This window comes from Eupeodes corollae, chromosome 3 (assembly GCF_945859685.1).
Source record: "Eupeodes corollae chromosome 3, idEupCoro1.1, whole genome shotgun sequence".
Classification (NCBI taxonomy): Eukaryota; Metazoa; Arthropoda; class Insecta; order Diptera; family Syrphidae; genus Eupeodes; species Eupeodes corollae.
In genome coordinates this window covers 16844518-16902552 of record NC_079149.1, presented here as the reverse complement: position 1 = coordinate 16902552, position 58035 = coordinate 16844518, and the positions used below count along the sequence as shown (strand labels likewise).

Sequence of the window (58035 nt, the reverse complement as noted above, 5' to 3'; positions counted from 1 at the left end):
CTGGCTTAATGATAGCCATCATACGACAGAACTTTTTAATTGTAATCAATATGCTGTATATAGGAAAGATCGTTGTTCAACGAAAACTGGTCTTAATAGAGGCGGTGGAATTATTATCGCCATTCAAACTAATTTTATTTCGAACCAAATTGAATTATACTCAAGCAATAACAACACTTGTTTCGATATTGATCAATTAATTGTTAAAGTACATCTTAGAAAAAATTTATATTTATATATAACCGCTAGTTACATTCCACCTGGAAGCCCATTAGATTTATATAATATTCACATTGAAAATTGTCGTAATTCGTTTAATTCCTTAAATCCATCTGATCACATAATTTGTTTGGGCGATTATAATATCGGTGATGTAAATTGGAAATTTGATGCTGAAGATAAATGTTTAATTCCTTTTAACGTTAAAACTGAAATTGAGTGTTCTGTAATAGATTTTTACAGCCAGTTTAATTTATTGCAAAAAATAATGTTCCTAATTTATTGAATCGCATATTAGATTTAGTATTTGTTAATAATGAGCTAGAAGTGAGCGTTGACAAAGCTCTTTCACCGGTGGTGGTCATAGATTGTAAGCTCCTAGCCTATTTTCAAACCACTAATGATATTGACTATTTTTTTGATTATAAGCATGGTAATTTCGATGCAATGAATTTATTTTTAAATGCATTACCGTGGGAGTCCATAATAGAAAGCCAAGATCTAACCCAAGCGTTCGTATCTTTTAAAACTTATTTAAAACAAGCATCTGAAAGTTTTATTCCGAAAAAAATAAGTAGAAAGAATTCCAACCCACCATGGCTAAGCTCAAAAATAAAAAAAATAAAGCATATAAACAATACAAAAAAGACAAAAATAATTTGGTTTTCAGACAGAACTATCTTGTAATCGAAAAGTCTTTTGAGGTGTTAAATAAATTTTTGTATGGTAAATATGTTTCAACAGCTGAATCCAAAGTTAGGAAGGAAAGCAAAAGCTTTTGGAATTTTATTAACTCCAAAAGAAAATTTAGTGGTTTACCAAGTTTTCGGGTTCTATATCTAGTGATTTGCAAACTATCTGCAATCTTTTTGCCGATTTTTTTGATTCTGTTTACGCAGTTACGTCTTCTAACGAGCTTCCTGAATTTACTCCATCTAATGTAGTTGATATAGGAATTATTCAGTTAGAAATATCAGATGTTAAATGGGATTGATGAAAACAAAGGACTTGGTCCAGATTGTATATCTTCCAAGATAATGAAAAAATGTGCAACGTCTCTCGCGTTACCCTTGCTGCTTATTTTTAATAAGTCTCTGAAGACAGGCGAATTTTTAAATGAGTGGAAAATATCGTACATATCTCCGATTTTTAAGTCTGGAGCAAAGCAAAAAATATGTAATTACCGACCAATATGTAAGTTATCTATTATTCCTAAAATTTTTGAGAAAATTGTATGTGATAAGCTCACTTTTCTTACTAAACAAATAGTATCTGATTCTCAGCATGGATTTGTTTCCGGCAGATCTACTGCTACAAATCTCTCTATTTTGTGTGATTTAGTTGTTAGTGGATTTGAAAGTGGTCTCCAGACCGACATCATCTTTACTGACTTTGCCAAAGCATTTGATAGAGTTAACCATGAAATATTATTATACAAATTGTCCAAACTTGGTATCCACTCCATACTTTTAGAATGGATACGTTCGTATCTTACAGATCGAACCCAATTCGTTAAGATACACAGATATGTTTCTAAGTGCATAAAAGTAACCTCGGGCGTCCCTCAAGGAAGTCACATTGGTCCTTTGTTCTTTAATTTGTTTATCAATGATATTCCTGACATTTTCCAGTTTTCCAGGTATTTATTTGGCCTATTCAGGCCTAACGAATCGAAACGGAACAAAAAATTAACGAATATAGAAAAATGATTTTAAGGCTCAAAAATAAATAAATTTCCATAAATTTGATTTTTCTCGATAATTGCTCATTGCATAACCAACTGATCCGAAATTCCTTAGGAACATATTCTATTTAAAACATACACTAAAAGTATGGTGTAGCTCAGAGACCTTACTACGTAATCCGTTTTAAAAGTAAAATTTTTCGAATTTTTAAAATACTTTTACGAATCAGGGGTATCAGATTTTTTTGGAGTGTACAACCATTCATTTTAAAATTATAACTTTCGCAGCAACAACTATTCCGCGAGCTTGCTTAAGAAGGATAACAAGTTGCAATCTACTTCTTGATGCGTTAAAAAAGATAAAATACCTATTCTTATTCTCTTTTTTTTTATTTATTTTACTTTGTTCTTATCATACAATAATTTCTTTACATCTTATATCCTAAGAAAAAAAAAAGTACAACTTAAAAATTACAAATGTACATAAGTCTAGATAATAATTACTATTGTATAATTATATTAAACTGAGTAACAAAACAGATATGTAAAAAATAAGAAATTCAAACAAAATATGTGTTGTGATACAAAGTACCTAGTTATTTGGTCGTCTTAAAATATTAAAACAAAAAAAAAACATTATCTAATACAACTAATGAGAAGAAATAATTTGATAAATTCAAAACGGCAATCATATTTGAATATTTTAAGATTTGAAACATAGCTCTTGAATAATACAAATTGAACTAGGTAAAGCGAAAACAAAACTCAACTAAATATTTGTTTGTTCAAAAAAAAAAACGGTGTTGTATCGTGAATTCTATACAAAAATTTGCATTGCACTTGATTGTTGGTATATATTTTTTTCTAATAAATCTCTTTTTTAGTTTAATCGTTCTCCCTGAGAAAATTCATGTCTTGTAATTTTGTCTATATTTTTGTTTTTGAAAAAATAAAAAAGCTCTTACTTAAATGCACTCTCACTCACTGCACCAAAAAAGTGTATTTGGGGAAGGATTATAATTTATAAGTAAAAATTTTATCAATTCGATCAAATTTTGATCAACTACCAAAAGTGTATACTAGTCTCAAAAAGTTATGTTTGTTTTTTCCTAAAGCCTTTTTTCATTGTTTTTAAAAGTTTTTAAAAAATTTCCTCGAATGATTTTGATTTCTCTGATATTAACTATAGTTCCTAAATATAAATGGTAAGTCTTAACTTAAAACAATGTGTTTTTTCTTTTAATTATGTGATCGGCCAGTAGAAGTTATTCCTACTGTTTGATAGCTCCATTTACTTTTTTTGGATTGTCCTTAAGGTGTTGCTCGAACATAACGCGCATATCAGCAAGAGCTTTACGAATATTTTCACCAAATCTATGTGCACTCTGCAAAAAACAATTTTATAAAAATATTAATAATAATTTAAATGGTTTTTAGTCTATCGAATATTTACCGTTGTTCCACAGCTTTTCTTAGCGGAAATATGGAAGAAAATTAAATCTTCACCAGCAATGATGTATGAGACACCATAGCCATCATCTGCAACAGGTCCAAATCCACCACCGGCACTAATACAATTTGGATGTTTCTTCAGATCCATCTTAGGTGTCTGTCCGTGAGGGGTTTGACTAGTGGACAGACGCCAAGGTTCGCTGAGAACTTCGTTTAAGAATGGAGAATCTACTTCAAGGTACTTTGAGACAACATATAAACAAAACAGATGCCTATCGATTCCACGACCTGACATAGCATCTTGATAACCCAATTGATGGCGATTACACGCCTTAAGTAGCAACTCAACGCATTCCTTATTCTAGAATAAAATTAATTCATATTTTAAATACATTCTGTTTGCGTTTTTCAATTTTTGTTTGATAGTATTTACCGTTTTTTGGCCACTTTCCATTGCCTTAACCCACGCACTTGATTCAATCGTGCATGGACGAACGGTTTCTGTTCGACCCTCACGGAAGAGTCTTGTCATTGAAGCTTCGTATGTGAGAGAGAAACGTTTAGCGTCGCGGTAGTAGGCTAATTGGAGAGCCATTTGAATGTAAGCATCTGGGGAAATGCGACATTTCTTCATAAATCCTTTGCCGTATTCATTGTGGACAAGAATTCTCAAGTCGACATCCTGAAAATAATATAATAATATGCATGTTAAAAAAAATTAAGTTGATAGTCAGGTAAATGCTTGAAACTTGATGAGTTAATTCGAGTGGTCTTTCTTAAAATTGGACGGAAGACTTTGTTTGGCCTTTGTGTACCTTTCAGATGCCAAAGAGACTTTGTTTTTCACAAGTTTTTAATTCTCAAACATTACAATGACGGGGAAATTCTTTGCGTAGTTAGTCATTCCACATTCGTGTAGTTCGGCTAATTAATGAATCGCTGTACCTTAGTACGACCAAAGCTGTGCTCAAGGGTAAACTAATGAGTATTTTTAGAAGGGTGAGTATTAGGGTTAAACTGTTTAGCAGGAGGCATGCAAATCGCTATTTTACTAGAGCATAGTCCGTTAAAATACCGATTTAAAAACTTGACTTTTGTCGTTAGAGTTTCACGTCCGAAGAGAAGTCTGGAAAGGAATATGAATAGCTGATGGATTAAATAAGATTCTAATAAGACAAGAAAGAGTTTCGGAGACAGGACAGAGCCCCTTTTGGAAACAAAGGGTGTAATATTGCAAGCGCAAATAATTTGATATTTAAGAAAATTCTCCTTTTCTGGGGATTGGCTGAAAATATGAATTCTTCATATAGATGGAACGAGCCCAGAGCAATAGAATAGATAGAAAGATGTAGGCATGAGTTTTGCCAGGGTGGAAGTACAAGTCTTCAGAATAATACCATTGAAACCATCCGGACTGCCCTTTTAAACAAAGCAAAATGCCCAGCAGAGTTTTGGAAAGCTGTTAAGCATGTTGATGGTAGAAAAAACGCTTGCAGGCGGAACAACTTAAAGATCACTTTAAAAACTTGCTCAACACAACACAAATATCCCAGCCATTTCAATATGCAGCACCCTGGATTGTTGATGAATTCCTAGATTCACCGATAACTCTAGATGAGATTCAAAATGTAATCTTTAACTCTAAAAATAACAAAGCCCCAGGAGACGACCGCATTTCATTTGAATTTTATAAGAACTGCGCAAGTGAATTCCTTTCAGCGCTTGTATCGGAATTTAATCGCATTTTTGAAAATGCTGATATACCAGGGAGTTTTTTGAAATCAATAATATTTCCACTGCACAAGCAAGGTGATTGTAATGCCCCGACAAACTATAGAGGAATATCTTTTTTAAATACTTCAACCAAGCTTTTTGGTGCAGTGCTTTTTAACAGACTTATTCAATGGGTATATAAGGAGAAAATCATTCATGAATTCAAGCGGGCTTCAGGAAGAACTATTCCACAATCGACCAAATATTCTAAATGAGGAACCACAAAAAGCTTTACGAATTTTGTATAGATATTCGAGCAACATTCGAGTCTGTTTCTAGAGAGGCGCTTTTCTATAAACTACATATATGGATATGGAATATCAAAAAAAGTAATAAACGTTTTGCGAGCAATGTATACAAATAATATAGCATCCGTTTGGATGGAAACTTCTTGTCCGAAGCTTTTGAGACTACAATTGGTGTGACGCAAGGCTGTGTATGTTTTGACATTTCATCATGAATAGACTTACTAACGAGCAACGCTTGCAAATCATTGAATTTTATTACCAAAATCAGTGTTCGGTTCGAAATGTGTTTCGCGCTTTACGTCCGATTTATGGTCTACATAATCGACCAAGTGAGCAAACAATTAATGCGATTGTGACCAAGTTTCGCACTCAGTTTACTTTATTGGACATTAAACCAACCACACGAATGCGTACAGTGCGTACAGAAGAGAATATTGCGTCTGTTTCTGAGAGTGTTGCTGAAGACCGTGAAATGTCGATTCGTCGCCGTTAGCAGCAATTGGGTTTGTGTTATTCGACCACATGGAAGATTTTACGCAAAGATCTTGGTGTAAAACCGTATAAAATACAGCTCGTGCAAGAACTGAAGCCAAACGATCTGCCACAATGTCAAATTTTCAATGAATGGGCCCTAGAAAAGTTGGCAGAAAATCCGCTTTTTTATCAACAAATTTTGTTCAGCGATGAGGCTCATTTCTGGTTGAATGGCTACGTAAATAAGCAAAATTGCCGCATTTGGAGTGAAGAGCAACCAAAAGCCATTCAAGAACTGCCCATGCATCCCGAAAAATGCACTGTTTGGTGCGGTTTGTACGCTGGTGGAATCATTGGACCGTATTTTTTCAAAGATGCTGTTGGACGCAACGTTAAGGTGAATGGCGATCGCTATCGTTCAATGCTAACAAACTTTTTGTTGCCAAAAATGGAAGAACTGAACTTGGTTGACATGTGGTTTCAACAAGATGGCGCTACATGCCACACAGCTCGCGATTCTATGGCCATTTTGAGGGAAAACTTCGAAGAACAATTCATCTCAAGGAATGGACCGGTAAGTTGGCCACCAAGATCATGCGATTTGACGCCTTTAGACTATTTTTTGTGGTGCTACGTCAAGTCTAAAGTCTACACAAATAAGCCAGCAACTATTCCAGCTTTGGAAGACAACATTTCCGAAGAAATTCGGGCTATTCCGGCCGAAATGCTCGAAAAAGTTACCCAAAATTGGACTTTCCGACTGGACCACCTAAGACGCAGCCGCGGTCAACATTTAAATGAAATTATCTTAAAAAGTAAATGTCATGAACCAATCTAACGTTTCAAATAAAGAATCGATGAGATTTTGCAAATTTTATGCGTTTTTTTATATTATAAATGACATATCGAAGATCGTAAGAGGTGCGATTGAGATAGACCGAACAAGTATTCCAACGCTTATGTTTGCAGATGACATCGTTTTTCTCGCAGATACTGTAGAATGTATACAGCTTATGATAAACCGGCCGTAACACTTGCAATCTCTCTGTAAACCTAACAAAATTCAAAATGATGATATTTAAAAATGGTGGCGGAAGATACAGTCAAAATGAAAAGTGGACTTTGCAAGATAAACCCACTGAAATTGTTCGAGAATACAAGTATCTTGGAGTGCTTATCACCCCTAATGTTAGCTTAAACATACATCTAAAAGCAAGTTATTTGAAGCTAAACGCGCGATCTGTTCGGTTTGGGGCAGTTTTATAAGTAGTAGACATGTACATAAGTCACAGTGATAAGCAACAGCTATTTAAGGTTAATCTAATATCTTATCTCATTCCGCCTCCCTAATCTTTGTAGACTTCCAAGCGGAAATTTTAGCGATCAAAGAGGTTCTCTCCTGGCTAAGAGAAAACGTGATATCAACTTTTGGTACCCGCATCTTCTCTGACAGTCAGGCTGCTATTAAATCCCTTGATGGTGTCTCAACCAAATCTCAAACGGCCCTCGATTGTCGATCTTCTCTTATCCTATGTTGGGTGCCGGGCCATAGAGACATCACGGGAAATTGTAGAGCCGACGAACTCGCTAAAAATGGAACCGTCATGCCTATTTCACCTGAAAGGGAGGAGATAGGTATACCGATAGCTACATGTAAACTTATGCTAAAAGAAACAGCTTTTGAGGTAGCAAATTCTAGGTGGCACAACTTATCAACATACGCAGCCACAAAACTCATATGGCCTTCGCTGGACGTAAAGCGCTCTAATGACTTGTTATCTCAAAGCAGACTTCATATTAGATCCCTAATAGGTGTCCTCACTGTCTTATAGGCAGACACGAAATACGAGTTGGTGTAGCCTCAAATGACTTCTGTAGGAGCTGTATGGACAAAGAAGAAGAGGAAACAATCTCTCACCTCCTCTGCACTTGCCCTGCTCTTTCACTCAGGCGCAAACTTCATCTGGGGGACTACTCTTTTGAAAATCCCAGTGAACAAGCTAAAAAGGATATCAAATATCTTCTTTGCTTTATAAAAAGCTCAAAATGGCTCGACTAGTAAGAAGTAATTCTCTAGATTCAAGTGGTATCACAATAGGCCTTTCTTTTGTCCTAAGTGTGTGGATTCTAATTCGCAGCCACGTTAACCTTACCTAACCTAGAACTACCTATATTATGCAACATATGTAATATGAAAGTAAGGGAAGACGTTTTACACTTTCTAGCAATATGTCCAATTTTAAAGGTAATTCGATAACAATTTTTCGGTTCATATGCTCTGAATGACGTTGCTGCCATCGATATATTAAACGGAGAACAAGGCTGGGACCTATTGTACAACTACACTGTAAGCGCACTTCACTACAGAAAACGAATAATCGAGGGTGACTTCTAATCCATCCGTATAAATTAGAATAATATAAATATAAATCATAGACTTAACATTTCATTTAAATCAATGCCAATCTGGTAGTCGGCCTTGGGCCAAACAAAAATAGACTTAGAAAACTCAATTATTACTACTACTACCATCCCCACTGAAAATGCACCCAATAGATTGGGTCCATAGAACCATCAGCGCAATAAAGCACTGAGGGGATCATGACACTATCAGGCAAGGTTAAATTTGAGCACGAACTGCATGAATAACCAAATATTCTTATCGCCTTTGGACATTGCAGTATTTTTTAGCCTTTATAGCTTATTTCAACCTTTTCCGGTTTTCCTCAGTTAGATTGCTCCTAAAACACCGAAAGTGTACCTCTTTTTCTTTGATAATTTCATTGCCGTTCAAATCGAACCATGACATAAATTTGGTTCTGATACTTTTAACCCCCTTGAGGACAAAACTTTACATTCATAAAAAAATCATACAAGGTATCATATTTGCAATGGAGTCTACGTCACTACCGAGGAAGCATAGTTACCAGTTATAGATCCTGAACAAACAATTGAGATCGCCCCAGTGCAGTTTCTCGTATTGTGACGGTTTCAATGATTTTGTTTTGGATTTTTAACTAGTCACTAAGACTTTTGTAATCAGTTTTGTTTTGAAGCATTATGCCACAAAATAAGATCGACGATATGAATCAAAATCCTTGAAAAGTCTTAAATTTGTATCTTATCTGAAGGCGCCATAGGTACAGTAATTTAAAGGAAATCATTTCGAGAGGAATATTAATTTTTAAATTTAAACAAACTTACATTCAAAAGCTTTGTAGCATCAGCTGTAGCTTCTTCGATCTTCTCCTTGCATGGTTCCAATTCCCAGTTCAATCTGATTGGTGATGGTGGAGTAAATTCAGGTGTTCCCTTAGTATTACCATCTTCATCATATCTATTTGTTTTGGAATTGAATATTAAAATAAATAAAATATAGCAACACAATTGATGTTTTGCCATTAGTATTTATTATTATTTTTCTTTTAGAATTCAAATAAGTTATTTGTTAAAATTTTAGCATCCAATTTTTCAATGGCAAACAAAAAATATGCATAAATATTTTAAATAAAATAATACAAAAATAATAATTAAAAGCAGCAGCTTTGGTGTTAGAAATAAAGCGCGCGTAATTTGTGTTAGGATAAATTAGTAAAATAAACAAAAAACAAATAAAGCTATTTACCCATAATTATCATCACCAATTATGTATTCCCACAAATGTCCCATAACCGGTGCGTCGGCCCTGGATATAGAAATATATTTACATTTGGGTATGAAATAATAAAATAATGAACGAAAGCAAGTATTTGTACACTTGGAAGAAAAACAAAAACCAGAAGAATCGTTTCATTTCCAATTATCGTGGAAATGTAAACGGAGAAAATAAAGTTGGGGGAAAAGCTGCCAATTGGATGCCGTTGCCATATAACGTGTTTAAAATATAGAATTTTGTTGTTTTTTTTACCCATTCGAAATATTTTCATCCATGATAAGATTCTCCCACACATGAGAGCCGACAGCAGCGTCCCCCCTTATTTAGTTCAAAACAAAAATAGTTTTTTTTTTAAAAATTTTAAATTTTGTTGAAAAGAGTCACTTTGAATTTTCTTCCGCTATTTATGTTTAGTTCACTTACCACGTATGTTCAGCATTAAAGCCCACTTTACCATTGGTGCCCACACAAACGGTGAAGCACTTGTCAAACCACCTATCGTATCCCTTGCCATGTAATAGCCTTCTTCCGAAGTTGTCCAACTTTGAATGGTCGTCCTTATCATACTCGAGTGGTTCATCGTCCAGAGACAATACGAAAGCGGATGATTCAATTGCATTTAGAGATACACGATTTACACCACGTGCAAAGTATGTGTTACGAGCTTCCGCCCATTTGGAACGCTGCCATGCAGTTAAGGCGGCAAGATGGTCTTCATGTGGCAGTGGGGTTGCATTTGAGTTGAGAATTTCTTCCATTTGCCTGTAAAAATCACAACCCATTAGTATGGTAAAGGTTTAGTTTGTTTCACATCACTTACACTTGAAGTTCTGAAGGTCTCAATAGACGTCCCTTGTAGTAAATTATGACTTTGTAGAAGCAGCCCTTGTGCATGACAACAATGTGATTCGAGTCCTTATAATGGATAATTCTATCTGTCTCTAATCCAGGTACACGAACAGTATTGAAAGTACGCTCATACTGCCACGAGCATAATGGAATCATTCCTTGGATCATAATCTAATGGAAACATTTTTCATTAATCGATATTGATGTAAGTTAAATAGGTTAGTGTATTTACTGGTTGAAGTTCTTGTCTTTCGATCAAGCGCCTAAACGACAAAAGCAGATGCACAACATTTGCAGCACGTGCAGCTTGTTTACTTGTTAAGTGCATAAAAATAGCGTCGGTTCCATAGAAGTTGCTGTTAACCATCAATGGACTGCGACCACGAAGGTATACATACTCCTCCCACCAATCCGAAACATAGTTCGACGACCACCAACTCTTTAAAACAAGGTACCGCTGCAATTTCTTGCCAATTGTGCTCTCAAATTCATTAGCCAATTTCTCCATTCGATTATAGTTATCGTCGTCTAACAGAGGACGAACTGAACGCAGATATCTTTGCATTGTATCATGTACACTGGGCAATGGCAAACGTGGTAGAGAACCTTGAAAACTGTATAGACCAGGTGTATTCCAACTGGAAAGTACTTTTACAACACCTGTCCATAGCATTGTCTTGAGTGAAATTTTACTTCCCGGTGCTCTCGACTCATACATCCAACCTTTGTAGATTAGGAGCAATTTGAGGGTGTAACGCATCGTAAAGCATATTGTCAGCCAAACAACAAGGGAAGCTAGGAAGCACGCTAATAATTGATAGTTTATAGTATTTGTAGGAAGACGGACTAGAATTCTATTTGTTAAGTTAAAAGGCGCATTATAGCCGGTAAAGTGTAATCCAATTGCTATGGCTGTTATAAGCCATAGACTTTGAATGTGTGCCGGATAGACGCCATTTCGTATGCCATTCTGTAAGAAAAGATAAAAATATAAGACTTATTTGTTGATGGAAGTTTAGTGTAACTTACTCTTGCTCTAGCTATACGTTTCTTCCAGGATCTAACACCTGAATCCCAAACAAGATTAAGAACTTCTTGATCGTAATTTATATCCCATCCTTCGTGAGTAATGGAAAATGAGAAGGCTACAGCTGAATGGGCTTCTGCCATGGCGGCTCTATGTAAGCAGCCTTAGAAGAAATCCAAAATCAATGCCTCAAAAGAAAACTGCAAAGAAAAATAAGTTTAGTCTTATGTTGTAATGAGTTTCAAAAATAATAAATGAAAAAAATTAGTTTTTAAGTTCGGTCCCACTGTATTTTATATATAGACTAATTTGGATTTGATTTGAATTTCAAAATGATCATTTATAGAAATATTAAAATTTTCAACTTTTTATTAATCATAATTCATAATGAGGGTCACAATACGACCCAAAAAGACAATAAACAATCACACCCATCCGTTCACTGGTTGAGAAAGATAAATATTCATAAACAAAACTTTAAATGAAAAAGGTTAACTAACAAAACAAGTTTTGCATAGATTTATTCAAAAAAGTTAGATAATTCAAATTGAAAACATTAATTTCGAAATGGACATGCTTTCGGACTTGCAAAACAAGCTTACTATTAGAAGCAATTCGTAGAGTATGGAAAACATGACAAAAGTAATGAAGCGTAGGCGTATGACTAAGATATTTGACTTTAGGTAGAATTCTTGTGATGGGCTTTCCAGTAAGAGGTTTCATGATAGTTTTATAAAGAAGAAATAGCGGTCAATTACAATCTTATACCCAATTGCTTTAGTGTTGGCTTCTTTTAAACACCAATCCTATTTGATTTCTTTGTATAAAATGTCTTCATAATTTACAAATGAAATGAGAGCTAGATATAAAAACTAAAAACCGGCAAAAGCTTCACCAAGTACACATATAGATATATATTTATAAAACCTATAGCTATATTTATAGTACTTGTTTACCTTCTTTTTATAAAATGTATCATTAGTGATATTTTAATACATAGTTGGGTTGGGAAGGTAAAATACGGCCGGCATTTAATTATAAACCAATAGCAAAAAAAGCTCAAAGTGGAAACTTTTTATAACAAATAACTTTAAATAGATAAACACATATATGTATGTATGTGTGATTTTTAAATAATGTTTGTATGTATTGAAAAAAAAGAAGATACAAAAAGAAAACTATAAACAACTTTTAAGTTTTTTTTTTATTTGAAAAAGTTAGTGCGGTAAATGTACAAATTGTTTTTCAATTATTTGGTTTTGTATCTTATTTTATTTGTTTGTCTCGAAAAGTTTAAAGTCCATGATTGTTTTTAGGTATTATTGTTTTTTTTTTGGTTTTTTAAGGAAGTCAACAAATTGTTTTAAAATATTGTTATAGGTGTTTCTTATTCGGAAATATAGGTAGATATAAGGTACCTACAGTTATGGCCAAAATAATAGAAACAGTACTTAGTTTTTTTGGTAATTGTGTCTATGCACTTGTGAAAGGCAAAAATATTCATTTGTTTTGTTAATATTTATTTTTATTATTTTTTCAAGAAATATACAGACATGTACATTAAAAAAGACACAGAAAAAAGTTGCTGAAAGTAAAACCAAATTAAAACAACAACGGGCATTAGAATTAGTTTTAACCGTTATCAAATAAAGAAGTTAGACTTTCATGGGTTCCTTAACTGTTCCCTAAATAAGACTGTGTTTTTGGTGGACATTAAAATAGAAACACATTAAAACACAGACCTTTATATTTAACTAGTATCAAAAATATTAGTTTTTAATACTTTTTCTTTTATTTTTATAAAACAATAAGTTCACTTTAGGAAGTTAATTCAAATTATTTAAATAATATTACAATTAATTCTAAGGAAAATATGGGTCGCGGTAGAAAACTATCATTTTAGTTCTACACAGTGAGGGAAAATCTTTGAGGCAAATAGCCAGAATAATGAGCAGATCTCTCAAGTTGATTGCAAAAGCAATTTGACCGCTGAGAACCAAAAAACAAAGAAGAAAACCAAGCAAAACAACCCCAAGAGAAGACTGAAAGATTATTTGCGCTTCAAAAAAATATCTTTACAAGTCTTCAAGAGAAATAAAAAACAAACTTTAGCTTCCATTAACTTCCAAAACTGTTTGTAGAAGACTTGTTGAAGCTAACTTGCTCAAAAGGATTGCAAGAATGGTTTCTAAGAAAAACAAAATATAACAACGCACTTTAAATTCGCCCACAATCATTTTGGACGGAGTGGGCAAAGGCGGCGAAAAGTGGAGGAATGTTTTGTAGATGGACGAAACGGGGCGAAACGCATATAAGAACTCCTATGCTGGTTTATTTTTATTTTTATTTTCATTTTCATGATTTTAAATAAAAATTTCATTTTCATGATTTTAAATCATATTTATTAAAAATAATCGGTGATCAAGAAGAAACACTTCGACTATTAACAGTCAAACATTTCATATTCAAAGATAAATTTGTTCGGAAGTGATGGCAAACAAACCTTTAAAAGGCTTTAATTTGAAAGAACTGAATTCCAAATACATCTAGAAAACGGTCAAGAATGGTGACGGCAAAATCATACATTGAGGTTATTTTTTTGGTCTGGCTTTGGACTAAAACATTTGATTAAGGGTAAAATGGATCTACATATTAAGGTGAATTTCATGGGGGATCCGATGCTGCCTTATGCGGACGAAAATCTGCCTCTCAAAAGTGTTATACAGCAGGACAACGACCCTTAGAACAAATCCAATCAAACAAAGCTATGCTGTAGCACTTTAACATCAAGTACCTTAAAATTAAGCTGTGATATAAATGTCTTTATCGTATAGTTTAATAATTTATTTTTTTGCTTGTTTTATTTTATATTGTAATTGTTATTTATTTTAAATTTGTGTCAGTGCTGTCGGGAGGATGCAATATGGAGTTTTAACAATTATAATGTGATTGAATACAAGTGAAAGAAAATTGAATAAAGAACAAAAAAATCCCCTGATTTCTTACGAAACGTTGGGTAAAAGAATGGAATAGTTTTTTATTTATTTATTCGCATTCCAAAAAACAAAAAGACCAAAAGAGCGTAATAAAACACATTAAATAAAAATCCAAATCTGCTCAAAAGTATTTAAACAAAAAAAATCACCGTATAGGAGTGGCCATCATAATTGCCCGATTTAAATCCCATAGAACATTTTGGGAAGATTTAAAATGTGCGACTGGGAAACATTTAACAAAAAATAAACCGCACTGTGGAGGATGGTTCAACAGGACTGGTAGAATATTTCAATTGACAGATGCCGCCGATTATTTGACTCAATGTCCAACAGATGTCACACTGTTAATTGAAGCTAAGGGCCAATTTTAGTTTGAAAGAAAAAAATAAGTAAATAAAGACCATACTTGAAAAAAAAAACTTTTTAAGTCAGTAAAAAATTGAATTTTTAAAACTCTGTTTGGTGGTTCTATACTAATGTCCATGTCTGCATATTGGTCTTTAAGATTTTGAAGTGTATTTGCCGCATTCTTCATAAAGGATAAAAAATAGGAACATTGTATATTTTATTAAATTATATTTTATTATTTATTATTAAATTAATTCCGTATTTTTCAGAGAGGCCAACAAGGTATTTACATTTATTACCACATTTCAGTGGCAATTTTCCAAATATTTGTTTTGGTATAAGGCTTTTGTCTAATCTCCTTATTTTTGCTCCCAATGGAATGGTTTTCAATGATATCTTAATGGTTTTCATTGTTCAATGACCACTATAAACGATCTTTCAAAAAATTATAAATGATTGGTTTCAATGATAGCAATAACTGGCTCCTCAAAGGCATCATGGTTTATGTAGTTTATTTAAAAAAAAATGAATCCGATTCTTCGTACGTTCGATTTTTTTGAAATTGCATCTTTTATGGAAATAGTTTGCCTATCGCAGGATACAAAAAACCGTTTCAGAGCTTACTTGCGTGTCAAAATTTCACTTAAGATCTTTTGATGGAATAAATAAATCGGGTTAAGATTTTTTGTTGTTAAAGTTAATCTGTCTCAAAACGATATTTTAAATGGATGTTGTCTGGCTTCCTTTAATGGATATGTCTTTATTTTGCAGTGTAGATATCTCAATGCAATATTTATTATTATTATTATAATTTATTAACATATAATTAAAATTATAATGCTAATATACAAAAAACGAGTTCTGAGGTAAACTTAAATGTTAGTTATAATAAAGTTAAATGTTCATTTTTAATTTAATGAAAAAATTATGTATATTTCGAATGTTTTCTTGACTAGGGTGTTGTAGGGCTTCGTAGACGAAAATTCAGGTTCATTGTTTTTGATGTGGTGACAGTAAAGATAGGTGTAAGTCTCTGCGTGTTGATTGTTGAATAATGGTGGGTGTAGTCTCTCTAGTCGGATAAGCGTTTAAGTTCAAGTTTTTTTTGTGTAGCGTAATAGATCGAGTTTGGTGGTAGGTTCAAAATAGTAGACAGGATCATTACCTTTTATACCCATATGGCTATGTACCCACATAAGTTTCAATTTGTTCGGTTTGCTGATAAGATAGTCTCGGATCTTGTTAATTATGACAGTTTTGGGATTAGAATTTTTACAGCGTTTATGTCTGATAGACGGTATGATGATATAATTAACTTTTTGTTGTGAAAGGCGCATGTTGTTATTGTTTTCAGAATGGCAAAAGCCTCGGCAGTAAAGATGGAAACTGTTTGATTGAGTATACCAACACAAATCAAAGAGCCATCTTCCTTCACAGAAGCAAAAGATGTGTTTGTTGCATTTTTTGAACCATCTGAGAAAAGGAATTTCCATCCATTTTTTTTTTTAATTCTGATGACGCGCTCAAAAAGGTCTGGAAAAATACTTATTTAGTCAGGTTCGGCACCTCATAGAATTTGGGAAGTATTCGTAAACTTGAATATTGAACCAGCCTACATCGACTGTTGGTGGGGGACGGAAGAGATTGAATGTAAATAGAACTAGGCCAGTGGGACATTTTACATCGTCCACGGTTTTGGTAAATTTATATACTGCTATAATTATTTAAAGGATTGATTGGATTAGGTCTTTTCCGTCTTTTGTTTTTGGGCTCAAACATCACCAATGAAATTGAGACGATAACTTAGCGCGAAAAGCTGTTGCCGGCTCGAGTGATAGTCGGTGACTGTGCAATATTTAAAAACCAATCTTAGTCTTAAAATCCTACAAAAATTTAATTTTGTTTGACCAGCTTTATGTAAGTCAGAAGTCTTTATAAACTAAGTGCAAACAGTTAAAGTGAAAACAGTTAAACGCAAAAATAAGAAATGCCCTTATTTTGTTGGTTTTATTTTTTTCGAAACAGTCTTTAACCTTGTCTTTGCGTTTAATATAAATATCGGCTAATAAATTATACTTTTTTCCTAAGTAACAGGAAAGGAGGACTATTTATTGTTAATTTGATCATATGAAATCTTTCTTGACTCAAAATCTAGGACAGTTCCAATGTTAAATGGTAGAACTTGACTAATAATTCCTAAGTTATGGTTAGCGTGAATAAATACTACCCCAGATGAATGGAAATGTAATTCTTGCAATTACAAGCAATTATGAAGTCCAATCTGTTCATATTCTAACCAGTAAATTATGGTGTTATAACTTCCGTTTTAAGTAATTATTTTAAAGATGTGTAATCACAAAATTACAGTGATTAATTGTGACCACATCTTCAAGAAATAATATCGGTGAGGAACCTTTTTTTTCTAAACGCGTTTTTAGTAATGCTGTAGTTTTTGTTTATCAAACGTCAAACGATGACAGTTTCAAAAGTGACAGCTGCCCGAATTTTAGGCTACTTAAAATGAAACTTCTTATTGTTTATATAATTTTTTACAGAATTATATTACTCATCAGTTCCTTTTAACCCGCCCAGCAGTAATTTTAGAAACAATCTGAGAGATTAATTATATTCATGTTCAAAGTAAATAACCTTGGAAATTAGGAACTTGGAGTTTAAGATTTACCTAATTATTAAAAAACTCTTCAAATTGTAAACTAATTTACAAACTCACAATAAAGAACAATCAATGACAAAGCAAGCATTTTCTTAAGGCTTTTGAGTTTAACTACCTTTAGTAATTTATTATTTTTTGCCCAATCGCATAAAACGATTAATCTTTTTTTTCAAGATTTTTGCACGACAGACAAACCAGAATATTTAACGTCATCGTACAGGTTAAGATCGATAACCTTTTATTTTTTGGTTGCATATAATTATCACTTAGAACTTAGGAGCTTCTCATGACTCTATAACTAGTTGATTAACATTTGTTTTGTTTTTTTTTTTATATAAAACTATAAAGCAATATGTTTCACACGTTTTATTATCAAAGTGGCTAGGTCAAGTCCAAAGTATATGCAAGTGATCTTTATTTAAATTTTTAAGCTTCTTATAGTTACTATATGTAACTACCTCATAAACTAAATAAATTAAAAACTAAAGTGTCTTATTTGTATCCAAATTTATTCTTTGTCTTTTAAAGAAAGGGGTTTAGTTTTAATTTGCCTCTAATTGAAGGTCAAGTCAATTATTCTATGTAGATAATGTAAAAATTAAATATTCATTGAAATGTTAACAAATTAAACGAAGAATTAAATTATTTTCTTCCGTAAAATAGGTTCGCTGTATAGCAGAGCGGTATCATATCCACAATGTGCAAGGTTGTAACGACCAAACCGGAAAACAAATTTTTGAAACTTTCTTTTGCGGGTCTAAGTAAGAAGTCAAAAGTGACTTTAATGTGGTCAGCGTAGCACTTCTTATTTGTTTTAGAAGTTTCGGTTTTCCGGTTTCCTTTGAAATTTTTCTATCACTTCGTTCATCTGCACCCCAGACCTGAGAAGAGTAGCAGAGAGTTGATTTCACAATATTTGGCTGAAAGGATTATTACGTCGTTTCAAAAGACATTTTTCCATCATAAATTCAACAAGCTTTGAGAGGTGCTGGTTTTCTCCATTTGTCGAATTTAGCTTTACACCTAAATATTTAATTTCTTTGGGTATTTCTAAGAGATTCCCATTAAAGTGCCATCTATTTCCGCTAAGGTTTCGTGAGAATCGTTAGAAGATCATTATTTTTGACTTGTTTTTATTAATAGACTAGCTGGTTTACCCGACTTCACCCGGGAGGTATTCAACTATTTTATATAAAAAAATTAGGATGAAAAACTACTATTTTCTTATATTGTACCTCTTTTATTTAATAATTTTTATAAAGTATCTCTATAAATATTTCTATTATGGTTATAATACTTTTTTGTAAGCATACAGATTTTTTGCCGAGCTGACACGGGTGCAAGCAACATAAAATTGTCCGTGGGTAAAACAGGGATTTGTGATATAAATGCCTGCAACCCTCAGTGTCCGTGCCTTATTGATAGACATAGCAAAACAAAGCTTTATAGGGCATTCGTTAGTAATCATCAGTATCCTGGGAATACAAACGCTTTGGCCTTGGGCTGAACCTGAAAGAATTTTAGCTTCAATTGCTTTCCCCTGCATAGTTACTATCCGTAATCTAGTACCATTGCATAATTTCGGTGCATTTAATTCCTCATAAGTATTATTGGAGCCGCAATTTTCAAGTCTAGTTTATGCCAAGGAAGTTCTAATGTATTCAAAGAATTCAAAAATTCGATTGGAATATCAATAGTATCATCTTGATCAGTCAGATTATCAATAGAAAGATAAGTTTGTTGATGGGCTTCAAACATTGAAAGAATTTTATGATTTATGCTTGGAACAGAATCGTTTTTAGGTTCTAAAATCACTCGTTCGCGTTACCAGTCATCCGTTTTTTCTGAAATTTGAGCGACGGGTAAACATTAGCTTTTAATTCATCTTGTCTAGTTAAGCTAGTAGCAAATGTTGGTTCTATTAGTACTTCACCATCATTATTTAAAATATTTCCATTTCCTATATCCAAAAGAGTTCTTGAAAATTGTGCTGCATTACTATCACCACCCAAATGTACGCGCATATTTGTGGTCAATCTTAAAAGTTTGACAGAAGTCCACAGAAACGACGATTTTATACCTCTTGGCACACCTGCAAACAGTATCACAACACCTCTCATCGGACGTTACTCAGTTCTAAAATTCCTAAGTGTACGATCCAGAGCTTCAGGCTAGTCGCGGCATTATTAATTAAACTTCACTTCACTTTTAATTAAACTTCACTTCACTTCAATCCACTTCTTAATTATTTTTTTAATAGAATTAGTTTTAATATTGATTTCTTACAAATATCAAATTGTCATCCATACGTCATTACATAGCTGTCATTTTACGTCAATTACATAGCTGTCATTTGCGTTTTGTTATTCCATGTCTGATTCTTTTTTGTTATACTACGTTTTAGTGACTGACGTTTCAGGTCAAGTCACACGGGAACGCTGTCGAACGGGATAAAAAGTATCCTATGTCCGTCTCCTGGCTCTAAGCTACCTTCCTACCAATTTTCAGCCAAATCTGTTTTGCCGTTCTTGAGTTATAAGTGGTGTAACTAACACGACTTTCTTTTATATATATAGAAGTCCCCACCTATCACAGTAATTTGCTAAGCGATTTATCATCAACTGTAGGTTATCTGGTGATTCCGACAACAGGATACGGTCTTCAGCGTACAGTAGCACATTTCTAACAGAATCAGATATTCGTATTCCTCCAGGTAAGGTTTCCTCTATGTCATTTATGAACAGCGAAAACAACAAGGCACTGACTGAGTGGACAACCTTATTTTACATATACATGTTTCAACCATTCCGAAAATATCTTCCCATCCCAGACTGCTGCATTAGTTCCAGTATACACCGCTTTAATTACTTTCAAAAACCTCGAAGATACCCCCAATTGTGATACAAGGTCAAAAGCCACTTTGAAGTCCACAAAGAAAGAATATACTTTCTTGTTTCTTGCTTGAAAAGCTTTTATGATTGATGAAAGAGTGAAGATTTGGTCTATTGTTGAAAAGTTTCTTCTAAATCCGGCTTGAAGATCTGATAGAATGTTTTTGCTTCCGATACATTTTTCAAGTCTCTTTACTAGTATACAGCAGAATATTTTTGTTAACACATTCAAAAACGATATACCTCAGTAATTTTCAGCGATATCTAAGGAACCCTTTTTGTGTATTGGACAAATTACCGTCTTCTTGAGAGAGGAGGGTATGTCAGCGTTTGAAAAGATTTTGTTGAAGAGTTTCCTTATTTTATTAATGCATGTTTGAGGAGAATTTATATAGAACTCATACGGAATCCCATCTCCACCTGGTGCCTTTCCATTTTTCGCTTTTTCAAGAACAGCTTTTATTTCTTCTATTGTTATCTCACCATCTATTGTTTCATCAAGAACATAAGGTTCCCCATAGCAGTAATATTGGCTTGGGTTATTGCCTAGAAGTCTTTTAAAGTGTGCAGCCAGACTTTCTGTAGATAACCCTGTGCCAATTTTATGATTAATTCCGTTAATGTCTTTAGCTATCTTCCAGAATTCTTTCGTGTTTTTGGTTTGACCTAGTGAAAGTGCTTGCTTATGGTCTTATTCGATTTTCTTTTAGTGACATTTGTATATCTTTGTAAAGACCATTCGCTTCATGGTACCATTTTGTCTAACCACAATTTCGCGAATTTAGTGCAATTTTTAAAATAGAAAAGGATTTTTGGCGCGCTTTCCCACATTCCTTATCGAACCATTTTTGTTTGAACTTTGGACAAGTGTTGTTTAAAATTTTATTCGATGTCAAACATCTAATATAACCTATTAGCTGGTTTGATAGTTATTCTGTAGATTCTATCAGCATACCGTTGTTTGTAATTAAACTATTTGGATTGTGTTGAAATAGAACAGCTTCTTCATTTTCCCATTTAAATCATGATGGCAGTTTTATATTTGAGAACTCTCAATTAGGTACATTTCTTAATTCTACTACAATAGGCATATGACTTTTCTTTACAATACGTAACACAAATCGTGATGGACTTGTAGCTTGCATATGTGCAGTGTTTTCTAGACAATAACACTGGTCAATACTCATTATTAAATCACAATTGTCAAGTGTCAACTAGCTTCAGTTTTCCTGTGATACGGTATAACTCAAAACTTGTACTACGTAGCAAGTTAACCGAAGCGCTTCCAAGTAAACCGTTTTAAAAATATATGTGGTTACATTTTAACACCTTTTTGTTATAGCATTTTTTTGTGAACCCTGTGAACATGTCGAGGAAGTGTAACAATGATCCTATCTATTTATGTTATGTTTACGGAGAACTGACATTCAAAAAACAAAGACGAAACATTACGAATCTTGTGTTATCACCAATGTTTTGGTTTTTCTGTCGCTCATCAAGACAAATCCTGGGCTCCTTATGCATAACGTGTGTGAAAAATTCAACCGACTGGAAAAAAGGCGCACGACCTATGCCGTTTGCAGTACCCATGATATGGACTGAACAGCGAGTTCACGTTTCGGATTGCTATTTTTGTCTCACTGACATAAACGGTATAAAATACAAGAAAAAAAAATACTGTTATTTACCCTAACTTATCTTCGGCTATAAGACCAGTCTCCAATTGTAAAAAATTGCCAGAACTATTACTATTTGCAACTACGTCTGTTGAGAATGACCATTCACACCCGTCCACTTCAGGTAAATGTGTTGACGAGGACGATGACTTCCAGTTTAAAAGAAGACTTAAATGATTTAGTTCGGAATCTAAATTTGTCCAAAAAACAATCAGAACTATTAGGATCTCGTCTAAAAGAAACATCTACATGGAAGGCTTTTAAAAATGTTGTTGCAAATTTGTTGGATAAGCACAAGAGTGACAGCTACAGGGAGTTGGTTAGCGAGCTGTTAATGACATATAAAGCTTTGGGTTGGAACATGTCACTTAAGATCCACTTTTTAGACTCCCTGGATTTTTTTACCTGAAAATTTAGTGCCTGTCAGCGACGAGCGCGTTAAGAGGTTCCATCAACACATTTTGAATATGGAAAAGCGGTACTAGGGCAAATGGAACCCAAATATCTTAGCGGATAACTGGTGGGCAATTGAAAGGGACCAACCAGAAGCGAAAGAAAATCTAAGATTTATTTAGTCATTTATACAAAAATACAGTTATGATTAACAAGATCTGTGTTATTTCACAATATTTTAAATAAAATCTTTGGCCAACAAATTTTTTTAAACCATTTATTTTTTCTTATGATCACCAACCAAAGCAAAAAATATCAAAAAAGTCCGTGTGGCAAAAAAAGTTAAAATTTTGTTGACCAGTGTAATTTGTTTGGTACTTTTTTTACTATGAACTTAAAGTAGAGGTTTGCGAAGCAAAGTCCTGAATTTAAAACTCATTTTCGAAAGTGACCTGCCATCACATGGGTACAAAGCAAATGATTTGTCTGCCTTTTCGGCATTGGCTATAAGTTAACCAAGATCTTTAAATACTTTTTAAAAATGACTAGGGTCAATTTTGTATCAACTTTGAGTCGAATTTGTACTATGCTCTACATGCTTAGTCCTTGTTTTACACACCGAAACCTACCCCTTGATATGCCTCAGAAAATGGCTTTTAGAAGATAGAAACAAATTTGAGAACCAATATCACAAAGTTTTCGATAACATCACTCACTGTTGCCACAAGCCATCTTAAAACTATTCTTATATTCACACCCCACCTAGCTTCAAATTATTGATTTATTTTAGGTAGGTAAGATCGATCACATAAATCATAGTATTTTAATTGATAAGCAATCAAACTATTTCGTTTCTGATTAAACAGCGCATAACAATTATTTCAATTTAACTTTTCTGTATTACATACTTCAAAGAATAAAAAATGTAAACAACAAACAACAACAACTCATAGTTGCACGGAGTCAAGTATCTATATTTACTATCTGATATAAAAGTAGACTTTGCCCCCATATCACTTAGTTACGAATGCGATACGAAACACACCAACAAAGTACCTAACTAAATATAAACATTTCAAATAAAACGTAAAATAATATCGTCCATCTATCTCTCCACCATTCCAATGTAGAATTCCTATAAAGCTTTTAAAAAGTAACTTTCAGATGGGCCATTTACTATATATATACATATGTGCGACTTTGCCTTTGCCTCTTCTTTTTCTTGTTTTTGAGTTGAGTGCTCTTGAAAAATAAAACCATTGAAATAAATTTGTCATTTATTTCATTTGTTCGTCCGGCATTGCGTCCGTCGTCGTCGTAGTCGTCGTCACGACCTTGTCCCACTTTACCATCTCTGATTTTATTCAAAAAACAAACTAGACACAAGACAAAGGTTCAACTTCAGCTTCAGCGTGTGTCTAATAAAAAAACAACACAAAATAAATTGTAAATAGTTGTCAATATAAAAATAAAAACACGTACAACAAATGCCGGCAGTCAAAGCTAAAGATTTTGTATCAAAATGTGCAGTTCAAGCTGTCACACGTTAACCATTCAAATTGTTTATCTAATAAAATTCAAAAACGTAGAACTAGAATGAATAACAATAAAATAAACCGACAGAATTGAGGAAGTCAATTGTTTTGAAAAGATAAACAATTGAAGTGCGACTCATAAAGTTCAATTGGTTTATTGAATATCAAAAAAAAAAAACAATAATAACACAAACACCGTTGACTAAGAAGTTGATATTGACCTCAGAAGGCTGACGAATAAAACACTGTTTTTTTTTTTTTGATTAAAACGTTCAAACCCAGTTTTTTCTATCTATTTAAATCTTTGCAAAACTGGAAGAATGTAGTTATTTTTTATAATTAGATTTAATGAAATTAAAGCATGTTCACTCAGAACTTCTTCTACAGAATACTCCTAAGCTAAGCGCCTAAAAAGACCACAGACACAAAACCCGCCGATAAAATCTCAAGATGGTAAATGGATCGGAAACCCGAAACAAAAGGCTGATCTCTTCGCTGAACATCTCGCGAATTTTTTCAAGCCATTCCCAGCAAGCACAGCTACAGATCCCTTACAGTTTGTTGACAGAAACGACGAATGTGAAATACCTTTTGTCACGCTCAAAGAAGTAAGAAGCATGTGTCAACATAAGTTGTCAAACAAAAAATCACCAGGGTACGATCTTATAACTGCTCAGGTTCTGAAAGAAATGCCTCTTATAGCCTTCAAGAAACTCCAATTTATAATAAACGCATGCCTTAAACTAAGATATGTGCCACATCATTGGAAAACTGCGGAAGTCATTGTTATACCTAAACAAGGTAAGCCACCAACAGAAGTTACATCTTACAGACCAATATGGCTTATACCAATCATTGCAAAAGTTTTTGAAAAACTGCTACTGAAAAGGCTTAGCAAAATAATTGAAGAAAGAAGACTAATTTCGAGCCATCAGTTTGGATTTAGAAATTAACATTCCACGATAGACCAAGTGCATCGAATTACGGATGTTGTGGAAAAGGCATTTGAAGAAAAACAAGTATGCTCGTCTGTATTATTAAATGTTGCTCAAGCTTTTGACAAGGTTTGGCACTTGGGACTTGAGTACAAACTGCATAGGGACTTCCCCAGGCAGTACTACGAAATACTGAAATCCTACGTTACAAACCGACTCTTTAGATTACGGTACGACCAAAATTACTCGGAACTTAAGAAAATTGAAGCCGGTGTACCACAAGGAAGTGTCCTAGGACCAACCCTGTATCTGTTATATACAAGGGATATTCCAGTGGACATCAACGCTATCATGGCTACCTTTGCTGATGATACTGCAATATTGGTGCCAATTAAATCCGTTACGAAGGCTACACAAAAATTGCAAAATGCAGTCGATAAAGTTAGTGAAACGAAACAAAATCGACGCATATAAACTTTACAAACAAAAACATAAACAATGTTCCAATTTTTATAAACAGTACAGAAGTACCTTACTCCAATACCGCCAAATACCTTGGAATGAATTTGGATGCAAAGTTCAAAAAGAAAAGAGAAGAACTAAACTTGAAGTACAGAAAAATGTACTGGTTAATAGGAAAGAATTCTGACCTATCTATCCAGAACAAACTAATGTTATATAAGCAAGTATTGAAACCCGTTTGGACATATGGCATCCAACTATGGGGCTGTACAAAGAAAACAAATGCTGAAGCCATCCAAAAATTCCAAAGCAAGGTCCTTCGTGGAATAATAAATGCCCCTTGGTATATAAGAAATAGCGATCTACATCGTGACCTTCAAATTGAAATGGTTACAGAAGTGGTTAAGAAACACGCTGTATCACACAATCAGCGACTGCAAAGTCATACTAACTCTGAAATGGAGACCGTATTAAATGTACGAGACAATGTTCGGAGATTAAGAAGAACCAAGCCTCATGAGCTGATGGGCTAAAAGCTACGGGAAAGTGTTATAACCTTAAACTTCCCACAATGCGATTTAAAAATTTAGAAATAAAAATCATTTGTCGATCTTTCAAAGATTGGTCCTGATTCACCGGTGGTTTTAGTGCGGTAAGAGTCTTACACTACTCGGTACCGATTCTTCCCGAGTGTCTTTTGAAGATTTCCATCGGATAAAAAAAAAAAAAAAAAAACTCAGAACTTGAGTACATAATTAGGTCTCATTTGTAGCCCTGAAAAAAAGAAAACAATTGAAAACCCAGAAATTATGAAGACAGAAGAATTGCCATTTTAACACAAAGTCTGGCCAAACATTTCAAAACGAAACTAACACAAAACTATGATTTATTATAATGTGGCATTGCACAAACTTTAAATTAAAGGTTAATTATAATTTAGACTTTTTGGATGACTGAACAATTTTCGAAAGCCATTCAATGCCAATACTGTATCAATGGTAATTCTTTCATTTACAAGATTGGGCAATGTCTTGAGGTTGAGTGCGTTTAGATTGGATACCCAAATTTTTTTTGATACATTTATTTTAGTAATCAATAAAGGTTGCTGCATGAAAAGCATGAAAAGATCGTAACCAAACAGTCATGACCTTACACTTTGTAGGAAAATGGACAATACTCTAAGACTTCTTATTGAGAAAGACAATTTATTAAAAACTGAAGGTGCTACTATTATGAACAATCTGCGAAAGTGAATTTTATTATAAGAGGGGATAGATACTAAATTCATAGAATTTACTCTTAAATTGTATGGAGCATTATTTCTTATTGATAGATATCCACTCTTATAAAAAAACACCCTCAAGTATAGATGTCTTAAAGGAAGAACTTTTAACTCCTGAAATAAATTTAAACTATTATGAAAGTGATTTTTGTTACAAATAATTCTTATTACATGTTTTTGAAGAACAAGAAGCGGATTGATTTTATTTTTATAAGACCCTCCCCAACAGCTTGTTCCATACTGAATTTTAGAGTAAACAATACCAAAGTAGATCATACCAAGGCATTTAAAGGTATTCACAAATTCTAAATGAAATCAATGAGTTGAACAGAGCTCCCTAGAGACAAAACTATTAGATTCATTTACACTGAATTTTAATTTGTTGGCAATCTGAGGAATGATAAAATATATCGCAATCAACTAAGTTAGAAGATCCTGACAGACAAAAGTACATTAGTTTTGTTTTATTGCCTAACACCATTTTATTAACTGCAAACCAGCGTCTTAAGATATCCAAAACTGAGTTAATGTCAGAAATTAAATTAACCAGAGAACTGCAACCATATGAAAAGGCCTTATCACCAGCAAATGCTGTAATTTTGCCTTTGAAATTCTGATTGAAAATAGAATTAATAAAGATCAGAAAAAGTAAGCGACCCAAAACCGAACCTTGGGGAACACCAATACTAATTTCACACAAACTACCATTTATTTTTACTAATTGCTTTCTATTGGATAAATAAGAATCTAGCCAATTATAAAAAAGAGGCTGGGATGCGACCCACACTGATAACTTCCCATCCCGTCCGTCTATTTGTCTTGCTTAAAAGTTTGTCTATATGTACTCGTATCAATTTTTACTAAATTTGCGTACTATTTTTTGTAGATTTTATTTTTTATGAAAAAACGGACTGTAAGATTTTTATATAAAAATTACTGAATATTCTGTGAAATAAAATAAGTTTGAAGCTAATATTTTTCATTTTTGAAAAACTATTTGAGCCGAAAGTAAATTTTGACCAAGTTTTAGTATTGTTTTTTTTAGAGTTTTATTTTTTGTAAAAAAACTGTCAATTCGAATTTTTAAAAAAATTTACCAAATGTTGAAAACAATATTTCTTATAAGAAAAAATTAGTAAGAAGCTATTATCTCAAAGTTTTGAAAAGATATTTGAGTCGAAAATCATTTTTTACCAACTTTTGTTTAATTTTTGTTCGGTTTTTAATTTTTTGTAAAAAAAATGTCAATTCGATTTTTTTCAAACTTTAACTGAATGTTGACAACAAGATTTTTTGAAAGATAAAAGGAAATTAAAGCCTATATCTCAAAGTTTTGAAAAGATATTTGAGTCGAAAATCAATTAATACCAACTTTAATACTTTTTTTTATGTTTTAATTGTTTGTAAAAAAAACTGTCAATTCGATTTTTCACAACATTTTTCAAAATGTTGAAAACAATATTTCTTATATGATAAAATTAGCTTGAAACCTAAATTTCAAGTTTTTGAAAAGATATTTGAATCGATATTCAATTTTTACGAACTTTGAGTAATGTATTTTTTTAATTTTTATTTTTTATAAAAAAACTATCAATTAGATTTTTTTCAAAATTTTATCAGATGTCAAAAACATTATTCTTCGTTGCACAAAACTGTTTTAGAGATGAAATCATATTTCAGTCGTAAAATTTTAGAGGTCACAATTTTTTTTTTCAGTTTTATTGATTTATAAAAAAAACCGTTATATTAATTTTTTTCAAAAAATATACCTGTTAGGTATCACGTTACAGTTTATTATATAAAATTTAATTCAAGTCTCTAGCATTTTTGGTTCGTAAGATATTTAGGGTTAACCAAAATGTTCACCTTTTTTCAAACTGCTATGGTAAAAAAAACCACCCACGCAATTTTCTTGAGAGCCCTTTCTGCATCTTTCTGCCTTATTATCTGTATAACAAAATTTATTTGAAGTCGATATCTCTTCTGGTTCTTGAGCTATGGACGACGAAAAAAACGTCGCGAACGTACGGACGTACGGACGTACAAACGTACGTACACACGCACGCACAGACATCTTTCTAAAAATCTTTTATTTCGACTCTAGGGACCTTGAAACGTCGAGAAATGTTAAAATTTTTAATTTGACAAATCGGACCCATTACAATTTTTAATTTTCTCAAGAGATTATTATAATCAACTAAATCAAAAGCTTTAGTTAAATCAATGAAGAGTCCAGCTGTAAACAAATTCTTGTTTATGTTTTCATAAATTTCACTGCAAAATTTTAATAACGCATCTTCAGTTGATTTATAGGCTCTAAATCCAAATTGAGATTCACTAAAACAAAATTTTTTTTTTTTCAAGAAACTTCAAAATTCTTTTCTTGATTGCTTTTTCAAAAATTTTAGAACAAACAGCTTACAGTGAAATAGGCCTATAATTATTCATAATGCAATGGTTTGATTTTTTGTGTAGAGGAATGACTTCAGCAATCTTGAGAGCGCTTGGAAAAACACCACCGTACACACTTTTATTGAAAATATGGGAAAGTGTATCCACAATTTTGTAAGCAATTTGTTAAAAGGTTAAGCTAGAACAATTATCGTTGGTCGCAAAACTTGATTTTTTTAAAAACTTTTTAATAATAAAAAGGAATTTATCAGGGAACAAAGGGACATAAAAAAGACTTTCTGTATTAACATTATCATTAATTCAACCTTCAATGAACATTTCTGTTCCTAAATACCTCAGTAGATACATTTTCAGCAATAGAAATGAAAAATGTATTAAAACGATTAGCAATTTCAGTAGTATCATTTATTTGAATGTGATCACCTTCTATAACTAAAGGCTTTTCTGATTGGTAAATACGATTTAAAAGTTTATTCACAATTTTTCACTCTCCTTTAATATTACCTTTATTTTTTTCCAGTTGCGCTAAATAATAATTTTCCTTACAAGTTTTAATTTATCTTGTTAATTGTTTGCATACTTTCTTGTATTTTATTTTAAAGTGATTATTATTTGGATATTTCTTACATTTTTTCAAAATATATCCTGTCATCCATTCTTTCATTCTTACTTTTTTTGATTATACATATATGTTTTACAACTATCGAGATAATTACCTAACTGTTTTATGTCAAACTGTGTTGACATTTCTGTGCAGTAATATTTGAACATTTTTCCATATGGATCGTTTAACGCCAGACCAGAACGAAATTTATCTGTTCGTGTAGTTCATATTGCACTTCTTCCATTTTTGCGGTCAACACAATCAGCATATTGAGCACACGCTATTCATGCAGTTAATAAGCAAACTTGCCGTATATGGAACGAAAACAATTGGCAACCCATTAACGAATCACCATTAAATCAATGGAACTCATGATAATTTGATGCCTTTAACACGTTGGCCGTATCACCGGTCATTATTTCTTTCGAAATGAAGAAGGAGCTGGCGTTACGATCAAGGGCTAGCTATATCGAACGAAATATGAATGATGATATTTGCTTCCAAAAATTAATCTGCCAAACATCGCGGACATATGGTTCCAACTAGACGGAGCAACTGGTCTTACAGATGGGTAAATCACATTCGGTTTAATTAACAAACCAGCAACTCTGGAAGCATTGAAATTCTTGAATATTGAAGCTACCATTGAAGCCATAAGGTCAGTTTCAGTTTAATATCCAAAATTGGTCCTGATAACTATGTTTATGTTAATTCATTTGTTTTTGTTAACAAACCAGCAAATATGGAAGCATTAAAACTCTTGAATATTCAAGCTACCATTGAAGCCATAAGGTCAGTTTCAGTTTAGTTTACAAAATAGGTCCTGATAACTGGGGATAGGTTAAGTCATTGATTTTTGTTAACAAACCAGAAACTCTTGAATATTTATGTCACCATTTATGCCTTATGGCCAGATTTAGTTTTAGAAAAATTGTACCAATGGAAACTATCGAACTTTGTGCTGGAAATCGCATTCACAAAATAAATGAAATAATTTACACCAGATCTTAATAGTAAACAATTCTATAATATTTTCTTGTCTTGTATTATTTTTCAGGTTTTTAAGACCTTAAAAAACACTCGATAGGTTTTTTTTTTGTATACAGAGCGCAATAGCTCGTAGACCACCAAAGCTTAGTGACTTCCTGTTCCAAACACTTCCGAACTCGAACAGTTAGTTGGATGCAACATGACAAGAGTTTCCCCTGGGCGATTTGCCAATTCTTAGCAAACATACGAGTATCTGCAAAAGTCATGTGAAATTTTGTGGCTCAAAACTAAGATAATCCTTCGCACTAACTACGACACTATATTAGGGCACTAGGCTTATTTTGTTGGAAAAATAGAAATATTTTTGAAAACTATATTGACACGTGTTTTCAATTTTTTTTTAAATATTTCAAACTATTTTTCATTTAAAGTTACTATTTCGAAAATGGCCACTGAGTATATGTATCATAAAAAATCACTTAAAAGCACTAAACTTGGTTTACCTTTTTTCGTAGTCTTGAGCAAAGCTATTTGAAGCGCCTCTTATACTATAGCATCAAATCACTTCACTTATTTAAATACTCAATTATTATTTATTTGCATACGAAAAACTTAAAATTTAAAATAAAATATTTTATTGTATCCTCTATTGAATATTATTTTCTAACCACAGGCTAGAGGTAAGTATATCACAGTTTCAGAGCAATCAAAATTATACTGTCAAGTCTATTAACGATCAACGATCTATTTATTTAAAAAAAAAATAAAAAGAAAACCACTTGTTTCAATTTTATTCAGCAGACTAAAGCTGACTGATTACTGAAAGTCAAATTACGCGATCATTTAGCTATGAGATTACGTGGGATAGCAAAGCTAGCAAAAGTCAACACTATACAATCACAGTAAAATAAGCTTTTTTATTCAAGATACGAATAAGTAAATAGGAAAAAATAAATATCTACAAAAAAAGCACAAATCTACAAATAATACAATATTATGATTATAAAGAAAGATACAAAATCAAGCCCCCGTCTACACCTCCTACTAAAACCCACCAACAAAACTCATAGTCGCTCGTCGGTAAATACAAAAAAGTTTATTTCTATGAAAGAGGACTTTGAACCTGCTTGATATTAAACAAAATACAAACGTAAAATAATTTCAAGCCCCCGCGTAGAGGGAAAATATTTGATTAAGAAAAAATATGTTTAGTCGCAAAAATTGAACGAAAAACTTATTTTATGCTAATTTTAGGGAGGTATACATATGTACGTGGACTAGTTAAGGTTTTTGTATGAATTTTTGAAAAAGCATATCTTATTTTCAGAAATAAGCATTAAGAGTAAGTAGCAGCTTTCTTAAAATCTATTGATACTTCATTTAACTTATGTCAAAGTAACCGAAAAAGTATATGAAACAATTGGTTTAAGAATAAATTTGAAGAATTTTGTTATTGATTAATTTATTGAGTACGAAAACTAATATTTGATAAGAGACTATTTGTTAAAAATATTGATAGTTGGACGTTATCAAACAAGACTTGTGTATTCATTGGGTCTATAAAAAGCATTTATAAAGGAATAGTTGAGATAAAGATTTAACTTGTTTTCTTAAAATTTCTGGCACTTTGTAAGTCGCGGATGATGACTAATAAAATACGAATACTTTGTAAAATATTTTTGATGATTTAAAATTTACTTAATCATATATTTGCTAAAACAGGAGCCCTACTATGTAACTCTATTCTGCTTTTGATTCTATTCGAAACTCATTTCCGATTCTACTTTCAAATCGAACTTCGTTATACCAACTTGTTTTCAAAAAAAATTTTACTTTCGAACGAGTATCGAGTTATTTGACATTTTTAAAAACAAAGCGCTACCGTGAGATGATATCCAACTTTTTTTTGCCCAAAATGCAAAAGCTTGACTTGCATGACATGTGGTTTCAACAAGACGGTGTCACATGCCACAGCACGCGAGTTAAATATTATCTACCAAAGAAAATAGTGTTAATTGTCTTCTGGCCGGTTGCGAAGTAACACATATGTTACGTCATCAAGTTTGCTGACTTGCATCTGTGTAACTCGCGCAACAATGGACTTATTTCACGATGGGACCTGTCCATTGGCCGCCTAGATCGTGCAATTTAATGCCTTTAGACTACTTTTTGTGGGGCTATGTCTAGCTCATGTCTAAACAGACAAGCCCGTTTCAATTGACGCATTGGAACACAACATTGAAGTACTTATTCGTGAGATACCGGGCTAAAAGTTGGAAAGATGTATGCCAAAATTGGATTAAGCGGTTAGACCATTTGAGACACACTCAGATTAACATTTGCACGAAATAGTCTTCAAACATTAAATTGTATGGAAAGTACTATTGATTCAAATAAACATTTCATGCATTTTTCTGAATTGCATGTGTTTCTTTTGAAAAACTTTCCTATAGCTTTTAAAAAGTTGCCCTTAATATACGGAAGAATATTAGAACGCATTTTCAATGAAAAATATATACTTTTGTTTTAGTTTTATTAAGAGCTATCATCTTTCTAAAGACGGATTAATGTTCTTACTTAACACCATATCATTCGTCATGTCTACTCGTAGGAGACAAAATGACGTTCCGATTATCATTAAGTTATCAGCTGCATTGAATTCTTTGGCAACGGGAGGTTACCAAAATCGGTGGTGACAAGAACGCTGGAATTGCACAGCAAACCATGTCAAAAATACTTGCCGAAATTTTGACTCCAATCGAAAGAGTCATGTGCCCGCTAATGATAAGTTTTGAAGTAAATGAGGAAAAGAATCGAAAGTCCAAACGCTCACGAATTCCCGGTGTAATTGCGGCGGTAGATAGAAGTCATGTTCTACATTTTACTTACACTTTGACAAAAAAAACTTCGCTTGCAAAAATATTTGATGTAGATTGTTTATTTTCGATTTTGACTTGTTTTGAATTCTACTTTCGAGTTACGTCGTTGCTCCTTTATTCTAAAGTTCATAAGAACATAGTTGGCACTACTAGAACTATTAGATCCTCGTTGGTTTCAAAGTAGTCAAAAGATACATAGTATGTAACAATTTTTCGAATTCGAGCAATTTCATTGTAGAATCGAGTTACATAGTAGGGCCGCCCCAGCAAAGTTGAAATCAAATTGATGATTTTTGAATGGCTTTAGATTTTATATTTCTTCAAACGATGTTGTCATTCTTAGATCTAAAGTTTCTGAGATTTTCTCAACTTCAAAGAAATTAAATAGATTGTTTCTTCATTTAAAAACTAAATTAAGGGACGACACCAACTTTTATTTACTGATTTCGACTTTCAAAGTCTACCGTCATGTGTTTGTATTGTTTAAAAATTCAAATGCAACAACATCATTTTGCTTTCCTGAAAGATCGCGAGGTGTGTTTTCATCTCAGCGGCAACGTTAGCGAACAAAATTGCCTCGGAAAACCAGCATGTTCTTGAAGAGAAGCTAATGCATTCACAAAAAGTCTAGCATAGTCTAGGGCAGGCTGTAGGTTGGTGGCACCATTGTAAAATATTTTTGTTTTGTATTGAAAACGGGTTCGGGTGGCGCACCATACAAAAATGTCCATGACGCAAAATGTCTAAACTGTGTTATCAGCCATCTTGTTGATGTCAATTGGTCGACTCAAAGTTAAGATTTGACTCATTTTATAAGCCCTAGAATTGACAAACTACGAACTTTGAGACAAGGCTAAAGGCTACTTTCTAAACCAAAATATGTTTGCATCAGAAAATTATCGGTCTGATTTTTGAATTCTATTCCCTTCGATTTAGAATTTTCTTTAATTTCCTGCAAAACAATATTGATTTACCTTGATACAAAATCAAGTTAGCAGATTCAAAGGTTTCGTTAGACTTAGAGCTTGAGCTAGTACATGCTGTCATCAAGAAACGACCTACAACACCGATGTCTCGGTCAAGACGTCACCATCGACAAAAGTAACTTTGAGGTAGTTAAGGACTTTGTCTACTTAGGCTCCGCTATGGACGCAGAAAACAACACCAGCGCTGAGATCAAAAGAATTACTCTTTCTAACCGCTTTTATTTTGGGATAAGAAAGCAATTAAGAAGTAATGCCCTCTCTCGAGCTACTAAAGTGTCGCCAAATAAGACCCTTATGTATCACAATAGGCCTAAGTGTGTCCTACTCCATCGCGGACAGAAAATTTCATCTTTAACTAAAGGCCCTCATCATCCCCGTCCTGCGATACGGTGCAGAAGCATGTAATATGACAAAAACTGATGAGAGCACCTTGAATCGCTTTGAAAGAAATGTTCTTCGTGTGATCTACAGTCCTTTATGCATAGTCAAAAGAATAATGTCCAACGACTGAGATGGCTGGGTTACGTAGAGCTCATGGAAACCAAATCTCTGGCGCGGAAAGTCTTCACATCCAAGCCCAAGGAACAGCGCAATAGAGGAAGACCGGTTTAGGTGGCGCGCACTAGTAGAAAGTGACCTCACCTAACTTGGAGTTCCCAACTGGTGAGGCTCTAGTTCACACAGGACTGTAGCGCCACATTTGGTAAGTAAGTATAGTTTGTGGTCATTTTCATGAACTCAGTTTTGAAATACAAATTTGTGTGCATCCATTTTCATGAACTTAGTTTTTGAAATGCAAAATTTTACACATCAATCACATCCTGCTCCTCATGCATCAAATCAAGCGAATATAAATTTGATCTGAAATTAATTGTTAACCATGAAAAACTTTTTTTTTTTAAATTGAAATCTATATTTACCAATTAAAAAACTCCAATGAATGCTCATTAGATATTATGTCCAATTAAATTTGTTGTTATTGTTGTTTTGTTTGTTTAATTCTTAAGCAATACAAAAACCACTGCAAATTAGATTCATCATTTTTATTGTGAAAAATGGATTGAATTGCAAAAATTCATTGTAAAAATGACAGCAAGTGGCACACTTTGTTTATACTTGGGGAAACCAATAAATTGCCCTGTGGACTTTGGACTCGAGCTTTTGCTGAAAAATATGACGTAGGTAAAGTAGTAAAATAGAGAGAAAATAAATGCAATTCTTTCGCGGAAAAAAGCTCAGATTATCCCCCTTTTATAAACACATTACACGAAGCGCTTGCATGATGCTCAATGTGCAGCAAGTGCATTGAGAAAAGCAAAACAAAGAAATGTTTATGATGATTCTGGTTAAGCTTTTTAATGAGAACTTCATACATACATAATTATTTTTCCTATAAATATGACGTTGAGTCTATTTTAACGGACAGGTTTTTTAAAAAAAAAAAAGAAAACTTAAAAGAATTATGTATGTGGTATATGATGTGTGGATACACATGGTAATTGTTTTAACGGAAAACTTAAATGCACGACTGGATTGCATAATTTTGCTCCATTAGGCTCTAGATCGATGATCATGCGGAAGCATCATCGTAAATAATTAAATTGAATTAATTGTTGATCAAGTGAAAATTTTGCAGATCTGGGTTTTCCACAGATTTTATCTCTTTTTTCACCAAAACCATTATTCATGAGAAAGGGTGTTTTTATAGCTGCATGAGATGTTTCGATGGTTTTTGACTATGATTTGTTTACAGTTGAGAATGTCAATGACGGTTCAGTTCATTAACGAGGTTTTCTATTAGTAAATTTAAATTTCCTTTGAAAACTGTTGTTTTTTTCGTGACGTATAGAACACGATTGAAATTGGGCGCATTCACAAAGCTAGTGGCTACGTAGTCAAGGGATTCTGATTGGCTGAATCTAACTACATAAGTAGTTGAAATTTCCCCTCCGACGCAGTGTAAAAAATTCGGCTACAAAGATAGTGAGTTAGTGGAGAATGATTTTGACACACGAATTCAAAATTAAATAAATCGTTCAGTGTTTAAATACAAATATAAATCATTTAAGCTGTGACTTAAATTTAATTTTATTGAATTTAAAAAACCAAAAGATTAGTTAAAGTTATTAATTCAAAAATGTTTCTTATTTTATATATTTGCATTTGTCAATATTATGACAGTTCCAGATTGACTAGCTTTGTAGTGTAGTTTTGAATTCAGCTAGTTGAATTTTGACTACGTGACCACTACCTTTGTGAATGAGATTTTTATTTCATTGTATTATTGTTACTTTGTGTACATACGTGTTAAAAAGTGCGGTAGAGCTGTCAAATTCCCAGTATTGGTTCATAAAGATATAAAAGAGCTGTCAAATTTCCAGTACTTTTGAATAAAGGGCTAAATCTACCGAAAAATCTAGATCTCCAGACCTCTTTCTTTTTTTTTATTGTGCGCACATTAAAGGGGTTATTAATACCCTTATAATGATAAGACACAGTGGGAGAAGTTATCAAAGAGGATAGGATTAGAAAGGAGAAACCGATGCACGTTGGTTTTGAATATTTGCCATTGTGATAAGTGGGAAATATTGAGCCTGGAAAAACATTCGTGTAGTGCGGTTTAAGAAAGAATACTGTACGTACTTAACAGTACGTCCGAAATTGGGCACAAAGATAAACTGATGGGCATTATTACTAGCAGTGCGGGTAAAACGGTTAAATTGTTTAAGGGAAGGGAAGCAACAGGCATCGAGGGAGCAAGCAGAATTTTTGGCGATGTTTACATAGAATTAAAAGCTGTCCCGTCTCCTCGATTGCATTGGGGGAGGGTTACGCTTTTGAGACGTATACAGAATTCAAGATCAGAATTGAGTAACCTTATCATATGCTGCCGTTGGTAGTCCACATCCAAAGAACAAAGATGAGAATCTACAAACGAATATGAAAAGTTGAGGGTATTGTCATCAGCGAAACAATTTAGTGGGTTAGAAGTTTTAAACAAAAGATCAATTATAAAAATATGGAAAAGCGTCGTAGACAAAACAGAGCCATGGGGCACACTAGCGTTTATTTTGTGGATATCAGAATTGGTCTTAGATCAAAAATAAATCTATTTATTTTACCCCATAGAGTGCATAGACGTGAAAAATTTGTGTTTTGACACATTTAGATCAAGGATAAATTGATTTATTTTACCCATGGAAAACCCCATAAGATTTGGCAAATATCTAAACGTGAATCGTTTAATGTCAGAACAACGCTTAGAAATTGTGGAAATTTACTTTGAGTAATTAATCGAAGTGCATAGATCACATAATTCGAGGAATTGTTTTTAAAAAAAGGACTTAAGTCAGCAACTAGTCACAAAGAATAATGACTGAATCATAAACACGCTTCAGCTTCGGCTTCACCTGACGTTTACGAGTTCAGCCATAGGAATTCAATGCATGAATAATGGCTGAATCATAAACACGCTTCAGCTTCACCTGACGTTTACGAGTGCAGCCATAGAAATTCAATGCATGCTATGACAATAGAGTTTCGACCTCACGTTTCGTTTGACAATTGCAAGGAAAAGAACGTAATGTGACTCCAAACAGAAGCTATAGTTCAATTATCTGTTTGACAGCTCAACAGCTGTAAAAAATGTCAACAAACAAAATATTTGCTTTTGGAGGGATGTAATAATAGAAATGTCATTCAAAGCAACCTCGAAGCAGGCCCACCGTAACGAAGATGAAGCCGAAGCTGAAGTGTGTTTTTTTGATTCAGGCATAAATAAACTTAAGACGGTAATATAAAACCAAATATGCAATTTTTCTGATTTTACTGATGACCTAATACAATAGAAAACAAGATCCAATAGAGAAAAAAAATACGCTCAACTTTATAACTGACTTTTATAACTTTTTACTGAACGCCATGAAAATAACTGTCAATAAGCAAAATTGCCGTATACAGACAGAAGAATCCTCGAGGCATTAACAAATCAGCATCGGTTATTTTTTTTCTAAAACTGAGGACTAATTTTTCGTTTCTCAAAAATACAGATCGGTTATGCGCCAATTTGGTGTTAACTGCGTCTTTTTTTGAGTCTATGTTAAGTCATTGGTTTATGCCGACAAATCACCAAATCAGCCCACGTAGCATTTTTGAAAAATTGCAATTCATTTCTTTCAAACAAATGTATTCTACGCAATTTTTTAATATCAGTATCTTATCCGCAATAAAATAACTCATAAAAACTTAACATTTTATTTTTATTGCCAATTATACGAGAAGGGCATCTAACAACTTTTTATTTTCCTCAATAATGATTACTAGACACTTTATAATCTTTTATTTTTGCTCACAAATTATATGAAAACAAATAAAAAATTATTTGTGCAACAACTTTGGAGCGACGACGACGCTTATTTACATTCCAATCACATAAACGTTCGGGATGTAGATTGTGTGTGCGTGTCAAGTCGAGTGCATTGACTTGCATATAATTACTAGAAATAGATTGTGATATTTACATAGTTATGATCAGAGAACACATATAGAAGAACTTAAAACTGTTTGCAATTCAAATTGAATTTTGTTTTATAAGTCAAATCATAATGGCTTCGTTCAATCTCATACAGATATGGTATCCGGATACCTTTTTGTTAGTGTTTTACGTGTAAAATAACAGCTGATCAAAACCAGCTGAGATGTCAAAAAAGGAATCCAAAGGTATCCAAGAATTTCTGGGGTATGTCAGTATCTGACAGAACAGCTGATTTAACACATGGTTGAATTTCAAGAAACTTGAATATTGATTTCAGCTTTTTATACAAAATGTTAGTTGAAGTTGTATTTGAGGATGTTCTGTACAGATTTCGCAAGTAAGTTATTAATCGTACAGATTAAGGTTATCTCTTATTTACTAAATTGTTACGCACCTATCAACTCATCATTGTCTCACGAATCAGTTGAATTATTCATTAAATGTTTTATTTTACAACAATTTTGACTTCGAAGCTTAAATGTTTCTGTGCTTTTTGTGAACAGCTGAAAGTTGTTTTTATTTTTTGACAGCTATCCCAATGCAGTTATCCAACTCGTTCAACAAGGTATCTAAAAATCCACCTATCCAAGATACCCTATCCAACACGAGATTGAACGCAGTCACTATAAATGACATCGAGGAAATATCAAATAAAATTACCTTGAAGTCCAGTAAAATAAGGGTTTCACCTCGGAATGAAGTATAGTTAGCTGGAAACTTTGTTATAACCTTCCTTTTGATGGTTTAAATATGGGTAAAAAGTCTCATAAACTCTATTGTCTGCGTAGGAAGTTACGGGCCGCCAGGGGTCGCAAGAAATTATGGGACAATACTTGTAGCAAATATTGTTCTAGACAATTTTGGTAAGAAAGTTTACTTTATAGGCGGTAAAAAAACGGAGATACGAGAATGCGACGCAAATTCTATTGTTTCAGTTTTTTTTTTGTTTTCAATTTTTTTTAGAATCGATAAGTTATCGGTTAAAAACATTAATTTCTTTATAACCTGCATGCGTGGGGTGAGTTCTAATCAATATAGATTCTGTTATATGGTGGTCATGCTGATAATAACCACAACTTGCTTTCACTCAAATTGTATATACTAGGCCAAGGGCAAGTATCACATAACCCATGGAAATAAAATAAGAAATAATTTTATTTATTAGTTTTGAAAAAAATAGTATAGTGGGTAGAGTAGATGTTATCATTTGATTAAAACGAAATACATATTTATATTTGTATTATTTGGCCAAATATGGTATTACCATCATGAGTTGTTGTAATTGAAGCCACCTGGGAACAACCAAATATTTTTAGCAGCAGTTGTTCACTTTTATCAAAAATGACTCGCATATTTTTTTATTTTATCAAACATATTTCTTTGTGAAAAAGAAATTATTTTGTAGGATTTATATAACATTGCGCTGAAATAAAAGGATTGAAGTGTAACTCGAAATATTTCTAACTATTCAAATGTTAGTGGAATAAATGTTTTGGGTTGCAAGAGGTTTGTTGAAGTGGCGTCCAAATTCCGAACTCAACTCCAACTACTCATACAAAAATTAAACTGGGGGACAATGATCTGAGGGGATTTTAATGTTTAATACTTAAGAAATGTGTTTTGGACAGCGAAGTCAATGTTATTAAATAGCCTCCACAGTTGCCTAACTTAGGTTAGGTTGAGGGGCTGACAGTTTATGTCTTTACCGTCACACTTAGATCAATACAGATCCATTGTGACACCCGTGAGTATTGCTACTCAAGCTAATAAGAAAATTCAATGTGTTCAGTTAGTCAAGCCATTTAGAGGCTTTGACGAAGTTCAGAATGATAGTACCTGGCGTACTAGAGAGTTCTTCTAAATCTCCGAAGAAATAGTTGCCAAGCAATTTCTTCCTTTGATGGGAGTGTGCGGGACAGTGACACAGAAAATGCGGAGTGTCTTCATGCAACTCCTCTTCAACGCATCCTCTGCATAGATCATCTGAACTAATTCTCAACAGATTATGTCCGGTGATTATGCTTACAAGAGAAGTGATCCCTTGTGTAGCTGCATAATTCTTTCCGTTATTCATTTGTTAAACAGGCCTAGATCTTTCTTGTAGTACACCAGGTGTCAAGAAGGTTCCACTTTTCATCGGCCTTGATAGTTATTCTTTTTGTGATTTCCTGTTTTAAATAACAAATAGGGGTGCTAACTAGCTGAGCTTGGCTTACATCAAGCATTGACCCTAATCTTGCTAATGCATCGGCTTTTTCGTTGCCTTAAGCTCTTCGCGGCAGCATGAAACAAGCTTTGATTTTACCTCAGTTGCAGTAATCGCTTTTATTGCCGCTTGGCTATCAATGTAAAAGGTGATATCAGCTCGTGGTATCGCCATCATTGATACCTTTTTAGCAGCTGTTGTCACTGCAAGGAACTCCGCTTGTAAGACACTACTTGAGTTAACTAGAGAGATTTAGAATAGAAGCCTGCCCCTACACCAGTGTCCATTTTAGAGCTATTAGTATAGATAGCTATTTACGACTCACTGGAGTATGGTATATTATCTATCCATTCCTCTCTGCATGGGATGGCAGCCTGGAATTGTTTATGAAAATCAAGTTCGGGTATTTTATAGTCTGTTGTAGAACTATGACCCATAACTTTATGAAGGATCTGGGCAGGTCCTATGGAACTGTTTATCCAGACTTTAGTTTGACTAAGTCTCAGGGCACTTTTGGCCGCAGATTCTTGAACAAGGAGGTCTAGGGAATTTAGATTGAGTATAACTTCCAGTCCCGCAGTTGCAGTGGATCTCATTGCTCCCGTAATGCCAGTGCACGCAAGTCTTTGAACTTTTGTCAAAGTTTTCAGGTTCGTGCTCTTTTCTAAAGCTTAACACCATACCAAATTACCATAGGTTAGTATTGGTCTAATTATTGCCGAATACATCCATCTGATAATTTTAGGGTCTGGTTCCCACTTAAGTCTTATGGAAAACCTTTGACCTGATGTAAAGACGTAAGTGGATCGGTGCAAGTCAAGTAACAGTAAACACAACTGGTCTATCGTTAAGAGTTGCTGGAAATTGATTCCTGTTCTAAGATGTCAGTAGCTTGTAACCTCTGTTGTAGGAAATAAAGGATATGCCACCAAATATTGATTTGAACCACAAATTTAACATATCGATATCAATACCCATTAACTTTTTTAAAAAGGTGTAATTTTCATTTTGTTGGATTTTATTTCGACTGACACAATTTTGATAATTTGGAAATTTAACATATCTTAAGAAATAGATTCAATTTCAAATCTTGTTCTTGTGTATTAACAAGCTTAAAAGCTAGTAGGAAACTATATTCGAAATCAGTTTAGACACTTCACCACTTGAAGACGTGGTTTGGTGCCTTTTTTTTAACGGATCAAGGACTTAGATAAGCACCAAGGATATAGGAAGTTTTCGAATACATAAGGAACCAGAAGGTAAGGTAACTAGTATGTGATCGGCCATCTCCCAAAAAATTGTCTTCCAATTTAGACAACTTTATAAGAAAGTTGACTGAAAAGTTATCCAAGAAAAACATTTTTTTAAAATTATATTACTATTGGTGCAAAGAGAGGTAAATCTGCAGAAAAATATCAGATCTGTAGATTTGGATAAATCAATTTATTTTGCCCCATTCAATGCAAAAACAAGCTAAATATGTGTTTGATGGATCTAGATCAAGAATAAATTGATCTATTTTACGAATGCAAACCCCCGTTACTGCAAATTCAAAAAGAAATTTGAGTGCTTTGAAAAAAGGAGCATCACAAAAAGAAATTTCAAAGACATATTCCATTCAAAAATCAACTATTTGTAGAATCATCAAAAGTGTTATGCCATCATAGAGGAGGAAGGCCTCGAAGTACCACTGTAAAAAATAATTGAAAAAGAACAAATTTTTTCCGAAGAAAACCCACGGAAGCATAAATTGAACTTAGGTTAACCATTGACCCATCAACTATCAGATGCCGTGCACTGCAGGCCGGATTGCGTTGTTTTCAAATAGCAAAAGTCATTTATTTTTTAAGAAATGTGAAAGCTCTTTCGGCTTTTCCAAAAACTCATCTCAATTGGGGTCCCCAAAAATGGGAAACAGTCTTATTTTCTGACGAATCAAAGTTCGATATGCACGGATCGGGTGGAAAACAACATGTCAGAATGCCAAGAGGTGAGAGGCTAAATCCAAAATACACTAAAGGGTCGGTCAAATATAGAGATGGTTCAATTTTAGTCTTGGGATCGGGCCAATCCGAGAAGTGGAGGGCATAATGAAGTCTGAAGACTATGTAGACATCCTTTGTAACACCTGCTGCCTTATGCCTATTGGGAAATGGACTTTCCAACACGACCATGATTCTAAACACAAGTCGAAGTTGACCACAAAGTGGATTGCAGAAAAAAAGATTGAGGTTTCACCATGGCCAGCCCAATCCCCAGACCTAGACCCAATGGAGAACCGGTGGGAAATTGTGAAGAGAATAATTATGAACAATATTTTTAATATATTAAAAGTGAACTCTTCGATGGAATGTAGAGGCAGGGATTTTTTTTTAAATTTTGGAGGTTCTAGTTGCAAATGTTTTGCACAGTACTGTATGTATGTGAAATTATCAGCTGTCGATTTTTGTTCCTTTAACTAAAAGCTGAACTTTATTAAAATATGATTTATTGTTTTTATTATTTTATTTCAACATTGTATTTCCTTATTACCATACAAAATAATGGATTTTCCGAAGGTAAAGGTAAGTGAATTAAAGTTCCAAATTTGAATTTAATGACACCTGAAAAACTAACAAGTTGTCTTAATGTAAATTTACGATCAAAGAATGTAGTTGACAGCAAATGATGTCTCTTATATTGTCTAATACCCAAAATGGGCACCATTCATAGTCACTAATCATTATCTAATGATAACTTTCTCTTAGTATTTTGATTTAATTTATTAAACATTAGCACTGAAATTTAATTTAAGTCATTTTGGTAATTTGAATCATTAAAAATCGAGGTACCTATAAAAGATAATAATTTCTTCTCTATAAATTTGAAAATTCTGATAAAAATGTATTTCTTATCAAAACTCATATACCAGCCCTCTTCTAGGGGCAAATATAAAAAAAATGCGCCAAACAGGTAGGCACCTACATACATACATACATAAGCTGCCTTGAACTAAGTCAACAAGCTTGTTTTCTTTTTGTAGGTTGGTCTTTTTTATCATTCAAATCTATTTTTATTGAAGATTAAAGATTTCGAATACAAAATCAAGTAGGTAGGTGTGTACACACAAAAAAAAAACATCTTTTTATCTGGCAGATGTTAACTGAAAGTAGAAGGGCAAGTTGGCAGTTGGCATGTTGTGTAATGTGTAAAAGTATTTTTGGTTTTGATTTGATAATAGGCAGATTATTTAAGTCTTTGAATGATAAAAAATATCTATGTATATATTTATTTACTTGAAATTCACGTAGCAACTTATTTTATCTCTGTTGTCGTCTGTCGTCTATGCTTCTTTAAATTTATGTTTTTTGCGTGTCTCTATTCCCTACTCCTACATCGCCATTACAGTACACACCTCCTTTTAGTAAAAACGAGCCTACAACAGAAAAACATTGTACTTCTACTGTACACTTGTATACAGTGTATTGGCGCTGCGTCTGGGACCTGCTCACCAAGCGTAGTGGACCACATACCACAACATTAAATTTGTTAGTGAGTAGCTGTAGCTGTAGCTGATGATAGCTGAATGTGGAGAAACCAGAAACAGAAACAGAAATACAATAAATGGACTTTGAACTATTCGTGTCGTGCTGTTGTTTTTGGTTTCGCGCACAATGTATGGCGAACAGGTTAAAATTTTAACTTTATATGAATTGAATAACTACTATACCAAAAAGTATAGACCATAGGTATACATAAAGAGACCAAAGACCACCTTTTCTAAATTTTGACGGTATTAACTCTCAATCGCAAGTCGTAAATCGTAAGTAATCTTAATACAGTAACTGGTTTTCACAAGGCAAAGCGGCAGCCACTTTGACCTATTTTAAGAAAAATGGTCCAAAGACGACCGCGACGTGTGTACTGTGTACGTTTTGTTGGATGAATCAAATCGAATCAGTGTTGTGTACAGATATTTGTTTTTAAAGCATCACACTTCCTGCATTGCACTGCAGGCGGAATTCATTTCTTTTTATTTTAAAACATTTTCAAATTCCATCCATAACCTTTTACCAACAACTTGCAAATTTAATTGGAATTCTATATTATTTTGCATACCCAATATACACTAATTAACGAGCAATTACCATAGAAATATTGAATGAACTTACGTCTCGTGAAAAAACTATTTCCCAAAAAATGAGCGGTGGTTTGAAAGTACCACAATATTAAACAACATTCATGGATGAACAAAATATCGATAGGAAATTTACAAATTTAAACTCTATTTTTATCACAAAGCCAAATTTATTTTATATAACTTTAAGCGATGTCAACACAAAAAAAGTATATAATTTTATTTTATTGTTGAAGGAAAATAACACAACAAAACTTAAAAAAGAATACGGCGAGAGCGAGCACATCCAAGCCAACACACAAAATATATCGAACTGAAGAAAAAATTTATAATTGGATTTTTGATGGGAGTTTTTTTTTTATTGTATGATAGATGGAAGTTGCTTGATAGGTGATATAAATATCGCAGTGGGTTAGGATTTAGGAAATAAGTGTGAAGTTGTTTGCACGTGTAGATTTCACAGGTCGGAAGAAAATATACGTTGCAGTTTCATTTTATGGACTACGGGTTTGGAAAATAAATAAAAAAATTGAGTTTAAAATATGATATTTACATTTTGCATTCATTTATCGAGCACTATTCTCTTTGTTCTTTTGGAATGAGGTAACTGCTGGCAAAAGAAATTACTACTAGAAATATTACTGTGTTTAGCTATCACTGGACCCATGTTCTGTAACTTGCGAAGCGATAAAACTTGTCGAGAAACGGTGAGAATTGAAACAAAACTCATTTTATCGCATAATCGGGTTTCTGTAACTTTGACAGGCGATAACTTTATCGAATGGAACAAGCGGAATAGAAATACTGGAAAAATTCGATATATATATGTTTCTGTATCTCTAAAAGTCGATAACTTTTTCACATTAAACGTCAAAATATATCACTTTATTAGAAGCGGCGATAAGGAAGGAAAAACAACATAAAACTTAAAAATGAGCGAAGTCGCAAAGGTAAGTACAAAGTATTAAGGTACATAAATAAATGTACATAAATTGCTTATTATTGATAGAATAATAATAAATAAATAAATAAACTGTATTTTCAGAGATGTTCCCGGGTTACAAGGGCCCAAAAAGAATGCTTGGTGCAATTTATGGAGGACCACAAAGAGTTTTGCCAGGGGGCAATTCAATTGCCCAAACTCCCACCAAAGCTCATTGAATATGTGCGAAATATTGGCGCTCAATTTAAACGCTATGTGACCCATAATCATCAATAGAATTTTGTTGATAGGTGGTTTAAGGGGCCAGGACCCATGTTCTGTAACTCTAACGATAACTTTTCGCATCGTTAAAAAATTAAACGATTCGTTCCCCACTTATCGCCACTGGAAAAAATTGTGTGTCTATAACTGAACGCGATAACTTTAGTTTTGGGATTTTTTTTACTGGAATTTCCATTGGAAGGCGATAATTCAATCTGTCATTTTTTGATTTTCAAAACAAAAATCTAAAATTGAAATCTTTTAAAGTGTCCGTTTCTGCTTTTAAAAAAATATTAATAATAATATACTACAAAATGTTTAGTGCGCGAATCCACCTAGAGCATGCGAGAGAACGCCGAAATCAAATGCGGATACAAAGGAGAAATTTGCGCGATTCAACGAATCCCTTTGAAATGCCGGAAGAGCGCTTTCGTGAATTATTTAGATTCACGAGAGAAATTTGGGCAATTGAATTGCCCCCTGGCAAACTCTTTGTGGTCCTCCATAAATTGCACCAAGCATTCTTTTTGGGCCCTTGTAACCCGGGAACATCTCTGAAAATACAGTTTATTTATTTATTTATTATTATTCTATCAATAATAAGCAATTTATGTACATTTATTTATGTATCTTAATACTTTGTACTTACCTTTGCGACTTCGCTCATTTTTAAGTTTTATGTTGTTTTTCCTTCCTTATCGCCGCTTCTAATAAAGTGATATATTTTGACGTTTAATGTGAAAAAGTTATCGACTTTTAGAGATACAGAAACCCATTTTATCGCATTTTTCCAGTATTATTTATATACCTATATTACAGAACATGGGTCCAGTTATAGCTACCATTGAAATCGACCCGGGAACATTTTTGAATCGATATTTGACTATTCGATTAGAAATGAAAATTATTTTGACAAAAAAAGGGTAATTGCTCATTTTTTTTCTCTAAAAATTTATTTTTCTATTTTCAAATTCATTTTTTTGAACAGCTGAAACGAATCGTTCCACTGATTTGTGTTCCAATTTCACACAATTTGAATGACAGATTTCTGCCAGTAAAAGTTTTTCGGTATATTTCAATCAGGAAGTTTTTTTCAATGACAGAAACTTTTAATGATAGCTTTAAACGACCTGTCAAGAAAATTCCAATGTTTGTTTTCAATGATGAGAACCAATGATAGCTATAACTAGCGCTTGAAGCAATCATTGAAAATGTCTCTTATTGGCCCGACTTAATGAAATCCACTGGAACATTTTTCTGACAAGAATCTGTCATTGGAATTGTATACAATTGAAACACAAATTGGTGAAATGATTCGTTTCATTTCTTGACAAATCAAAATCAGCTGATGAGGAAAATTAACTTCGTACAAGAAAAATTTATGTAAATGTAGCAAAAACAAGTATTTTTTTTAATCCTTTGAGAGATCAGTATACAATTTTTACGGTACGTGACTGTTTACCTCCACCGGTTTCCCTCTGCCAGTTTATTTCTGCCAGTTTACCTCTGGACAGTTTACCACCGCCGGTTTACCTTTGGACGGTTTACCTCCAGAGCAGGGAAGGTAATTTGAAATGTGTCTTATTTTGCTCACAGGGTGCTTTTTTCGTAATTCAAGGCCCAATCTTACTGCTTCTGGCGTTTTATATTATAGTGCCACTCGGCAAAGTTTATTTGTTTTTACAATTTTTACTAAACATACTGGACTGAGATTTACTTACCTTTTTAGAGGATAGAGGATTGCCCTTAAAATGATTGAATTCTGTTAAATATTCAAACAAAAACTTACTTAAATATCAAATGAATATTTTGCTTTATGAAAAAAAAACGTTGTGGAAGTGTGATATCATAATTTATTTCATAAAGAATGAAAATAAAGAACAACACAAAACTAAATGTCAAAAGTTTTCAATAAGAATGTAGTTTTGAAAATAATAAAATACCTTACCTGCTCTGGAGGTAAACCGTCCGGAGGTAAACCGGCGGTGGTAAACTGTCCAGAGGTAAACCGGCGGTGGTAAACTGGCAGAGATAAACCGGCGGAGGTGAACTGTCCAGCTTCGCAATTTTTATATCTACTCAAAAAATTACCATTCGAATAATTTTCTAGATTGAATTCAATGATATCCACAACTGGAGCCTTATAAAATTATTAATGGAAATAGAAAACAAAAAGGTTTTTAATTCAGACCCTCAAATTTTATATATTTATAATCTACAATGACTAGCTAAAGCTGGCAATAAACGACAAAGCCAAAGAGAAATAGCGAAATGGGCCCAAGACGATCCAAAACCAACCTTGTGGGGAGAAACTGAGATGGTTCGGTTTGGCTTTATAGAGTCAAAATGAACGAGCCAGAGCTAACGATTCAAGGCTCGGATTTACCGTGTGTGGAGAATCACTAACCAAGTTTATCTCGTCATATGAAAACTATCTCATACAATCATTTAAGGAAATATTAAGGTTTTATGTCTATTTCTCCCTTTTTACTTTTGTCTTTTATCAACTTTTTTATATGGGGTTACAATTTTCAGCTTTGTTTTCCTGCTTACTTTCATAATTATAACATATTTTTCTCTATAAACGAATAGAATTTTTTAAATTTAAAAATGTAATGTTGATAATTCTACAGATATATTTTCGCTTGTTTTCGAAATAAACAAATATAAAAAAATCAATTTCACAAAGTTGCTATGGATCTTTTGTGTAAGCCTTGCAAATTTAGACCGTTTCTATTTGGATTATCTTTTCAATTCAAGTTTTATCAATGGAAATTTCAAATTTACTTTGTTCTTCACTCACTGAAGAAAAAAAATATGCAACCAGCTAGGTTCCTAAAATCGCGTGAAATGAAATCAAAAATCGAGTAAACTGTTTTCAGGGTTTTATCATTCGATCGATCTTTTTAAAAAAGCAACTTGGTGTGTTAAAAGTAAAGTATACAAAGTAAAAGCTGCAACTTTTCACGATATAAATTAATTTTTTTAACAATTTTAGGTTTATTTCCTTTAAGCCAGACTGCTACTGTTTTTAAACAATTTCTTCTTGTCGAGTTCAATAACACCAACTATATCTGGTCGGATTTAAATCACTCGAAATTCGGAATGTAGAACACGTAATTTCACTTCGATCTAAGTTCGATACAAAATTGAATCGTTTTCGATTAAAGTAAATTTTAGAACTCCAATTTATATTTTGAATCGATTTCATTTCAAGAGAAAGTGAAATGACGAACCTTATAGTGAAACATTTAACAAAGTTTCACACTGCGAAAATCTAAGGATACTGTGAAAGTGGCCAAAATTAAAATAATCTATGAATCGCTGCCAAAAAAAAGTATGTCATGGAAAGAAGCACTGAATACTACACGTTTTTATTTATTTCATCAACAAAAATAACTAGCTTATGATTTATATCTATTAACTGTGAAATATAAGAAATTTTTTGCGCCTTTAAATATATTTTTGCGGAATGAACTTTCTTCGTGTGGAATATGCGACGGATGAAAAAAAGAATTCTCTCAATAACAATGCAACCAGACCTTACAAATTAACTTAATCTTTCCTACTGCCACCTAGTGGAACATAGAACTTTATGAAATGTCAATCCAAATCCCAGTTTCGGTACAAAAAAAAATAAAAATAAACCAACCTTGAAAATGAGCCTCCTTGATTCAGTTAAATACAAGAGTTTGTAAACAAAATTAATTAAATTTTAATACCGAATTTATGTGCAAAACATTCTCCCCCACAGAGTCAGCTCGGTTCTTAACAAAGACATCAAACAGCATGGCAAGGCTTTTATGTTCGACTCAGAAGAAGACACTTCCTGGAGTTCCAGTGAGGTATCAAAGTTACACATTATCTTGCTGCTATATTCCATTAAATTTTAATTATTTCAGGGTACTCCCCAATGGATAGCGATCCAATTTGATGAACCACAAACAGTAACCGCCTTCAGTTTCCAATTCCAAGGTGGATTTGCTGGAAAAGATGCCCTGGTCATCGCGACCGCTGTTGATGGCACAGAATCAGAGGAACCTTTCTATCCCGATGATATCAACTCAGTTCAAACATTTACCCTCAAACAATCAATTGAAAATACAAAAAAACTCAAATTTGTATTCGGATCGAGCACAGATTTCTTTGGAAGAATTATTGTTTATAAATTAAAAATAATTTGATTCAATAAAACAAAAATAGACAAGAATATTTCCTATTTGACACATTTTATATCGTCCATCTGTCAGTCGCCACTTGGTGTCGCTCTAATCGTTTGAAATAAATTGTCAAACAATGACAGCCGGATATTACCCCCATTTTGAATCGGTCTTTTCCTTCTCTCTTTCTTTCGAAACGTGGAAACGTCAACATTAAGTTGAATTTCACATCGTGCTGCTAAAAATATATTTTATTTTTACAAATTAAACGCAAAGTAAGTCAAAAACAATATAAAATCATGTAATAAAGATCATCAAATTAATTAATATCAATTAAATTTATTGTAGATGCCGCGTGAAATTAAAGAAGTCAAGGAATTCCTAAACACAGCCCGCAGATCCGATGCGCGTGCTGTGAAAATAAAGAAGAACCCATCAAACACCAAGTTCAAGATTCGTTGCTCTCGTTTCCTCTACACTTTGGTCGTTCCCGACAAGGAGAAGGCTGAGAAAATCAAGCAGTCTCTTCCTCCAGGTCTTCAAGTTAAGGAGGTTAAGTAAAAATTTGTACGATAAAAACTACAAAAACTTATTCTAACCTACAAAAATACAATACGATTCCCGGAGAGTGTGTTTTTTAATTAAAAAAGAAAAAGAATTAACATCGAATAAACAAAATGAGATGTTAAGCTAAACAAAATAGTTTTTTAATTAATCGTGTGTAGGTTTACATAGCTTCCCCATCGAATTTTGTTATAAATGTGTTCCTCTTTTCGCCTAGCTCCCATTTTGAGCTGGAATCCTCTGACCCATATACCTCCTTTAAAAGGGATTCTGTGGCAAAATTTCAATTTTTGTTTATCCTATTTACATAAATTATACCCAACATTCCAGTTAGGATTGGAAACAACTTTCCCGGATGTTTAAATGCAAAGCAAAATAAGTTGATTGAGCTCGGGATACTTAGGGTTAGGGTTTCCTTTTTTCGAAACGCCTTTAAGTTACAAGAAATAGGTATATTAATTATGCTTGCAGGGAATCAAGGCTTAATGACTTACATCTTTTAACTATTTTCGCATGTTTTTCCATACAATTTATGCCAAATCTTAAACGAATGACTTATTTGTGAGGTTCTTTTTTATGGCAGGGGTTATTCTTAAAGTATTCCTACTGTCACAACTAATAGGTTAAAAGTACTTTATTTTAAAAGGTGAAGGTATAGACTCTCCATCTTGGTAAGCTTACACAAATATGAACTTTTGCATTGAAACCAGTAAGAGATAGAGGCGAAGAATACCTAGATAACTGTTTTTAAAAATATTTACAGAAAGAGAAACAGTTGTTTTTTTTTTAATCCTAATTTAATGAAATATTAATATTTATTCCATCATCCTCTTCGCCAACTTCCAACATAACTTGCATTATTTTTCGCTTCAGTTTTTTTCTCGAAAGCTCCGAGTTGAGGTTCTTAAATTCGGCAGCAACAAATTCCCCAAACACATCCCATTGGTCACGTTTCTGTTCGTTGCATTCCTCTGTTCTGGCTCTCTTCTTGGGCGGAAGTGTTTCCATATGAAGTACTTTATTAGGCATGGACATTTGGGAATTTTCAATTTGCAACACATCCTGAGATGGCTGACGTTGTGGTTGTTGTTGCTGCTGTTGTTGATGATGGATAATCTGATGCTGGAGGGGTTGGTGTTGGACGTATTCTTGAGTTTCTAGTTGATCTTGGCTCGGTCGGTGATATTTTGATTCTAGAACTTCTTCTCGACTCGCAATCGGAACTGTCTCAAATTCGATTGTATTTTGAGCTGATGGTTGTTGGGTGGTTTCGGTTTCTTCGTATTGGACTTCAGTGTCTCCAGGTTCTTGCAACGCACTATTACTTTGTTGATGTTCATCCTCTTCCTGGTCTAAGATGCTGTATTTTATTTCGAATTTCTAAAAAGAGAATTATTATAGTTTAAGAAATGCATCATTGTTTTAGGTATGTGTTATCACTACCCTTGGACCTTTAAAAGCCATCGAGAAACCAGGTCGTGGAGCGATAACATCTTTCAAAAACATCAACGCCTCATAGTGTTCCCATCTACTGCGACGAACCTCCGTTGATGATTCGTTTCTTTTTTCTAGTTTCTTCATTTCAGCATTGAACTGGTTCCGGAGATTGTGAATCTTCTTTCCGAAATCAACCTTATTGAGATTCAACTGGTCGCAGATTTCTTCGATTGCCTTGTTGCGTTTATCCTTATTCTTGTAGGACTCAATGAAATTATTCCAAAGACATTCATGGGACTGATAGAGGGATATCAGAGTGGCTGTCTTTTCTCGGGTCCATTCGCAGTTTTTCAGGGATTTTATAGAGTCCTTCATCTTGGAAGAAGAAGAGGTTTGTTTTGTTTGTCCAAGTGCAAACATCTCTCATAAACAAACTAGTTGAAATAGGAATTATTTTTGTTTTGTTTATTTTCTTTTTATGGAACACACATAAAAATATCACGACAAAAATAATTATTGTATGCCACCAGAACTAAGCTTGTATCATGTCTACCATGCAATCGATATTTTTTGACACATAAATTATGACATATTTTTATATTTTGATTTTTAAATGTCATGCGAAGAATGGGATGTTGTAGCGTGATAGATGGTTTGGGATGTGTTCAAAGAATGAAATAAGTTTTGAGTAAACGTGACGTTTCGCGATGGAAAATGGTTTATTTTTTTATTGGCAACTTACTAGTTTTTGAATTTGAATTAGCCGTTAAGAACTTGAAGTTGATATTGTTTGCTTCTTAATCAATTTTGTATGAATTTTAACTTTTGGCTCAACTTTTCATTACCGCAGCACGAATTTCGACTCGGGGTTTTTTTTATTCGATAGATATGTGCAAATAAATAATAACTATAGCAATTTTAGAGCGAGGAAACATTTATTTCTATTTTTAATTAATTTTTAAAGTTCACGTTTTTACATACAAAACACACAAAAATGGTTGATTTTGACATTTCTTCCCTGTTTTTTGTTCAGTGTTGTCATACTTGTTTTTTTTTCTTGGTGATTTTTTTTATTTTAGTGCTCAAATGGAAAAGTACTTTGCATATACCCAAACTCGCATCCACCCAAATCCTATAGTGACCCCAAGCAGGGGGGTTGCATACCTAGCTGTTAGTACGCCGTGCTATCAATTAAAAAAAACTTGTTTTAGGCTCAAAAAATGCAATACAAAAAAAGTAGGGTTAAGTCCGAAAAAGAAATTATTTTTTTTTATGACTTAAAGTTGTTTCCTCGCCCTAATATTTAAAACATGTTCTATTGAGACCCCTACCTAACTGTAAAAAAAAAAATCAGAAGGAAATTCGTGCTGCGGTAATGGAAAGTCGCCCCAACCAAAAAACTCATTAGACAGACATGTGAATGAAAAATGGTATGTTATAGTGGATTTACAAAATGACATCTCAGTGAGTCAACGCTAGAACCATTTTGCAGATTTCACAAATGTATTTAAGTATTTGATGTTTATTTCGGAAAATTTCAAAAAGTTCGTTTAAGAATGCCTGTCCAAAGGATGATATTATAAAGCTGGACAGGGCAGCAAATTGCAAAGGAATTGAATCGCAGTTTATTTTATGTTGTTCCATCCGCAACTACTATAATGTGTATTGTGAGGAAAGCTCAGTTTTGCTACATATTCTCCCTTCAACCAGTGTCATGTACAAGTTAGCCTTCATAGCGCTTAGAGGAATGTTTACCTTTTCCGCAAGTAAGCTATGAACATCTAATCCTTCCCCAGACAACTAATCAGGCTGTTAATTTTCCTTTATGCCGCTATGGAAACAATATTAGGAGTGACATGGAGATGTTTAGACTGCCTAGTTCAGCTCGGCATTGTTTGTTAGAAGAAAGTGTAGCCAATTCGATAGCCTTAACAGCTTTCTGTCTGTCTGTACTGATAGACGTGTATTTGTTTTAGTATTTGACTTGAGTATTTTGCATGCTTTCCTACACTGACAAAATCAGGTAACCGGAAAGATAAAGAGATATTTAAGGGCTCGGATAAAATACTCCACGCCAACTTCACACTCCATCTTTGACCCGCGAGTAAAGATAGTAGTATCGAAGTCTATCGTAACTGTGCCATCCTCCCAAGCCTTTCATGCAGAAGGACTGACTTTAAAATCACTGCTGAGGCTCAATGTAGGGGTGCAGTCTTAGAGCACTGTACGATACTAAGTATTTAATGTGTAGGTCAAGTGGAAAGAGGTAAAAATATTATTTAGGACATCTGTAGTTCCGACACTAACTGTTCTTTGAACCTTCTTTAGTTTGACGATATTATATTTTTTTCTTAAGCACGGGCCACCACGCAATCGATCCATATGATAAAATTGGTAACAGAATGGCTGTGTACGTCCACAAAATTCTTCTTGTATTGATTGACCCATTTAATTCAATAGTAGAGGAAAGATGTTACCTTTTCCAATTGGTTTTTGGATTCACATATAGACTACCAACAGTAGAGTATGATAAGCTCATTAAGTTCTGACCTTGACAAGGAAATAATCAGCACTATCACGCATTCCATTGTAATCGAGAACTTTTAGGAATCTCGAACAAAAATAAAGCCAAATACGTTCGTAGTGGAAAACCTCTTAAAATTTTGCATTACGAACGGATTATGTCTACTGCCGCTAAAGTGTATACCTCCTAGATTGCCAAATTCCATGGTTGGTACTGGCATCAAGGAGACTACACAGCTTCCTTTTCTAGGCATGAATTTTTGAACCCTATTGCTTGGGTGTTATCTATAAGGTCCTTATGCACTCTAAACTAGAGTACAGTTTTCGTATTTGGTTCCCCAATAACAGTGTTAAGTCACTTGGACGTAATTAAAAAGAGCACTCAGGAAATGCTAGGAGACTGTTGTCATTAAATAGTCAGTTGCATCCTTCCCGATTTCGAAAGTATTAAGTATAGAGATTAATTTTTAAACTGCACTACACGAATGTGGAATGCTTTATTAGGCTAGACATTTAAAAAAAAATGTTCATCGGTATCACCTCTATCCTAATGGTATGCTATCCTCTTTTCCTAATTGCTCGGACTGTATTTTATCAATTTAAAGGTGTTCATGACCCTAATGCACCTAAATACTCAAAGTCTAACTACAGTTTTTAACTGAATTAGAATTGAAGAACAAATTAATTCGTATCTCATTTTATTCTTTATTTTTTTACAAAAATTACACCTTTCCATTTGCATTGCGATTACCACCTGCCAGAGGTTTATTCCTTTCATCCCACAATGTGACTCCGTCACAGGCGCAGATTTTTTTGTAGTTCTGTAAAATTCCTGCTGACCTTGCAATTATTCCACATGCAATCCTACAACAAAAAGCAAAACCAAACATCAACACAAAATCTTTTATTTAAAACAAAGATAAAATCTATCTTACCTATCACCACTGTTGCCATCAATAAGACTCTCTTTATTGCCGCCTCGACCAAAGTCATCTGGATTCTCTGTGACAACTACTGATCTTCCAATTATGTCCCATACTTCTACCAAAGGGTCAAGAAATCGGAATGTTGCTCGACCCTCTTCATCAGCTCTTATATTACCCAAATCCCCAACATGTCGTTTGTCTGCTGAATTCTCTGGTGATCCATGCGGGGAACCTCTGGGATTATAGTGTCCACCAAGTGAAGCACATCCAGCAGATATGTCGCCACATTCGTGTAGATGGATTCCATGTAGTCCAGGAGTTAATCCATCTATAACACCATCAACTACACAACCACAATCATCATTGCTTATTGCTGAGAATCTAACAACACCTTGGATCTTAGAACTTTTTGTTAAATCAGAGTTGTTTATCATTGCAACCGCAGATTTTCCTAATTAAGATAACGCATAAGTCTCTATCATATCGTGTTGTAAAAATATTGAAAAAAACATACCTCCAAAACCACAGAGAACTGCAGTTCTACCTGTTCGTTCAATTCTGTCTTGAATATCTGACCATGGGTGTTTTGTAGTTACTACGACCCGGCCTTCTTTTAAATCTATAGCTATATTACCAACACCTTCTAGAGATTTTTTAACTTTTTCGGCGCATTTCTCCCCCGACATCTGTACAGCAAATTCAATCTAGATTAAACAAATTGTTAGCTATCATTTTATGAGAATGTTATTCTTTTATTTACCTTTATTTCACTCATTTTCTGATAATTTTGTTGAAAAAATTAAAAACACGTACAGAAATTTTGGGAATGTTTTGACATTTTGTGTAATAAAAATGATGCAGCTGATTTGGCGTTTGATAAGAAAAAGCCGCTGTAATGTGAAAACACTTTTAATTGTTAAACACAATGGACATGTCCAGGCAACACAAGGGTCTTATTTGCAGTCAACTGCATTCTTTGAACGTAAATTTACATCAAGGCAACTGGTAAGTTTTTCAGGAGCTTTACAAGATTCACTTCGCCTTTAGAAAAAACCATCATCATCAGGTCCTCTAACCCCGTACGGGGCATAGGGCGTCAACAAAACGTCTCCATCCTTCTCGATCTGCAGCTAGATACCTTAACTGTGGCCACGTCTTTTTCTGGGTGTTAGCTTCCGATAGCACTGGACTGGACTGGACAAAGGACTGCTTCGCAATATCATCGTTTGGTTTTCTCAGTGTGTGACCAATCCATTGCCATTGGCGCTTTCTGATGTCGATGTCCAAGCGCCTCTGACCTGTCCTACGCCACAATTCCTGGTTATATATGGTTTGTGGCCAGTGAATTTTAAGAATGTGACGCAGACAGCGGTTCACAAAAGCCTGCGATTTTCTCGAGACTCCATGTTTCACAAGCATATAATAGCACGGATTTCACATTGGATTCGAAGAATTTCAGTTTTGTGCGTAAGGAGACTTGACTGGATCTCCAAATTTGGGGTAGAGCACCAAAGGCAACGCGAGCTTTATTTATTCTGCTTTTTACGTCCAGATCCGTACCGTGGCGTGTCATGCAGAATAATACGATGTTGTGTTGGGGGGCCTGTTAGCATTATTTTTGTCTTTTTGCTTTTTATTTTAAGACCGCACGATTCTCCTTGCACACGTAAAGTATGACACATCTCGTTCAGCCCACTGGTGTTATTTGCCTTGAAACATATATCGTCGGCATAGTCTAAATGGCTAAGCCTTTCAAACTTTCTCCATTGAATACCTTGCCTCTCAGTTGTACCGACGCTGGCCGTCAGAACATCATCTATCCCCTTGCCTCACACCCTGACGCACTTCGAAAGAGTCGGATAGCTGCCCATCATGCAACACGAAACACCTTGCATTGTTGTAGGACTCCTTTATAATGGC

At 33.7% G+C, this 58035-nt stretch overlaps 5 protein-coding genes across 6 annotated transcripts; 2 read left to right on the top strand and 3 right to left on the bottom strand.

The window, feature by feature from the left end:
* Positions 1-3146: 3146 nt before the first annotated feature.
* LOC129948937 (carnitine O-palmitoyltransferase 1, muscle isoform) lies at positions 3147-31382 on the bottom strand. 2 transcript variants are annotated; one of them, XM_056060087.1, is made up of 10 exons: positions 31083-31382; positions 11384-11581; positions 10587-11324; positions 10326-10525; positions 9929-10267; positions 9758-9823; positions 9055-9187; positions 3789-4037; positions 3357-3716; positions 3147-3288 (listed from the first exon to the last, which is right to left on the bottom strand). In XM_056060087.1, the coding sequence occupies exons 2-10, from the start codon at positions 11522-11524 to the stop codon at positions 3175-3177; spliced, it is 2340 nt and encodes a 779-aa protein (XP_055916062.1). In that variant the 5' UTR covers positions 11525-11581; positions 31083-31382; the 3' UTR covers positions 3147-3174. The 2 variants fall into 2 exon arrangements, with proteins under 2 accessions (XP_055916062.1, XP_055916063.1); XM_056060088.1 differs by lacking the exon at positions 9758-9823 and adding an exon at positions 9476-9535 and having other exon boundaries at positions 31083-31381.
* An 18674-nt stretch (positions 31383-50056) lies between these two features.
* Positions 50057-50715, top strand: LOC129948948 (nuclear receptor 2C2-associated protein). Its single transcript, XM_056060104.1, has 3 exons — positions 50057-50199; positions 50260-50350; positions 50408-50715. The coding sequence occupies exons 1-3, from the start codon at positions 50165-50167 to the stop codon at positions 50687-50689; spliced, it is 408 nt and encodes a 135-aa protein (XP_055916079.1). The 5' UTR covers positions 50057-50164; the 3' UTR covers positions 50690-50715.
* Positions 50716-50789: 74 nt separating this feature from the next.
* Positions 50790-51365, top strand: LOC129948949 (60S ribosomal protein L38). The gene is made up of 2 exons (XM_056060105.1): positions 50790-50940; positions 51014-51365. Exon 2 carries the CDS (start codon positions 51014-51016, stop codon positions 51224-51226), a length of 213 nt encoding a protein of 70 aa, XP_055916080.1. The 5' UTR covers positions 50790-50940; the 3' UTR covers positions 51227-51365.
* A 649-nt stretch (positions 51366-52014) lies between these two features.
* LOC129948939 (uncharacterized) lies at positions 52015-53242 on the bottom strand. Its single transcript, XM_056060090.1, has 2 exons — positions 52673-53242; positions 52015-52609 (listed from the first exon to the last, which is right to left on the bottom strand). The coding sequence occupies exons 1-2, from the start codon at positions 53084-53086 to the stop codon at positions 52022-52024; spliced, it is 1002 nt and encodes a 333-aa protein (XP_055916065.1). The 5' UTR covers positions 53087-53242; the 3' UTR covers positions 52015-52021.
* Positions 53243-55893: 2651 nt separating this feature from the next.
* Positions 55894-57032, bottom strand: LOC129948940 (copper chaperone for superoxide dismutase). The gene is made up of 4 exons (XM_056060091.1): positions 56876-57032; positions 56630-56819; positions 56125-56566; positions 55894-56053 (listed from the first exon to the last, which is right to left on the bottom strand). Exons 1-4 carry the CDS (start codon positions 56888-56890, stop codon positions 55912-55914), a joined length of 789 nt encoding a protein of 262 aa, XP_055916066.1. The 5' UTR covers positions 56891-57032; the 3' UTR covers positions 55894-55911.
* Between the last annotated feature and the right edge of the window lie 1003 nt (positions 57033-58035).

Bases quoted from the DNA above. Each gene is read 5' to 3' on its own strand.
- LOC129948937 (XM_056060087.1), bottom strand. From the start codon at position 11,524: ATGGCAGAAGCCCATTCAGCTGTAGCCTTCTCATTTTCCATTACTCAC. The intron at 10,526-10,586 runs GTAAATACACTA...TGTTTCCATTAG, and splicing joins AAAGACAAGAACTTCAACCA to ATTATGATCCAAGGAATGAT. The intron at 9,824-9,928 runs GTAAGTGAACTA...GAACTAAATAAG, and splicing joins TTTAATGCTGAACATACGTG to GGGGGACGCTGCTGTCGGCT.
- LOC129948948 (XM_056060104.1), top strand. From the start codon at position 50,165: ATGAGCCTCCTTGATTCAGTTAAATACAAGAGTTT. The intron at 50,200-50,259 runs GTAAACAAAATT...TCTCCCCCACAG, and splicing joins TCAGTTAAATACAAGAGTTT to AGTCAGCTCGGTTCTTAACA. The intron at 50,351-50,407 runs GTATCAAAGTTA...TAATTATTTCAG, and splicing joins CTTCCTGGAGTTCCAGTGAG to GGTACTCCCCAATGGATAGC.
- LOC129948949 (XM_056060105.1), top strand. From the start codon at position 51,014: ATGCCGCGTGAAATTAAAGAAGTCAAGGAATTCCTAAACACAGCCCGC.
- LOC129948939 (XM_056060090.1), bottom strand. From the start codon at position 53,086: ATGTTTGCACTTGGACAAACAAAACAAACCTCTTCTTCTTCCAAGATG. The intron at 52,610-52,672 runs GTAGTGATAACA...TTCTCTTTTTAG, and splicing joins TGGCTTTTAAAGGTCCAAGG to AAATTCGAAATAAAATACAG.
- LOC129948940 (XM_056060091.1), bottom strand. The intron at 56,567-56,629 runs GTATGTTTTTTT...TATCTTAATTAG, and splicing joins AGTTCTCTGTGGTTTTGGAG to GAAAATCTGCGGTTGCAATG. The intron at 56,054-56,124 runs GTAAGATAGATT...TTTTTGTTGTAG, and splicing joins GATGGCAACAGTGGTGATAG to GATTGCATGTGGAATAATTG.